General features: G+C 36.5%; 2 protein-coding genes and 3 long non-coding RNA genes across 5 annotated transcripts; 3 read left to right on the forward strand and 2 right to left on the reverse strand.

Annotated features, from left to right (window-relative positions):
- Window positions 1-18,190: 18,190 nt before the first annotated feature.
- LOC149710270 (uncharacterized) lies at window positions 18,191-27,056 on the reverse strand. The gene is made up of 5 exons (XM_089860579.1): window positions 26,998-27,056; window positions 26,587-26,893; window positions 22,418-22,626; window positions 21,374-21,657; window positions 18,191-20,765 (listed from the first exon to the last, which is right to left on the reverse strand). Exons 3-5 carry the CDS (start codon window positions 22,523-22,525, stop codon window positions 20,507-20,509), a joined length of 651 nt encoding a protein of 216 aa, XP_089716705.1. The 5' UTR covers window positions 22,526-22,626; window positions 26,587-26,893; window positions 26,998-27,056; the 3' UTR covers window positions 18,191-20,506.
- On the forward strand, window positions 21,008-21,778 carry LOC149710271 (uncharacterized). The gene is made up of 2 exons (XR_016377712.1): window positions 21,008-21,349; window positions 21,519-21,778. It is a non-coding gene; the product is annotated as an uncharacterized LOC149710271 (long non-coding RNA).
- Window positions 27,057-52,021: 24,965 nt separating the features above from the next.
- On the forward strand, window positions 52,022-54,718 carry LOC149710272 (uncharacterized). The gene is made up of 2 exons (XR_016377714.1): window positions 52,022-52,353; window positions 52,413-54,718. It is a non-coding gene; the product is annotated as an uncharacterized LOC149710272 (long non-coding RNA).
- LOC149710273 (uncharacterized) lies at window positions 53,509-55,415 on the reverse strand. Its single transcript, XR_016377713.1, has 2 exons — window positions 55,257-55,415; window positions 53,509-55,202 (listed from the first exon to the last, which is right to left on the reverse strand). It is a non-coding gene; the product is annotated as an uncharacterized LOC149710273 (long non-coding RNA).
- An 11,852-nt stretch (window positions 55,416-67,267) lies between these two features.
- Window positions 67,268-68,545, forward strand: LOC149710274 (uncharacterized). Its single transcript, XM_089860780.1, has 2 exons — window positions 67,268-68,093; window positions 68,166-68,545. The coding sequence occupies exons 1-2, from the start codon at window positions 67,268-67,270 to the stop codon at window positions 68,543-68,545; spliced, it is 1,206 nt and encodes a 401-aa protein (XP_089716906.1).
- The last annotated feature ends 3,544 nt before the right edge of the window (window positions 68,546-72,089 follow it).

Here is a 72,089-nt window from a genome sequence, read left to right on the forward strand (position 1 = left end):
TTCACGAGCTTGAATACGCGCGGTAACGTAATTTTTTCGAACGTTTCCGCTTTCGCTCGAAATTTTCACGCAACTCGCGCCTATGAAAACGAGCCCTTACTGTCTAGTCCTCATTTGATCTCGCTAAGCTTCATCCAACAACCGACACCGCAGAACTACATTTTTTCCGAGCGTATCTTCAAGTCCAAAATAGCTAGGAAACAATTTAATCCCATTCACACCGTTCTCCTTCCGGCATCAGAAGATTTTGTAACACTCATTATTGGTACCTGCAGTCTGCAGAACATCTTGTATAAAGAACTGTGAATGTAGATGATCCGGATTAGCTTGCTGGGCAATGTGTGGTCATTGTCAAGGTATTAGCGGTAATAAAAAATCTTCAGGATGAAGAGAAATATGAACGAAATGTTAAAAATGTGTCGTAAATCTAATCCTTAACGACACTAGAATGTTTATACCCCATATAAAATGGTTTTTCCTAACCAAAATTCGAGTAATATGGCTTTCCTTTTCTTTTTCCAGATTTTAGGATAGTAATATTTCAGCGACCATTTTTGAAGATGGGTCGATAATTTAGACTCGAAAATAGTTATTTTTATGGCGTTTTATACGTTCATGAAAATTATCTACTCAATAAAAAAATATCGAAAAAATTTATATATCGGCAATATATTTGCCATTTCAAGCAGTCATTTTCGAAGATGGCGCCCAAACTATCAGTAACACGTCTTCAATATTCAAGTATGATGTTTAGATGGTCTTCAACATAATTATTACCAATTTTCATAATTTTTGAACCATATACTGTATCTAAATGACATTGATGGCGGCCATTTTCCAACATGGCGGCCAAACTATCTGACTAATGGCTTCAATATTTTACTATGAGATTCACACAGCTCTGATTATAATACCTATCAATTTTCATAGTTTTCCAACAACATGGTGAAATATACTGTACCTAGCATTAACGGCGGCCATTTTCCAATATGGCGACCAAACTATTCAACACAGAGCTTTAAAATTTTGCCATGATGTTCACGTTGTACCAATCATACTGCGTACCAATTTTCATAATTTTTGAAGAAGAACGTGGAATACATTGTAGCTGTAATTCCAGGCGGCCATTTTCCAAGATGGCGGCGAAAGCTCGCGCTCTACAGCAGGGGACTTTTAGTATAATTTTTGTTGGGTCAAAAACAACACATGTACCAATTTTCATCTTTATGATCAAATGTTCTAGGTCAAGCCCTTTTTTGGCCTATCTGTCCTGGCCTAAGAGATGAATTTCAATATCAAACAGTACAATTTTGAAGAAAAGAACAGATGGTGGCAAGTAAAATGTTTCATGTTCTTTCGAAGGGAGTCCCAATAGTGCGGACTAAAAGCTAACCAAAACTAAAAATAAACTTAAGACGAGTGAAAATCCTTCTAATCGGTTCCGTTTTTATCAATAAAAGGCTGTATATCTTTAAAATACGAATAATTTCACGTTGACACAAAATTACGTAGTTTTAAAAGGTCTACACATTATCCAATGAACCCGTTATTATGCAATTTTTTTATTAAGTTCTTATAATAACTAGTTTGCCCAGATTTGGCCCCCCCCCCCAAATTTCAAATCCTAGCGACGCTACTGTATTCTTCACAAATTTACAATTTCAAAACTGTTTTTGATTCTGCGTGGTAAGGAACGAAACAATTCACGAACAATTTGAGCCATTATTTCGTGGCATCATTGCTGTTTTCTGGATCCCTTATAGGCCTATACTTTTTAATAAAGAGCCTTTGATAACATAGCCTTAAAAATTAAAAGATAAGTGGTCAAAATTGTTATTTTGAAGTAACGGATATTAAAATTTCCAGTTCAAAAGCCATTATTATAAAAATATCAATTATTTGAAAGAAATACTTATCCTCTTTTTTCACCAAAATTTCAATTAACGAAAATATTTTTCAACATAATCAGAAGTACCATTAGAATTCTATGAAATTTAGTTCACGGAAGAAAAAGGGCTCTTCGTGGATAGTGGTGAACCATGGGTATTGATAGATTTAAAGAAATTGATTTGTGAAATATTTGTATGAGAAACAAAATAGTCATTGACATTATAACAGTCGAAAGAATCTGTAGAACTTGCAGCCCCTTTCTTACAATATGCATAAATCGTAGGCCTGTGCGAGTACTCGACTCGAGGCTCGAAAATCAAAATTTAAGGACTTGAAAATTTTTTCGAGTCCTTAAAAATCTTCACTATTGGACTCGAACCGAGACTGGACGCCTTATCAAGTCCAAAAATATTTACTTTGTGACCCGGAATTTTAAGTAGAGCGCCGCATCTAGTGGGGTTTAATCGATTTAAAGTTTAGAATAGACAGGTGATTGGACAAAAATTTGACTTCAGCTAAAGGAGTTAAGCAAGCCAGAACCAAAAGTTAAAATTGTTGTTTCTGCGCGTCACTTTCGTCGTGAGATTTATACTTTGTGTGTAAAATTTATCCTTATTAGAAATTAATTTATTATAATTCTTGTATTATTAATTATGTAAAATTAAACTAAGTAAATTGAATTAAAGTTAGTATTAATAAAATAAATTTAATAGGACTCGAGTGGGACTTGATATAATTTATCAGGACTCGACACTGGACTTGAAACCTAGTTCTTAGGCTGACTTAAGGACTCGAGGACTCGATACCAATTAAAAGACTCGACTCGAACCCTAAAAAACTGGACTCGCACAGGCCTAATAAATCGCCACAACATCTAACAGCCATTATAACGACAAAGATTCGATAATCGATTATTAATTATCGCCATAAGTTGCCATATTTTGAATAAAGTTGCATTTTTCGTTTATTTCCTTCTCCGAGACCGTTTAGCCTAACAAGTTACTTGCCCATTTATCTCAATAACATTCCCTGCTTCGCTTTTATTTTTCCCTGCTACAATCATATAGGAATCGAAAATTCTTACCCCATATTTCATAGCGTTATATGAAACGTAAGCGTAGTCGTTTGTTCTAACTCCATGGTGCTGACGTAGAACTGATTTCACCTCACTATACTTCTGAATTTTTAAACTGAAATTAAATAATTAGCATTAGTTACATAACAACAAAAACAATGAATAACACCAGAAGTATTATAAGAAACCTCCCTAGGGAGGTTTCTTATAATACTTCTGATAACACGGAGCTGCGCTTCCGAGAAAAACCTGATTTTAAATCAATCAAGTTGTTATTCCTCAAAACCTGAACTTTGTACAAGCAAGAAAGAACAAATGAATATCTAGGTAAGTAATATGGTTTTATATTTGCCTGGAACCATTCCATACTGTTTAAACACGATACTCCAAGGTATTAGCTATACAGGGTGTGAATAAATGTTTGGAATTCATATAAGGCTGAAAATTTGCAGGAACGTTACTCGTAAGTAGTAGGCGCGTACTATGAAAAATGTTTCCAATCCGCCGCCATCTTAAAAATGGCGCGCAGAAATGTAAAAACTCTTCTCTATGCAACAAAGTCCGCGCGTTTCAACCGATTTCACATATATTTAGTACGCGGGTTTCCTTTAACCTATAGACGGGCTTAATGATCTTTTGGGTTCGATTTGTTGCCATCTTTTTAAATGGCGGCCAAAAACTAAGAAAAAACCTTCTTTATGGAATAATGTCCGCGTGAAAAGAAATAAAAATGTCCCGACGGGCTGACAGGCAACGCCGAGTGCCTTCGCTCCTAGGGTGCTACAAAAATATTAGTCATCAGTAAAATCTACCCATTCTTTGAATCATTTTGATGGAAGTTCTTATTACACGCGAGCAAGATCTCATTCACGTTGAATGAGATCTTGAAGCGAGCGAAGCCGTGGGTAACAGCTAGTTCTGTATATACCAACTAAAGATTGATTTTGAAGTGGTTTCATTATACGCAATTTTATTCCTATTTTTTTAAACATGTTTTCATAATTCGCTACATATTTCTTTTCTCTATTGTACTTTTTTAGTACTGTCGTCGTGAACCCTTGTTCCTCCCTTCTCTAAAAGGGATTCATTTGTAGTAATGGAGAAAAAAAATAAATATTCATTCATTTAACCTGTAGGGGAAAACAACTTTTCCTTTTTTTAAATCAACGCTTTTGAGCTATCTTTTTTAGGTATAGGGCTTATATATACAGATAATTTTTCAGCTTTGTATACTAAATATTTTTAAATTTTAACATTATAAGACGCGATTTTTTAGACTAATACCCATTTCTTGTTTAGTATATACAGGGTGTTTGTGAAAAGTCCATCAATAATGAAAGGGCGTATTTATTGGGCCATTTTGAGTCGAAAATGTTCTATGACATTTTGCCGTCCGAGCCACGGTTTTCGAGTTATGATTTGAATATTTTAGGGATGACCCCTTCATTAAATTAGCGCTGTCTTTCAATTTCTTAATTAAATTTAAGGGGTCATCCGTAAATTACTCCAATCATAACTTGAAAACAGTGGCCCGAACGGAAAAATGTCATAGAACATTTTCGACTCAAAATGGCCCAATGAATACGCCCTTTCATTATTGATGGACCTTTCACAAACACCCTGTATATATAGTTTCACAATGAAATAGAGCTTGTTTCTAGAAATACATCTTTGATATTCTGTATTTTGAAAATCCTGCATATTGCGGATATTTCAAGTACCTGAAGTCAAATCCAACTTACGTCACGTTTTGAATATTTTTGAAAAAGTAGCAACATTGAACGTAATAGTCATCATAGTAGGGGTAAAAGGTTCCGTTAATCGCTTCGGTGAAACCTGGATTTCCCTATAAATAAAAATATAACATTTTAAACTCAGTTCAATAATTAATTTGCAAATTTAGGCCTGAAGCGTTCAAATAGATGGCAAGGGTAATGATATTATTTAACACAAAGGTTCTCGGAGGAATCCTTTCCAAATATCTTTTTATTTTGAAAATAATACAGTATAGTCCTGGTCCATATTGAAGTAACGCCGCCGATACGGCGGTCGCTCATTTTCGGCAGCGAAACCTAGCGCCATTTTCGGAGGTGCAATGCTGCCAGACACATTTCCCTAGAATTTTTTGGACTGATTGTCGTCAGCTGCTATTCATTCCGTATTTGGACACAGAACATCCCTAAAGGTTAATTTTTGTTTACGGAAACTTTAATTGGCTTAATTTCAATACTATTTTATTAAATTGGAAACCTCAATTTCTAAACGTGGAACAAAATGTAGTAAAAAATTAAAGAATAAGGCTAGGACGCTGCCGTTTTATAATTGTGCCCTGTAGTTCTCTCAATTATGAAGCAGACGATAATCAGTTACCAAAACCACGGCCCACCCGCTCACGGACGTGATCGAGTTAGGTATTCGAAAAAAAAAAATCCCTCTCTCCGTAAATGGCGGCCGATCACGTGATTTTATTTTTCCCGCGGAAAACGCCGCGAGATTCTTGAGAACTATGCGGCGCTCAAATGGACCAATACTATAGGCCTACACTCAGAACATTCACAACGGCTTTTTAGGGGTCGTGAAACCATTGATTGCTAGAACTGTTTCTAGTACCGCATCGTCTTCCTTGCCAGCGTCTAGAGTTGAATCGATTCGAATATCCCATCAAAATCCTTGTTCCACCGTACAGTTTGATACAAGTTATAGGAAACCAAACGGACCGCACGAATCACACGCATCAGATAATTTTCTTCTACTGTGCACACTAAATTCGGAGAATTCCGATTTCCGAAATTCCAACGGGCGTATGAACAATTGAGCAAGCACAGCGGAATGCTCGGGAATTTTCAAAAGGCGCGCAATTTCAAACTATTCTTAACATAGTGGCTAGTTGTGTTTTTTTTTTTTTTTGGTCTAGTAAAATGAGCATTTTTTCGGATTTTCCCGGATTAAGATACTTTCAACTTTTAAAGTAGATTTATTTTAGAGTTTTCTAGGAAAAATGTGGTATACCTAGCAAATTTGCCCAATCTTAAAAGGGCGCCATTTTATGTTTCATCTACATTCGCGGAGCGATTTTTGTCTTAGCTCCATACGGACTATACGGAAAGTATGCCCCTATCGGAAATCCTCGTCGACATTGCCGACCTTCGATACGTACGATGCGGACCGATGAGCGAGTTCTCATTTGAAACAGTGGTAATAGTAATAAAATCCGATGCGTGCGATACATGCGGTCCGTTTGATAATTTGAAATAAGGACCTATTACCAATCGCTTAACGCCCTGCCTTCTTATTAACAAAATTCTCGTGGAACGCTCCATGCCAAATGAAATTTATCGCGAGATTTGATAAAATTTGGGCGCGACGTGACAATGTAGAGCGTGCAATTGGAATTTTGTTAACAGGAAGGCAGGACGTTACACGATTGGTCAGAAGTCCTTATTTCAAACTATCCTTAAAATCTGAACCTAATTTGAATTTTAAAATCATTCGGAGGTATTTCCTGAATGTTTCACTATACAGACTGGTCTTATAATTAGTGGAAGAATCTACTACGTGGGATAGTCAAAAACAAAGTCCAGAAGATGCTGCTATTAGAAGCCTATAAGTACTGGTAGGTGTCTATGTTGTATTGACAAAAGAGCAGAAGAAGGTGGTGTTAGAAGCCTATAAGTTAAGATTCTTCAAAATTGAGGGCATATCAATAAGTGATATAGAAGGAAGATGACCATTGTGGTGTTGTTAGAAACCAATAAGTTCAGAGTGGTGTCTCTGTGGTATGGATTGAAGACTAGTACATAATGGTGGTTTTAAAAGTCCTTAAGTACAGATTGGTGTCTATGTATAATATCTAAAATTGCCTTGGCAAAATATGTGTTTTCTACTTCACTTTCTATATGATGTCCGTGTTGACGAACGCTCATTAAATTGGGAGAGCTGAGCTTATTTCGACAGTAAGTACTAACTCAAAACCGACTGAAAAATCTTGAGTTAGTATAGTATTAAATATTTTAAAGTTCGTTCCTTGACTTGCCTAAATTTTATTAAAGTAAGTCGGCAATCCTTTAATTAAGGGTAAAAAAGTTTATAGTTTATTTTTAGAAGCAATTTGGTTCCTTCCGAGTCGTGTTTCGGATTGCAAGTGGTGGTTATTCGAGGGTTTTGGTCCCTCGAACAACGTTCTATTAACCCCAATTGGGCCAACATTTATATTGAGTTTATTCAACAAAGGAATGGAAACGAGCTGGGTTTATCCAAATACTGGTCATCAGGTCGCTTCACTCCCCTGCCCCCTAAGTAATCCATTGATGAACACGTGGATGATAGAGAGATAGGAACGAGTCAAGGGAAATTCTATACGCAACCCTTGACCTCGTACCACCCCTAGCATCTCCACGTGCTCCACTCCCCTGCCCCCTAAGTAATCCATTGATGAACACGTGGATGATAGAGAGATAGAAACGAGTCAAGGGAAATTCTATACGGAACCCTTGACCTCGTACCACCCCTAGCATCTCCACGTGCTCCACTCCCCTGCCCCCTAAGTAATCCATTGATGAACACGTGGATGATAGAGAGATAGAAACGAGTCAAGGGAAATTCTATACGGAACCCTTGACCTCGTACCACCCCTAGCATCTCCACGTGCTCCACTCCCCTGCCCCCTAAGTAATCCATTGATGAACACGTGGATGATAGAGAGATAGAAACGAGTCAAGGGAAATTCTATACGGAACCCTTGACCTCGTACCACCCCTAGCATCTCCACGTGCTCCACTCCCCTGCCCCCTAAGTAATCCATTGATGAACACGTGGATGATAGAGAGATAGGAACGAGTCAAGGGAAATTCTATACGGAACCCTTGACCTCGTACCACCCTTAGCATCTCCACGTGCTCCACTCCCCTGCCCCCTAAGTAATCCATTGATGAACACGTGGATGATAGAGAGATAGAAACGAGTCAAGGGAAATTCTATACGGAACCCTTGACCTCGTACCACCCCTAGCATCTCCACGTGCTCCACTCCCCTGCCCCCTAAGTAATCCATTGATGAACACGTGGATGATAGAGAGATAGGAACGAGTCAAGGGAAATTCTATACGGAACCCTTGACCTCGTACCACCCCTAGCATCTCCACGGCATCTTTCTTTAGAAATATATATACTGAAAGAAGTAGGGTTTTACAATCAGAAGTATATAAAGTAAAATAAGTATGTTTCCGGAACTATTTTTAACAGTCCGAGGAAAACAGGTGGTATTTCTAATCCGTCTCTGATTGGGCACCCCAAGTCAAGATTATGACATAGAGATTTACAAGAAAAATTATTCGCAACAGTAAAGCGAAATAAACGTTACATTCTCTTCCATTAATTTTTGTTAAAAAGTTGAATTTTATATCTTACTGGTGAGAGTAGAATCCTGAATTCCATGTTCCCTGTAAAGAATTAAGTAAATTAATAAAATCACGCTAGAAGTTTTAATAATTTGATACATTTATTTTTAACCCAACATTGTCAAAATGGATCAAACAGGCTTTTAGAACGACAAGTCTAGATATTATTTTAATTATCCTAACTTAGAACTGCCTAGAAATGAAGCTGTGGTCTCTCACACGAGTTTGTAAGGTAGGACTTTTCAAACATAACGCTTTCAGGTAAAAACCGTACGGGGTAGTGGGGTCGTCAATGCCCTTTTTGGGGTTTGGTCAAGACAGTCGAGAGAAGAAAGGAGTGGGCATTGCAGTCTCGGAGATGGACAGAGAGGGAGCTCGTTTATACTTCTCTGTTAAATAAATAGATATCTATTTGTATTTAAACAAGAAGTTATATCAGTATCTCAGAGAGAAGATATAAATTCGCCAGACAGCGTTGCCAGATTTTGAAACCGGAATTATAGTACCGGGACTCAAAAATTATGGTTTTTTCGTTAAAATTCTGGTACGCACTATTTTGGGCGGGAAATTTGAAATTTTGGGCGTGGAATGTGAATTTTTGGGCTGGAAATGTTAAATTTTAGGCGGGAAATTTGAATTAACGTCTTTTCAAGCAAAGTTTACGGCTAATACGATTTTATATCTTTTAAATACATAAATTTTAATATATATAAAATATATTTAAATTTCTATATAATTAGTAGTAAGTTTTATATATATAATAAATATTTTAAATCATATTAATTAAATATAAACGTAATATAAAACACGAAATTAATAATGTAAACTTGGACGTACTAGTTCCCCTTTTCCCGCCATTGCGGCCATTCCAACACGTTGCAGTAACTAACGCTGTGCCTACCCACGCGGCAGCGCCAGTATTCCCGCCACACCCACTCACTCGATCATGCAAAGACGAAAACTACCCCAAGGCGCGCGCCCGTATATACGTTTGAGTGAGGCAGTGAGCTGTGCCTAAGTGCTCGTTCAACTTTCTTCATCGCAAAAACCGAAAAGATGAAAATAAGATAGCCATGATGATTTTTCAGTAGTCCCAAAAAATATTTTGAAATTATTGTCAAATATGGTACACTTTGGTGAAATTATGGTACAAAAGCGTACCATATAGTACGCTAACGAAATTATGGTACAGCGATAAATTTAACTCGAAATTATTGTAAAGTACCATAATTATGGTACGTCTGGCAACGCTGTCGCCAGATTTCCAGCTTTATCTCCAGTCCTAACGTAGGTCCGCAGTCAATCCCCGTCTCTAAATTACAACCAGCATCTCATTGGTTCTTGAAAACTCACGTCAGCGCGACGACGCGAGTGAGGAAAATTTCCGACTGACGAGAGCGAAATAGCCCGGCGCCTCCTTTTACGTCCCCCCTTGTATTTTGAAAGGGGGACTGGGACTATGGTGCGCGAATACAAAGGCATCTTATATCTTCTCTCTGAGATACTGATATAACTTCTTGATTTAAATAAAAGAAAGTTTGTTTTCTACCTTATAAAGGTTCCGAGATCTACTTCAAAATAACACTAAATATTAATTTTGACGCATATAGGCCTACAAGAACAACGCGTTGCTAGTTCATCGACAGAAAATATAATTAATACAAATGCTAATAAAACTATTGGTATCCCTGTTTTCCCTCTCTCATTTTAACGCGTCAGTTGAACCAATTTAGAAAAATATCTAAATTTTAAACAATAACAGCTCAAAATATTGTATTCGTTCTATTTTCTTCAATATAAAGAGATTAAAACTCTTTTTCTTGTGACTTGATTTAAAATATTGAGATTTGGAATAAAAAGAATTGTTTTTATGAAAATAAAATATGGCCTATATTATTCAGAGTAGCGTTTTATTGGTGAATACATTATTTCCACGTATATTCAACAATTTTCTGAGGAAACGCAGCTCTTTTACTACGGAGTTGATAAAGAAATATTGAGATTTATATCAGAAACGTTTTTGAAAATAAAGTATTGCCTAAATTAGTCGGGGATAGTGCATTTAGTGAAATTAGTTGTCGAGGTTTGAATTACAAGGTTTGATTTTAAGGTAATTATGGGGAATGAGCAGTGCCCATAGTGTCTAGATTCTAGAAGGATTTCGGCAACACGATAAAAAATATATATTAATAAATAAAAACCTGATTTTATCAGAATAAAATATAGCCTATAGATTTATAGAATCCGTTCATTAGTTCTAGATATCGCCTAGTACATACATATAATCAAGCGAAATTTTACCTCTTTATATTAGTATAGATATAGACAGACTTGGTCTCAGTGTATGTAGCTCGACAGTCGACATTCAAATGTCCCGAATCAAATGTCGTCTTAATACTTATATATAAATTGGACATTCGCTTTAGTAATTACTCAAACTCGAAATTATAAATAAACAAATGAACTCATTTTTTCGAACAAACATTATTCAATCGTTAAAACGTTCAACGTGGAAGAAAAAAAAGTAAAGGAAAACTTCAAAGTCCATGCTTTAAACGAATATCTTGTATTAGAAAATATTAGACTCACTGCTTTCAAATTTAAAAAAAGTTACTTTAATTAAGATTAATGTGGAATATAATATTCAGAATTCAAAAGAAAAATCGTCAAATCCCACGAAATCTCGGAAAATACTCAAACCACAAAAAATCACGGGAAAATATCAAAAAAAAAATCACGGGAAAATATCAAAAAAAATATCACGGGAAAAACCTCAAATTCTGACGAATTCCTTTCGATTTTATAGATTTCGTAAGAAAATGAAATTCGACTGAATCAAATAATATCCGGTCAAAAATGTCCGGCCCATCGGGTAAAGTGGAACTTAATTTGTGCGGATGTAAAGACGTTAGAATGGGCTTCAAACTTGCCAGTCCACCAAAGTCCTAACCGTGTCATTTATGGGTCTATTGAACGAATCCGCGTTATACATGGGTCGGATAAAACAAAACGCGTCATCTTCCGACCCTGTCGTCTAATAAAGAGAGGGGTAGGTAACTCCAGCGTTTAGAACCGGCATTTTATATCAAAAATATTAAAATAGTAATTCATTTTTTAAAAAGGAATTTCGACCGTACCAAAACGAGAGCTAACTTTTATCTAAAATTCTAAGAGAGCGGTAGCTCTCTTAGATATGACTTCATACTGCTCTTAATGTATAAGGAGGGTTTTTGTTTGGATGTAGATTTTTTTGTATTGCATTAACTGTTTTGAAAAAATTCCACAGAACTACAATTCTGGCCCACAACATGTGGTTAAAATTTCAAAGAGATCCATTAATTAGTTAATTTTATAAAAAATAAAGTTGCTAAGGGTGGTTTTCATTTCCATAAAATTTTTCACACCTTTTTATGAAAAACAGGAATTTTTCCCATAGAAATAACATGGGAAATTTTAAGAAAAAAACATTTCGGTTAATCCGATTTTAGAAAAACTATACGTTTGTTAGACTTGAAAACGGTTTTAAATGGAAGGTACAACACTTAACGTGGCGCTAAGCAATTTTCATTGACTATAATTAAGTCTAAGTATGTTTAAATTTAAATTTTCAAAACCATTCCAATCTGCGATATTTAAGCAGTGTAAAGAGTCAGTTTATGATGTTAGCACTTTTAAAGCTATTTGGTTCATATTTCGTGGTGGTTGAAAAACAAGAGGACCTAGCTTTGTGTGAGCTAACAAGTTAAGTTGGAAAAGGTCCCCCACACTAATAAATTATGTAACCAACTGCCTTTGGTACTTGTGGGTACTTGTAGGTACTTGTGGGTGCTTGTAGGTACTTTTGGATGCTTGTAGGTACTTTTGGATGCTTGTAGGTACTTTTGGATGATTGTAGGTACTTTTGGATGCTTGTAGGTACTTGTGGGTGCTTGTAGGTACTTGTGGGTGCTTGTAGGTACTTGTGGGTGCTTGTAGGTACTTGTGGGTGCTTGTAGGTACTTGTGGGTGCTTGTGGGTGCTTCTAGGTACTTGTGGGTGCTTCTAGGTACTTGTGGGTGCTTGTGGGTGCTTATGGGTACTTGTGGGTGCTTGTGGGTGCTTATGGGTACTTGTGGGTGCTTGTGGGTACTTGTGGGTGCTTGTGGGTACTTGTGGATGCTTGTGGGTACTTGTGGATGCTTGTGGGTGCTTGTGGGTACTTGTGGGTGCTTGTAGGTACTTGTGGGTGCTTGTGGGTACTTGTGGGTGCTTGTGGGTACTTGTGGGTGCTTGTAGGTACTTGTGGCTGCTTGTAAGTACTTGTGGGTGCTTGTAGGTACTTGTGGGTACTTATGGGTACTTGTGGGTACTTATGGGTACTTGCCCCGGGTGCTTCTAGGTACTTGTGGGTGCTTGTAGGTACTTGTGGCTGCTTGTAAGTACTTGTGGGTGCTTGTAGGTACTTGTGGGTACTTGTGGGTGCTTGTAGGTACTTGTGGGTACTTGTGGTTGTTTGTGGGTACTTGTGGGTGCTTGTAGGTACTTGTGGGTGCTTGTGGGTGCTTGTAAGTACTTGCCCCGGGTGCTTGTAGGTACTTGTGGGTACTTGTGGGTGTTTGTGGGTACTTGCCCCGGGTGCTTGTAGGTACTTGCTCCGGGTGCTTGTAGGTACTTGCTCCGGGTGCTTGTAGGTACTTTTGCTACATAAAAGTTTGAAATTGACAATCTCGGATCGTCTTTGTGAAGTTTTAAGGATATTCGAATTTCATATTGGCCTTATGACAATTTTGAGCTAAATGTTAAACGGACATAAATCAGCATTTTTAAAAATTTTGTAAAATTGTCAATTTGGTCCTATTTCTGGGGTAAAAAAATGTATTATGTTAATTACAATAAGAATACAAACTTTTATTGATTTACGGTTTTTTTAAGTATCATTATAAATAAATGTCTGATTGAGCTAAATTTATGGTCCCCTTTATATATGTTTCTGCTTAGTGCAGATTTTGAAAATGTAAAACAGTTTCTTAACATTCTTAATTAAAATGAAGACTGAAGGAACAGATATTAATCAAAAATGTCTTGATTAGAATCAAGACCTAAAAAGTATCGATAAGACTGAGGTTATCACTTGTCTGAAGGACCAGATATTAATTTTTCTTTTTAATTGAAACTTAAATGCATGCTTAAGAAAAAACAACGTTCCATTACCGTTTTCCGTTGAAATAAATTATTTTACTGGTAATCAATTTCAAAAATTTACTTATCTCGGCTTTTCGACCACAATTCCATTCCCCGAAAACATTTTATCATTACATTAATTACTTTTGGGAGAGTACGTGTATAGTTTTGCATTTTAAAAGGTTCCTAAAGAAGTTACATCCCCATTCGTGACCGGCACGTTATATACATTTGTAAATTCTATGTAGCACAAAAGGAAAAAAATCCGATTTTTTTTATATTTTGGTTTGAATTAAATAAACTCATGATAGTAGTTATAACGAACAGAAAGTCAAGGAAATGGCACCGGTAATGAGCAGCAAAAAGAGAGGAAAGTTTGCTTCAAGTTAGCAGAGGGACATGGTAGTGAAAATGGTAATCTAGAATTTTGTTCGTTCAAACCTTAATATATCATGAAAAATTCAAGTGAGGTCGAGGCGGCACTACCAGGAAAGATTGATTTTGGCAGATAACAGCGAAAAAATTATGTTCTACACACACTGGGACTATGGGAGAATTTCAAGGACGAGGTCGCTCATGATGAAATTTCAACTCCAGTTTACATCAATTCTCCCTGGTCGTACTAGTAGCAGCCTAGCAGGTTAAGCTATAGTTTGCTCAGGTCCTGTTAGTCTCGAAAGGGTTATATAGTGCTTGAAACTTTTAAAAGGTTCTTGTCATGGCTAAGCAGACCGCTATTACAGTTTTTTATTGTTTTATAGGTTATTTTGACACGTTATCTCCCAAAAGTAATTAATGTAATGATAAAATGTTTTCGGGGAATGGAATTGTGGTCGAAAAGCCGAGATAAGTAAATTTTTGAAATTGATTACCAGTAAAATAATTTATTTCAACGGAAAACGGTAATGGAACGTTGTTTTTTCTTAAGCATGCATTTAAGTTTCAATTAAAAAGAAAAATTAATATCTGGTCCTTCAGACAAGTGATAACCTCAGTCTTATCGATACTTTTTAGGTCTTGATTCTAATCAAGACATTTTTGATTAATATTATCTTAGATTCTCTGAATTTTTCCTTTAAATATTATTAAAAGTACCTTTCGTCCGGAAACAACTTAAAGTCTTGTTTACATTGACCGATTTTGCGGTTCGTTAACGTTGAATTTACAGGGTGTTGCTATACACCAGTGCATACACATTTTAACAAGTGTTCGCTTTACCATTTAAAGTGAGGCTTTCTGTAAAAAACTCAAAGTTATTTTTGCAATTTCTGTGCATCCCTAAACGAACCTTTAAAGGTACTACAAAATACCTCTTAAAGAAGGTATTTTTGAGGAGTACAAGGTATTTTGTGGTACCGAAATTTAAACCCCAACAAAGGTCATAATAAACCTTCAAAATTTTAAAAGGTACTCCTCATTACAGAAGGGGGTGCCTGTTAACACTCATAAAGGCTCGAAAATATACTTTTAAAGCTATGAAAAGCATTTTGGGCTACCGAATTAGGTATAATTTAAAACCGTAAAATGTCGGAATTATATTTTCCAACTTTGAGAGACAACAGTGTTTCTTTCTTCTTTTTTTTCTTAGCAGGAACTGGTGAGAGAGGCATGTACAACCCGGTATATTGTTCAACAACCTGCTTAAATCAGAACATAATTTAAAAGTGTATAGTTAACGATGTTTCTCAGAATGGTTTGTTTCGATAATTTAAAAGCTATTTGTAGTGTTTACTTTCTGGCTTGCCTTGTAAAATGGCTTTATTTTCCCGAGTGTTTATCTTAATTATTTGTGTTTTCCTAAAATTCAAATTTCATTTTTTTTGCTAATTTGAATTCTGATTTTCGTATTTTGAATTAAACAAGATTCAAATTATATTTACATAATAATAAAAGTACTCAAGAGAAATTTTCGCTGCAAACCCTAAACAAGTTGGGAAACCAAAATAAGCCTCTCCGAGTCATGACGTTTTTCTTAAATATTTGAATAAGTATAATTTATATTAATTATTTTTATCGTCAGTAATTCAGGTCGGTTTGAGAGACGTGTTTCCTAAAATCATTTTAAACATAGTTATTGTTGACGTTTGAATCCAGGCGTATGCCTCTTTAATAACTTTTCGAAATTTAGGGTATATAAAACGATTGATTCACATTTAAGTATAAGAAAACTCGCCAATCTCCGCGTACATCTTAACCCTAACGACGATAATGGAACTGCGTACGCGTTCCGGATATAACATATAAGTTTGCTTCGATTTGCCAACTGCGAACGCAGTGACAGACAGACACATCCACACACACAGACACATCCAGTGTAATACCTCTCCGTGACCCAGTCATATTACACTTTTTACCGCCCTCTAGTGACAAGAATTAGTATTACTATGTTCATTATAAGATGACCCCAGCTAATTTAGAATTTCGGGGTTTTTTTTCATTGTTTATAAAATAGCATTCCTATTATGAATAAAATCAATCTAGTAATAAACTACAGTAACTTACTCATTAGGTTCATTTTAAACTTAACCTACAGAACTTTATCTTAATTAAATTACAGAATAATAATAATTTTGTAGCTAATTTCAATTTGTAGATTGAATATCGAGGATTACGATAAAAATGGTCCAAATATTGTAGGAATACGTGGATAAAAGATGCGAACCTATATACACACCAACTCGGACTAATCAACTTAAGTTGATGCCAATTTTAGGTGTTGCTAAATACAATACCATCGGGGAATAAGCTTTAGCAAGAGTTACAATAATCTCACGATAACAAACCTTTAATCGTTAGATAAATCACGTTTTTCGCTGCAAAATTGATATTAATATCTGTGGTTTCGATTCGGAATTCGATTTTATAAATAGAGTTGGATAAAACCAAGTAAAAATTGCAAATGTTTCAAGGTTAATTGGAATCCTTTTTTCGCGCCATTAATAAATTTATCAATTTAGCGGTAAGAGGGCCGTAGCTACCACTACTTATTGGGCGGGAAAGCGAGAAAACGATACAGCTGTTATGCGAGGTATCGAAATAAATGGACTTCTCAACAAATTATTGAACATTTTGACTCGGGTATTGTATTAATTAACTATATTATCCTATTATCTCTTATCACATCTGCGTAAACTTTAATCTAGGTGCATGAATTTAGGCCCTACGTAATGGTAGCTCCTTTCCTAGGGCCATTTTTATTCCTCCCATTTGATTATCATTGTTGTTCACATTTGGGTCCAGTGTTCAGTCACTACCTCCTTCAGTATTTAGGGTCAGGGTGTTTACATTTACCAGCGATTGTTCACATTTGGGGTCCTCTAAGGGGTCTGGGAAATAGGATATTGTGCAAAATTTAAGAGAATTAAAAAGCTGAAAACATAGCGAATTGTGTCTAAAGAATCATATTCTGAAAGTTTATGATGTCTAACGTTAGCTCCACGGAAGTTATTCAAAGATTTGCAAAAAGTGTTCACAATTACCAGTACCAACCCTATAGTAACTTCCTCAATCGGTTAGTTTTAAACTTAACTAAACTACATCATTATTTGTAAAGTTATCATAAACTATAGTATAATATTAATTAAATTAAAGTATAATATTAATTAATCTACAGTAAATTCCTCAATTAACTTACTTGAAACATCATTATTTATAATTATCATTAATCTCACTCGTGAATATATATTTATTTTAATCTAAATTAAATTACAGAATAATATACATTGAACTATTGTAACTTCTTCAATCGGTTAATTTTAAACTTGATTAAACTACATCATTATCTATAAAGTTATCATTAATCTCTCTTGTGAACGTGGACTGCTTGCTTAACTAAGCAGACGAGTTTTCAAGAGACGATATCATTGGTTAACTCATGGTGAAGTACTTTGCCTGCTAATTCGTTTCTCTCTACATTCAAGACTGTTAAGGTTTTAGGAAAAGAACTCTAAGGTTCAGTCGTGACTTTGTGGCCGACTGAACGTCGTGTTAACGTGGCAGTGGGCGATTATTTAATTTCTCTCTCTTGCAAGCTTTAGCGCCTAAACGCGTCTGGACTCAAGATGGTTTTGTCTCTCTTATTTTATAAAAGCAATGAGAACGTAGTAGTTCGAGTCCCCTCGGGGATTTGGAAATTTACGAAATAAAATAATATAAAGTTTAGCTACCCTAGGTCCATCGATTCGCGATTTAGAGCATTATTTATGAATTATGAATAAATTTGAATAAATAACGCGAAAATGGGCGGGGTTAAGGCGCCGTAACATAGGCTATAATGGGGGGAAAAAGGGGGTAATATAGAGGGAAAGGCGCTAAAAAAGGGGGTAAATGGGGTAATAGAGGGGAAAAAGTGGGGGCGAAAGGGGTAAAAGTGGGGGTAGTAAATTTTCCGTATAAATTCATAATTTTTTAGCCCATCAATAGATGGCGCTAAAAAGTAAAAATTCGAAAGGCTCTCGAACAGCCATATACTCGTCATTATTTGACTCATATGTCACTTAAATTTCAAATTTGTTATAGTCTTCGCTAATATTCACCCATTGATTAGGAAAAATGATTTCTGCTAAGCCAATTTCACACCACAAGATTTATTCAGTTTCGTAAACACCAAAATTTTATACTTTATACATCAAAATTGTTAAAGTTGTTTAAAAATTTGTATTACAAATTAGTTTACTAATGAATTTTGACAAATATAATTTAATAATTTTAAATTTTAATTTACAATCAATGTTAGTATATGCCCAAAACACTAAGAACACCAACTTTATTTGTTCTTTACGTTTGCAAATGTTTATCAAAAGTTATTACCTCGGATGCTTTAGCCAATATTTTGAACAATATAATTACTAAGTGTTTCAAATAATAATAATTATCCTGGATTTTCAGTTACAATTGAAATTTTGAAAAATATTTTAGAGTTACATTGATGAATAGTGAGAACATTAATTTTATAACTTTTAAAGATACAAGTGAAAAGACTTTTTCTTTCCATTAAAAAATAGTTATCATGGTTACTTGTATCGTTAATCCAAACGTTTCGTTCGAGTAAACAAGATTCAAATGTAGACGTGTTGTTATTCTTTACGCGAGGAGTTGCACACTAGTTTAAAGTGAAAAAGCATAGATTTCAATAGAGGTTTTCTTCTAAAACCAGTGTGTAAGAATTTCTTTCGATTTCACAGAATTATCGAGTTTAGAATGACTGATAACAACCAAACGACTAAGTGAAATAAGTTAATAACAGTCAAATTTATCTTCTATCTGATACACCCATGTGGTGACAGTCATCCTTAAAAATGCCAGATAATATGACGATACCATTTAAATTATCAACCGGTTTAAATATAAAATTTCTAGTCTTTTTAAGGATGAGAATATAGAATTTCTTCGGAACACCAAATTCGGTTCCTGAATACCTTTGGCAGAGATTATAAAATTACGTGACATACAGTGGCGGACTGAAACACCACCGATCAAATTTCTGAAGTTTTGGCAGGACCTGCAGGCACCTATCTTCCTAGAGTAGTAGGTTCAATATGATAGGATAAAATTACAGTTAATGTTTTAAGCAATAAAAAGAGAAATATGTTTATTCTCCTTCACGATTTCTCAGAATATGTGGGTAACATAGTAGAGCCAATTGTTGTACCATGGAAGAACTAGGCGAAATGGAACAGCGACGAAGATAGCGGAGCCTCTACGAGAAATGAAGCGAATGACGTAGGAGAGCTCTCCGAAATAGTGGGAACACATAATTCGGTCTGCGCAATATTCGCGCGCCTCTGATTTGTTATTGGTTACAGCTGTTAACGTGGACGTTTAAAGCCGACGCAGCAACGAACCGCGAAACTTGGCGAGAGTAGCGTAAGCCTTGTTCACTAAAATTTGAAATTGAACTGACGCGCGCAGCCTTTCCCTTTAGGAAGGGAGGGGGAATCTAAAGGGGTATTCAAGTTTTTGGACGACAGGTTTTTCAACACTAGGGGCTGCTCCATCTCGCCTAGTTCTTCCATGTTCTTTGATACTTTCCACTCAGTTGGGCCCAATAAACACGGTCCTTCATTATTGATGGACTATTCAAAAACACCTAGTAGGTAACGATAGGTAACGCGAAAGAGCTTTCTCGCAAAAAAAGTATTTAAAATTACCAAGATAATTGGATAATTTTTGCAAAACAATTAATTGAAGCATATAAGAACAAAAAATTCGCGAATATTAGTCGAAAAATTACGGAGGCAAAGTTTCCGTATTTTTCCGTTACCGAATTTTCTTTTTAATATAGTTTTTATTCCCAAATTATTTTGTATTTTGTGAACTTCATTACGCTAGTTGCTTCTTTTAGAGTCAGGCCAATTTAAAATCACATTCAACGCGAGGGGCGGTCATAGAACGTCCGAAGAACGGCGTTCGCTTGAAAGGGACTGCGAAACTGTTATACTTTTACTTTAGTCTTCAGTGGGAGTTGAATTTTAATCGATAGCGAATACGATTCAATTAATTAAATTAAATTATTATTTTACAGTGTAAAGTCTAAAAAATTGAAAATTCAATGATGCAAGGTCAATTCCGTGTATTTTTAATTCTCCGATTTGCAGAAACTTTTCCGCAATTTATTTTTCCGGAAAATTAACAACCCTAGTAGCAGATAAAAATCTAGTACGAATAGAAATTTGAAAAAGTGTAAAAGTGCTTCGACAGAGTTGTAGGACTAATACGGAAAAAAATTGTCTAATGAAATCTAAAATTACTGTATAATATAAATAGTATGATGTATCAGAATTTGGAAAATATAAATGTGCAATATAAGCTTTAATACTTACGCTTAAAAAAGTTGTAGTAGAAGTTTATAATTAAAAAAATCTTTAAATTGATGACTAAATCATACGGACGTCCAGGAAGAGATTTAATTTAAATTAATTGTAAAATGAAGTTAACACAGGATCCGAAAAGAAATATAGTAGTGAAATTGGCAAGATTTATCGACGTTAGAAAAGGGGTGCGATTCTCTTCTTCGACTTCGACGGGCCAAAATAGTAAATGATGATTTCGCAAAAGAACACGACTGATGACGCAACAAGTCCCCAAGTAATGATCAGAAAAGCTTGGAATAAAAATCCAACCGACAATGGTCTAGTCTCCAGAATCTGAGACTTTTCATAAAACGAAACTTTCCTTTTCAAGAGATCTTGATAATCAAATCTTTTCCTTGGTTCTAATTGTCTCGTCTCAGAAAATCTTAAAACTCTGAAATTGTACAGAAATAGTTTTAGACAGACTGTTGCTCTCTTAGATAAGACTGACCTGATGACGACTTTGATGTCTTTAGTCTCTTAATTTCATAACGTGGGGTCTACCTAGAGCTCGGAATTATCTAAACAATATACACGTATCCATATTCTAGAATCATCGATATAAGTTGTATGCTAAATCGTTTTATATTCACACTGTTTTAATGTTTTTGTATAATATTCGTTCAATCACCTATTTAAAGCTGAGCTCTAGTTCTACAAGCCATGTTAATGAAACTACTTTTTTTTGGATAAAACTAATACTAAGACAGAATGACAGGAACAAGTTTCCAATAAAATGAGTCAATCCTGCACATAAAGAATTTCTTAGCCTTTCTTCACAGGGAATTGTGAAAAGAATTGATATTTTCAATGGAGTATCACTTATAAGATAATATTAGAATTTCAGCTGTATTTAGAAACATCTTTTGAATTTTCGAGAGTGAAAGATTAACATATAGTTATTTTTGTCCGATAAACAAAAGACTTCATCACATTGGCTCTATACCATGGATGCTTTTAATTTTTATAATTTGAAAGGTAAATGTTTTGTTTATAACTCACAAGAAATCCAGTCGTTCGAGAACCTTGAGAGGAAGCCGATTGTTGAATAGAAAATGCGCATATGCTTCTGCAACAACCTCTTTCCCAATGTATACTTTTCGGTTCAATCTTTTTATAAAATTTTCATATAATTCCAAAACCATAGGTATCTGTGTGTCGTCGAGAAACAGCACTCCGGGTCCATTGAGGCATTTGCGAATTATTTTGTCGTCGAGGCCGGTATAGTAAATTCCGTTCTGGTCCATTCGTTTTGAAAGTCGGGAATATGCCATAGTTCTGTTTGCCTTGAGAAGTATCAAAATGTATGTTTTTACGTTTAAATTAAGGTGTTAATAATTTAAGGTGATTCTAAAAATGTATTGGCCTGCAGTTATTCTAACGTTAATAAAATAATTTAAGAAAGTCTTGTAATTTCCTCCATGAAACAGTTCAGTCTTGAGATATAGAGGGGTTCTAAAGAAGGGTGAAGAAATCGGTTTGGATAGTGTAACAACATGAGAAAAAAGATTGCAATATGGCATTAAAAATACACGCAAACTTCTTCAAAAAAAAAGTAAGAAACTTTGAAAAATTAATAACTCATTGAAAACTGACTAAGCAACTTCTGTTGAAAAACAAGTTCCTAAAAGCATAAGCTGATGATCTACCACAAAATAGCAAGGTGTTTATGGGATCTATAGAGGACTAGTCTGATATTAAAGTAAGCTCTATCGCCGAGAGAACCCCACGATAAAACCGGGGACCTAAACTAAAATTTCCGCATAAGTGAATCAGGCCACTCCCATATATACTTCTCTCTTGGCAACGAGAGGTTCCACCTTGTTAAATAAGAATTTCTCTTGTGTTTTGGTGCCTGCCTCTTGGAAGCGCTGACGTAAAAAGAACGTGAGAAAACGTGTCGCCAAACACCCACAGAAAAGTAGCTAGTTGTAGATCATCTTTTTATGATAAAAGGGAAGACTTTTTGTGAAGACTCGAATATTAAGAAAGATCCTCGTCCAAAACAAAAACTATTTACATGCGTAAAACATTATTCTTCCTTACTAGCATTGCAATGTGAAGTCCAAAGTGTTTTGCTACCATTGGTACTCGTTTAGTTTGCCTTAAAACATCCTCGATACTATCAACGTTTTTCGAATTGTCGATTAGCATTTCGCTTTTGAGTGCGGAGGAATACAATTTTAAGAAAGCAAAGGAAAAGAATAACCAGGCACATTTTAAAATGACGGACCGCTGGTTGAAGTTATTTGTATCTGCAAAGATTTACACTTTGTTAAAGGGCTATTCCCTCACCAAATTATTTTCCTTATTTTCCGTTTGAAAGTAGCTTATTTTATATATTTAGATAAGCACAAAAAAATTTGCAATGAATTTTTAGGAAAAGAACTATTCTTTTAAAACTGTCAAATTTTGCACGATAATTTAAAACCTTTCAATATGCCTCTCACTAAAATTTCAAGAGATTCGAACAGGTGAAACCGAAGAAATCACATTTAAGCCGTTTGAAGATTAAGCCCTGGTTTTAATTTTTTTAAAAAAATTAATAAAAGAGAAACGTTTGAAACTTGCACAAAATAAAAAACCTTGTTTTGCACATCTCATTAGAATTTCAAGAGATTCGAACTAGCTCACAAAAAAATCTACATCCAATCAAAAAATCTTACTTTTACCTCAGACCACTAATATAGGGACAGTCATCTTAATAGGAGGCTAGGTTAGAATAGAGCAACGCCTGATTGCAGCTCCGCGGTGGCGACTTTGGAATATTTCGAACTCTAACAGATGCACGTACCTCTAAACAGTAGCATGAACGAAATAGTGAGCAATCCATGACTTAACAGCCGTACCTTTGCACGTACAAACCGAGACATCCACTTGTTGTAACAAGAAGGGGATGGAAATATAGGCGGAGGGGATGGAAGTATTAGAGAGAAAAATAAATTGGGGACAAATTAAGCTGTAATTTCCGGTTTTGCTAACGCCATCAGCGGGTGAACAAATAAAGTATAATATTTGAAATTTTGAAATCTAATGGCGTAAAAAGTTATCTCCTCTTCAATTTTCTTCAAATTATTGGAATTTGGTCGTTATTTAGGTAAAATGGTTAAAAATAAGCACTGTGTTTTTCCAAACTGTATCAGTGATAATCGATATTTACAGTTTACCTCATTTCTCCCTGTTTACATAAACCGCATTCTCTATTTGGTGTATGCCACTTTAAATAGCCACCCTCTCACGTGACCTTTAATTCTGTCCCTAAAATGACGTAGTTCCGCTGGCGTGAATTTGTCTCAACAGGGGGAAATAGTAGTCGCTTGTTACACATAGTGGACGGGTTTTTTCATTAAATGCATGTCCTGGATTGTTCACTATTTCGTTCATGGTCACATGACACAGGGTACGATAATTTCACGCTTTCGACGCGAGGTGGCGGTTGCTACGCGTTGCCATATGTAAACTGGCGATTACCATTGAGTTTACTGTCCCTATATTAGTGGTCTGAGCTTCTATATTAGAGGCAGTATGAAGTCTTATCTAAGAGAGCGAATAAAGGCAATAAATGAGTTGGCCGCAAGCTACAATTTGAGTAGGGAAGCAATATTGTCAGCCCCAACCCCGCGGACGGGTATCGAAGAGAAAGACAGACAGCCAGAGAAAAACCAACAGCCTTAGCGCGACTCGCATAAAGCGGGACGGGTATCGAAGAGAAGACAGACAGAGAGAGAAAAACCAACAGCCCAGAGCGCGACTCGCCCAGAGCGGGGCCAGGGTATAAAAGGACCGGCTCGCCTCTAGAAAGGGGACTTTTCGAAGGGACTCTTAGTGGGAAACATTTAGGCTGAAAAAGCCAAGCCTACTAAGACCTAGCCGACTGGGAAGCATTAAGCTGAAAAAGCTTGCCCTAGAAAGCTAGAACCTCCCCGGAAAAGAGTAGCCTTACTCGGCCCGTATCTCCGACCTACCCGCGCTCACGGTCTCCGTACTTTCTACGCGTTATTTAGTTCACTATACATTATTATTTCTGTATTTATTAAACTCACTTGAATAAACCATTATCATTCTATTAAACTATCGCCTTGTCAATTCCTACTCGTGACAAAATCAGAGTCCTGCCCGAGGCCTGGCCCGATCGGGTCGGGCCGAGCCGGGCTTTCCACTTTTGAAAATTGTATTTTGGAAATTAACGGGCCGGGCCGGGCTTTTGTTCATATTTCAAAATTCGGGCCGGGCCGAACTTGATTCTCATTTAATCCAAAATTCAAATGAGAGATAATTTAAATGAGTATAAGCTTCTAAGAACAAATGTGACGAACAATTATCGTAAGAAATGAATAATACACGACGCTAAAGCAAATATGAATTCAATTCATTGATTTTATGTAAAAAAATATAAGAATTACAACTGCACTACGTGTAACGGGCCGGGCCGGGCCTGTTCAATTCATGCAATGTGTCGGGCCGGGCTTGGTTAATGCATGTAACGGGCCGGGCCGGACCGGGCCGAAAAACCAACTATGTACTCGGACTCGGGCCGGGTTTCGGGCTTATTCAAAATGCTAAACCCGGGCCGGGCTTGGGTCAGGCCTGAAAAACTCGGCCCGTGCAGGTCTCTGAGCAATATTTCGGAATAAGTTTCAAGAGGCAAACCTGCGAATCAAGGCCGACCCGATTGATTCTATAACGGTATTTAAGCGTCGCCCACAAGATGCGTACAACCAACAGTAGGCAACCCTTAGAAATTAAACCAATGAAACCCTTTGCTTGCATGTGGAATAGCTTTACTAACACAATTCCCATCGTCCAGCGTGACAGTCTTAAGAGAAGGCCGACTGTTTGGCAGGTAGGACATTTCAGCGTCGCATCGGCTAGCCACAAGACTAAATTTGTACCAGTCGTTTGAAAATCGTTCAGACTGGCAGCCGACACGTCGTTCTGACTCTGCTGTGCTACTGGGGAAGGTTGTAGGGACACTTTTTAAGAAAAGATCCGCTTCCGGCTCTTTGAAGTATTGGGAAAGAAAAAAAATTGCCATCGCCAAAGAATTCACCCGCTTATATCGCGGCAACACTCATATTTAGGTTTATTTTGATGGGCAGCTGTATCGAAGCCGATTAATTGAAAAGCGTACAAAATAGTTTCTTGATAGACCGGTTTGCTGACGCCGGGGTAGCTAGAATGATTCATTTTCAGGCGGCAAAGGCACTATTTATAAAGGCTGGGTTGCAGTTATTTATTTATAGTTGTCATTCGAAAACTTTCCTGACCCTTCAATGTAGAGCTCTAATAGGTTTTCAGCTTCGAGTGTGCAAGACAAACTGACTTTTATGATTGTGACTTGTGAGTCTGTATTTTGTGGTTTGCGTGTGGAGGTTGGATAGACGAAAATACTTCTTAGCAAGGTTTGGTAAGAACTTAAAGGGTACGCGAATTTACAATTTCATATCATATTTTCCAACGAAAGTGGTATTATGTTACACTTTCAAGTCTCTACTTTCAAAATATCAAGTTTTTAATATAATTGAACCAATGTTTCTATTTTAAAATCCATTGAAAAATCACGAAAACTCAGTTTCGATACATCAACAATTTTGTCTTGTCGAGTTTGTTTGCCTGTTTTATGACATCGCTATGACGTTGAGGAAAAAAAGCGCGGGAATCCTATACGCGCGAGGTATACGCGTCTCGAGCTTCTCGCCAGTCTGAACTCTGGGTCTGATAGCGGAGAGAGTGGCACCATCTGACGTAAATAAATATCTCTGTGATGTCGGACTACAGGGAAACGTTAACCTTTCATAAAAAAAAGGATTTCAAATAATTTCATATGAAGGATTTTCAAATGCATAATGCCAGAAATCGGAAAATTAAAAGCTTGATATTTTTGAATTCACAGAAATTAATTCTATCATTTCTTATATAAATCAGAGGTTTTATCGAATATTACCAAAGCGAGTTAGAACTCACGAACATACCCAACTAAATTAAAAGAAGACCAATTTTATAGGCATTGTTTCTATATCAAAAAAATAATTAAACCGGTTTCCCCAATATGAGTCACATAATCAGAGCCTTAATATACATTAAACATTTAAGGCTAGAAATTTTAACAGGGTTTTATAAGCGTTCTCACTTTAAAAGGGCCACGGAACATCTAAAAAAGCTATTTAAAAACGAATACCACATGCCATTCAATTAGAGGGAAAGAAGTACTTAACAGTTTTCGAAGAAATAAGAGGTGAAATCCCACAGATGTTCGTAGAGTAATCTCAACTGAAAACGGAATCTCGTTCTGACGTTTTCTTGAAGAAAGGAGACAAATGCCACAGTCACGATAGATGCGAGCACAATGAGCCAAACAGACGTGGTGAATCCTTGTATCAATAAACGTTCCGCATCAATATTAGCGTCGGCGTGCACGGTCGTTACTATATAATCTTGTGTAACATGAGCGACAGGTCCAACATGAATGGTTGGAAAAACCTCTGGATATAGCGAGTATGCTCTAATAACAGCGTCCGTAAACTATTGTTAAAAAATACCATAGAAATTATTAGGTCTTAAAATTGTAAAATAATTCTAGGCATACTAATTGGATATAAACATCTACATTGTATTGAACAATTTACCTTCTTCCCTTCCTCAAAAATTCTATGTCGAAAAGTGTTTCAAAAAACTTCTGTAAAGCTAGATTCCCACTCGACCGAAAAAACCGGTGGAAATCACGCAGTCGACGGTAGATATCTTAACTTACGCTGGCGTCAGGTCATAGCCGACTTCATACAAGTCGGCTATGGTCAGGTGGTAGACCCTTCAAACTACGACTGAATTTTGAGTTTCGCGGTAGATATTTTTGGGGCATGTGACAGTTGAGAGTGGTTTCCACAACATCTATTTCGCGCTCTGAATTGGTATCTTTGTACAACAAGGGATATTTTCTTACCTCCTCAATAAAGTTTTCCTTACTAACATCTCATCTCTTTCACTTCCATGTGTTTAATTTTTCTTTCTTGGTGGCCTCACTGGCCTGTTTTTGATAAGCCTTGGTCAACCAATACTTGCCATACTCTCATAGCGGTCATCAACTGATCTCGCGTATGCGTGTGCTCTTGAAATTTATGACGTGGCTAGTGGGATAATTTCATTGGCTGAGAGAGCGGCGTAACGCCGAAGCGGCCGAACACGACCGAAAAAATGGAACACAACTTAAGCCCGGCCCAACGGAAATTCCGTCGAGCTCGGCGTAAAGATTTTTCGGTCGAACCTCTTTCTGCCGGGTTTCCGTCGTGTTTTCCGTCGAGTGGGAATCTAGCTAAAAAACGTTTATTTTCTAAACATTGCCGATTATTCAATTCCCAAGGGCCCCAAACATTATCGAAAACCATTCAAATCGTCGGTCCCAAATCACTACTGCACCTGTAATCTATACCTTTTCTGCGAACAAATCCTGCTCAAATTTTATCCTTGATAAACTGCCCTTCATTGAAATATGACGGTGCCAAACTTTTATTATCAATTCAGTCGCAAAGGTATTCATTCTAGAATTGTCGTCAAAATCTTCATCCCCGAATAGCCACCAACTGAAGTTATGATAACAACATAGACCTTCATTCCCAAGACTAAATCTAGATTCTCGCATGACCGAAAATCTCGATGGAAAGCGAACCGCCAGCGGTTGGAAATTTTACTTAAAGCTGGCCGTCAGCGGTAGAGAGTTCTCACTTGTAGCATAATGTTAAATAAATAAAGCGGAACTATTATTGGGTCACGTGACCCTTATTGATGATTAGACCAATCTAAACAGAGGGCTCGGTACTAAAGGTAAGCAAAAAAAAAAATTGGAATAATTGAGTGATTCCGAGTTTCCCAATGCATTAATAAATACATTATGTATTTATAATTACATAAATTTATCGTACTTTATGTACAAACGCATGAGTTAATAATACCATAGCTCCCTATAAGTTACTCAGGCTCCATAGGTGTAATGTATCCAGCGATTTCTTCTCATTTCGCTCGCGCGGGAAAAAATCCGAATGTTGCGCTCTCTCTTGTCGAAAAAAAAAATCCCGCTCGTACGGCTCCCCGACCAGGGTGAGAAATAAGGAAAATTTTTCAACTGGTCATTTGACCAGTAGAGCCCAAGGGTTTTAATTAAAAAACTGGTCAATGACCACTCAATATTTCTACATACTACTGTCAGAGCTGCACTGAAATGGTTTTAGGTTTTATATACTGTTTATTTGTTTCATATGAATTGATTTCTATATCTCACTCAAAAGTTAGTTTATATATGTTAAAAAAATAATTAAACTTGGAACCTTTAATGGAAACATGTTCCATTTTAATACGAGTAGAATTTTCTAGGTTTGAAGTGCTTAAATTTGTTGTATTACAAACACTAAAGCCTCTTACAATGAAAGACTAACGACTCATAAAAACAATGCACATCGCAGCTAGTCTACTAGTGCTAACCGGTCCGGTCCGGATAACGGCGTTCCGTCACTTTCCCTTTCCGGGTGCGTTCAGTAATGCTCAATGGAGACCAAACGCGTTGAGCTCCGTTGATCAACGTGATGTCATGTGACGTATTAGGCTACTGAACGGTTTTTTTCAAACTTTGCGTTGTATCGTCTGCTTACAGTTCATGGAAATGGATATGCGAGCCTTTGCGAGGACCTGCTAGCCGAAATAAGAGCAAACTCTGACCCGTAACTTAGCCAAGGCTTAAGCTTTAAAACCCCAATAACTTTTTAAGCTTCATAGATATAATCGAAAAAATTTCATAAAATAATTAACAGGCACTATTCATTCGCATTCAGTCGCTGCTACACCGATTTTATAAATAGTTCCTAAATTATCCATCAAATTAACTTCTCGAGATAAGTTTCCTCCATTGCTGCTACGTCACAAATGCGTTGCTCCACGAAGTAATCGGCTCTTACAGCCGAAGACTTCGATTAGGGCTGTGCGAATAGTACTTTTTAAGGTATTCGTCGAATACCAAATAGCAGCGTTTTTGGGAGCCATCTCTCGGCTCGGAATAGGAAAATGACCAAATAATTTGACCAAATAGTGTGAAGTTCAAAAATTCGACCAAATTAAAATTTCTATAAAACTATTCTACCAAATTTCAAATTTATAAATAATGGGACACGGAAAGGTACTTTTGAACAGCTGAAAACTTATTTTTGAACGAATCAAAGGTTTTATTTTAATCATAATTAGGTTAGTTGTCAATATATCCCTATTCGCTTTGCAATGTATGACCTCTTCCATCATACTATATTTTTTAATAGGTATACTACAGTGACATATTATTAGGAAGTGCAATAGTTAGCTCCGCAGCGAGAAGTTGATAATAACCAGTACCCTTTAAGTTAAAATCTTTAATGATTTATTCTTGTCAGAGAGAATTCTTGTCTATGAACTTTTAAAGACTGAGTGGCTGATTCCAGCTATAGCCTCCTAGATCACGCGACTCGGTGAACGCGGGTAATACTTTTAATAATAGTAGGCACGTCAGAATTTTAAGGCTGTGTCTGCCGAGTCGCGTCATCTATGGGGCCACGGTCCAGCGGACACTATGACAGCGCCCATAGGGATAGGAGCATCACATTTATGTTTCTATCTCTATGACAGCGCCCTCAAATTCACAAAATCAACAGAAAAATTCAAAAACTGGTTGCGAATACCAAATAATTTGGTCAATAGACTGTTAAAAACATTCATTTTCTCGTGGTTTTATCCGCTATAGAATAGTCGGTTTTTCGAAGCTCATTATTTGGTATTCTAGAATTTTGAAAATCATTATTCGATTCGTCGGTGCGAATAGTAAACGTCAATTTTGACCAAATTATTTGGTCCGACCAAATAGTAACGAATAGTCTGCACGGCCCTAACTTCGATGCCTCTTCGCTTACAATCGTGACGTCAAACCGGAAGTTCCGAAAATCGTTCAGTGGCGAATGCGCATTCAACGGAGCCTCCGTTGAGCGCTACTGAACGCAGCTGCTTACAAGCAATATGTCACCATGGAGTAATATAACAGGAGACTAATTGTTGTGTTAGGCTTCTCCAAGTAAACTTTTATTGTATATACATCAAAACAACTCCTTGGTACAGTGCCCCGGGAATTTATTTTTTACTAAAGAAGGGCAATTTAAAAAGTGGTCACGGTGACCACTAGACCCCCAGGCATTTAATAAATAAACTGGTCAAGGCAATTTTTAAACTGGTCATTTGCCCAGTGCCACCGCCTTATTTCTCACCCTGTCCCCGACCTCGAGTCGTCGGCTGCTTTTTCACCAAGGGAGTGTTTTAGTCGGGAATGTTTGTTTTAACAATTTAACATCAAGTCATGGCGTTTGTGTCAGTACTGAGACAAAAAATGCAGGAACTCAGTGCAATTTACCGATATTGATAAAGAATACTAAAGATATGAGTTGTTATTGTGACTTGAAACCAGAAAATTATGCAACTGAGCTAAATCTAACCCACTGATCTCTTAACTGTTTTCTTAACCGAGGCTACTGAGCGAAATATTCGGCTGCTTAAATAGCTCCGATATCACTGCTTCCACTACACGCGCTTCTGGGGAAAAACCGGAAAGAAGACTAAGAAGAGTGAATAAGATTTTCGTTCACGTGGCGGCCGCAGAGCGTCACATATAATTGGGAAGCCGGTGGCGCGGGAGAAAACGCTGGAGTGTAAAAATGAATTGCCTGAGTAACTTATAGGGAGCTAACATATTATTAACTCATGACAAACGCTATCACGAGAGTGCTAGTTTGGGTTAGGCATATTTTTTAGAAGCGGCAACAGCAAGTGTACCAAGAAAATTTTGTCACACCATTTCTGAACCTATTCATAATTTGTTATTTGTCATATTTCAGGGTGAAACTAAAATCTCGGCTTTGAACCTCTCGTTTTTACTTTTGCACGCCATCTATTGATATATATGCATAAAGCGCCAAAAACATCTAACAAGCATTATTTCGACAAAGAATCGATACTCGATTATTAATTATCGCCATTTAAATCGAAGTTGCCAGATTTTGAATAAAGGCTAATTACTCGAGACCTACTCATCCGAATTGAATTTGGTGAAAACTTTTCAATATGAATCGACCCCAAGGAGTCCGAAAATAGCATACATAACCGCGAGAATGCAAAATTTTTAAAGTTGTTAATTTTGACACTTCCGGTAGAAGTTTGCAATGGACAGCTGTGAAACGGATAAAATATGAAAGAGGAATGAGAAACTAAAACGCACTTTATTTCAGAGCGCTATATAGCTTGCATAGTCTTCGAAGTATAGTAAAATATGTGCGAAAAAGGCAACGGGCAAAGACTATTAACAGACTGTACATATAGTAAATAAATGAGTATATATAATTATAAGTTTGCAATGGACAACTATGAAACGGATAAAATATGAAAGAGAAATGCAAAACTATTATAACGCACTTTATTTCAGAGCGCTAGCATGCATAGTTTTCGAAATATAGTAAAATATGTGAGAAAACTACAACACGCAAAGACATTTTATAAGCCTAAAGCCTTTACCTTTTTTCATTTGTTGTTTAGGGGGGTGGGGTGGAGTGTTCGACGTCTTACTAAACTTAACAACCGTTTAACAAGTTACTCGCCCATTTATCGTAATAAAATTCCCTGTTTCGCTTTTATTTTTCCCTGCTACAATCATATAGGACTCGGAAATGCTTACCCCATATTTCATAGCGTTATATGTAACGTATCCGGCGTTGTCTGTTAGAACTTCATAGTCCCGACGTAGAACTGATTTTACCTCCTTGTACTTCAAAAATTTTAAACTGAAAATATTAAGAACCCGAATCAAATAATTGGCATTAGTAACATAACAACAAAAATTATAACACACAGGTGTGCTTCCGAGAAAAATCTTATTTTAAACCAACCAAGTTGTTATTCGTCAAAACGTTGAACAAACAAAAACTAAGAAACGGTTATCAAGGTAAGTAATATAGTTTCACATTTGACTGGAATTTTCCCATATTGTTTAACACGAAACTCATGTGTATTACCATGGATGAAACCAGGATAACCGACTCTAGCTTTGGCCTATAGTAACCGATTTTCGAAACGCGACCGTTGCTCCCCTTTTTTTCGTACGGAGAAACGGGGGGATATTAAAATTGGGGAAACTAGTCCCTTGCCCCCGTGCATCTAATTATGTTCCGTAGGAAAACTAGAGGCCGCTAGAAGCACTAGCTTTTGCAACGCTTCTGTCATGCCTCTACCGGACGTTTACGGAAACTACCGGAGTCAACTATCTTGGTCTGCTCCATGGTATTACCAACAAGATAGTCAATACCCATATTTAAGCCAAATCGTTCCCATATCCCAGCTCTTGGTAGGCATAATAATTTATCGAATGTATACGTCGAGAAATCGAGTGTATACGTCCAGAAATTGAAAGGTCCATCAATGATGAAGGAGCGTGTTTTTTGGGCCCAACTGAGTATGAAGTATCAAAGCAGGATATGGAGTTTACAACATTTCTTTAACGAGATATGGCCCCCTGAACACTGACCGGGCTGCGTGATTGAAGGCAATTGGGCTTATTTATACTAGGGATGAGCCGGTACCGATACTCGGGGCTTCCCGATAGTCTAGTCTCGGATCGGTTGATTTAATACGATACTAAACCGATACCTGTTTAAAATGCTTTATATGGCGCTACATGACATTTTTAGGTCTTTCAGTAATGTATTGATGGTGATAATATCTCATTTCTATGAATGTCAATCGTGATGAGCTCTCATTTATATAAAAAAGGTACCTGAATTTAGTTTATCTAATAACTAATAAGCGAAAATAGCTATAGAACTGTTGATAAAAATTTTATATCACCATATTTTGAAACTAAAAGTTAGTTTCTCAAATATTTTTCAAGATTTGAATTAATTTAACATTTTGCTTTCAATAATTCAATGAAAAATCACCAACAATTACTAGAAGTAGAAGTATAAGGACAAAAGGGCCTATCAGCATATACTAGTTAAAAAAGACCAGCCGTGATATTAGTTTGGAAGTACCTCTAAACAATGTACTTAGTAGTATAATTCATGAAATTACTCTTTAAATTATTTGTTAGTATTTTTAATACATATGTAAATGTCACTGTATTACTAAAAATATCGGTATTGGTTGAAGTATCGGGTTTTGGATCATAGTAAGTAAATATCGGTATCGATCGGAATCCGGCTAAGCCTGGTATCGGCCATCTCTAATTTATACAGATAATTATTTTCCACCTTTTCATTAATTTTCAATCGGAAACTTCAAATTCCTTGTAAAGTTTTAATTAACATTATAAGGCACGGTATTTTAGACGGCTAATTTTTTCGTGTTTCATTTACAAATGTGTGTTGTATTTAAATGAAGCATAGCTTGTACATCTTTGAACTTCTGTATACTAAAACTCCTGTATATTGCAGGTATTTCAAGTACCTGATCTTGGAGATTTAACTAAAAAATTTTAGAACTGTCAAGTAAGTCAAATACAACTTACGTCACGTTTTGAATATTTTGGAAAATGTAGCTACATCGAACGAAAAGTTCATCTTCATAGGGGGAAAAGGTTCGTTTAATAGTTTCGTAAAAATCTTCATTTCCCTATTAAAAAAGTAAAACATTTTATACTCGGTTTAATAATTGATATCGAAAGTCAGGCCTGAAACGTTCGAATACACGGCAAGATCAATATAAGTCTCTCGTAACTTATTATGTAGGTTTTTTTAACAGCTAGCATTTTCGTGTCGATTAAAGAGATTTTTGCTCCGAAATAACTTTTTAATTTAAAATTTATTATTATTACACGTTTCCTGGAAACCACCCCTTTGCGTGGATAGTAAATTGTCGAAACCCTAATCGATTTCAGCGTAAATATTAAACCTAAAGATGATACTGGAGTAAAAGACATTGTCTCAGATTGTGTCCACGTGTTAAAGCCAAAGATAAAGACCAGAAGATTCTGCTATTTGAAGCCAATAAGCTCAGTTGTGTGAAAATTTGGTTTAAGCCACGCCTATTGGAGGCTTGACGTTTCTCGTAACCCTTGCCCATTGTCCAGTGTATTTTAACACTATTTTCTTCTGGTAGTATAGAAGTAAGACTAGTACATTGGGTGTTTTTAGAAACCAATAAGTACAGAGTCGAGTCTATATGGTACAGACTGAAGACTAGTCCGTAATGGTGATGTTAGAAGTGGTGTCCATGTGGTAGAGTATACGTATAATCAAATGTGGATGAGAGGGATAGTATGACAATGTCCATAGAGTCTGTGTTAAAAAACGCGGACATCAAAATTTCGCCAATAACTATTTAGTTTACTAGTGACTGATGGACTTGAAAACTCGCGACTGAAAGTAGTTCAGACATTTATGCTCCTTGGTTTAACCATAGCCCACTCGATCACGCGCATCACGACGCAAGCGGCTCGCGCTATAGCTAAATTACCGAGATTTGTTTTAAACGTATCTAGTTTTAAGTGTTTTTCTATTGCTTCGATAACCTTACTTAAATCATGAGTTAATAATATGTTAGCTCCCTATAAGTTATTCAGGCTCCATAGGCGTAATGTATCCAGCGATTTCTTCTCATTTCGCCCGCGCGGGAAAAAATCCGAATGTAGCGCTCTCTCTTGTCGAAAAAAAATCCTGCTCGTACGGCTCCTCGACCTTGAGTCGTCGGCTGCTTTTTCACTAACGGAGTGTTTTAGTCGTGAATGTTTATGTTTTAACAATTTAGCATTAAATCATGGCGTTTCTGTCAGTACTGAGACCAAAAAATGCAGGAACTCAACGCAATGTGCCGATATTGATAAATAATTCTAAAGATAGGAGTTGTTTTTGTGACTTGAAACCAGAAAATTATACAACTGAGCTAAATCCAATCCACTGGTCTCTTAACTGCTTTCTTGACCAAGGCTACTGAGCAAAATATTCGGCCGCTTAAATAGCCCCGATATCATTGGCTAGCTTCCACTACACGCGCTTCCGGGGAAAAACCGGATAGAAGAGTAAATAAGATTTTCGTTCACGTGGCGGCCGCAGAGCGTCGCATATAATTTGGAAGCCGACGGCGCGGGAGAAAACGCTGGAGTATAAAAATGAATTGCCTGAGTAACTTATAGGGAGCTAACATATTATTAACTCATGCTTAAATCCATATTATACCTTCAAATACCTTTTAAAACATTACCAGCTACTCTGTCCTGACTACAAACACAAATCTAGGAAGTTCTAGCATACACAATAGCTGTCGACGGTAACCGCGTAACCGCGAAGTAACACAAGACCTATTTTAAGGGAGTGAACAGGCCCAGTATAGCTACGCCAATAAAACGGTCAACTACAGCGAAATACTGATGACTCGCGACTTTTGGCCATTTTCATACTTTTCCTCTCATCCACTTTTGGTTTAATCTCTAAAATTGCCTTGACAAAATATGTGCTTTTTACTCCACTTTCTACATGATGTCTCAGAAAAATAGGTGTTTTTTCTAATCTTTCTCTCATTGGGCACCAAAGTGAAGATTATGACTTAGTAATTTACTGGAAAACATTATTCACGACAGTAAATCGAAATAAACTTAAAGTGTTAGAGTCACCAAAAATCGCTATTTTTAAAACTAAAAGGTTTTAATCCCATCTGAAAGATCAAATCTTTCTGATTCAGAATATCTACTTATATAATGCATTATAATTTTCCAAATATTATTAAACCCCGGCTTTCGGAACCTACTCGCAGAATTTTTTAAAACTATTTTGACAGTTGAATACTCCATATACCCCTGGTGACGTCACGTTACGAGCGCGCTTGAGCACGCGGCACGCGCGACTCCGAAAGTCCTATTTTTTTATTGGTAGGTGGTTCTTTCAAAGTGATCGAATTTGACGCGCGCGCGATGTTTAAAAACTAGGCTTAGCTCTCGTAATGAAATCCGTCTCGAAATCTGTCTCGCGCTGGTCAACCTCTTATGACGTCACCAGGGGTATATTTATAATTCCGTTTAAGTGAGGTATGTGAAATATCAATTTTCTTTTTCATATTACAAAATGAATAAATTTCTATAAGACTTTTTACATTGGATCTACTGTTATTATAACCCAATTGATGTTTTAAAACGAAAATTAGCCACTTTTCAAAAAACGTGGCACTAACACTTTAACTTTCTCTTGGGCTTTAATCTTCCATTAATTTTTCTTATAAAATTAAATTTTATATCTTACTTACTGGTGACATTAGAATCCTGAATTCCATGTTCCCTATAAAGAATTTATTAATTTTAATAAAGTCACGCTAGAAGTTTTAATAATATGATCTGTTTATTTTTAAACCGCAACATTGTCATCATGGATCGCACAGGCGTTCAGTACGACAAGTCTAGATATGACATTAGTGATCCTAACTGAGAACAGGCGTAGGCGAACCTAGTTTTAAAATGGAGCCGTGGTCACTAACAAGAGTTTATCGACAACAATAGTTAATACAAACATGAACTGAACTATTGGTATGCCGGTTTCCCATACCTTATTTTTACGCGTCAGTTCCACCATTTTTAAAAATATCGAACTTTTAAACAATGACAGCTTACAATATTGTATTCATCAAATTTTTTTCAATATTAACAGATTACAGGCCTTTTTCTTGCGACTTGATTTAAAATTTCGAGATTTCCAACTGAAAACTTGTTTTTATCAAAATATAATACGGCCTATATTACTCAGCGAAACGTTTTATTAGTAATAACATTTTTTTCCACGTATACTTCGAGTCACTGCTCTGTTCTAAATAAAATGTTGTATACCTGAGACCCGTCGTCTGCTTAAGTTTGAGGACGATATTAATCGTGTTGCAGCTTGAGTTTGGCGAGGTTTAAAAGATGGTTTTTTTTTCAATCTCAAACGTCACACAGAACACAGATCTTCCCATTCCAAAGACTTACCACTCGGCACTCAGATATTCAATACAACACGACTAATTTTAAAATTCTTATTCTTTTTTCGTTTTCGTTAAGGAAATAGGGCTTTCAAGACATAACAGCTCCGTTGCGTAGGAAAAATAAAATGAAAGGGGTATTCAAATTTACATAGTCATTAAGTGTGTTTTTAACTTAAATTTACTAATCGTCATGGCGCCAGGGGCGTGCCAACATGAGCCAAAATTTTCTACTGGAGCGGGGGCAAAATGGCTGCCTAATGTTAAAGTCCCATAGAGTTCAAAATTTGATCGGGGGCCTTCGCCCCCGCTGCCCCCGTAGTTGGCACGCCCTTCATGGAGTAAGAATCAATGACGTCCGCGGGCAAGGAGTTCTAGAGGGGAACTACCCGATAAACTACTACAGGGCAAGTCAAACTAAGAGCTTCATCGTAGATATCCATCATACGATGAGGCTAAATTTGAGTGCTATCGCACCTTTACTACATTACGTCGGGGTCACCTAACAAAAAGTTTGCGAGAAAGACCGCTCGTGGAGGAAGGGTATGCTGTGAAATACGTTTGGGAGGGATCGGACAGGATACTCTTAGAGAGCGATAGCTCTCTTAGATAAGCCTTAATGTATATCGATGGTTATTCGATTTGAAGTAACTTTTTTAGTATTAAGTTTGCTGCTTTGAATAAAAATACACAGGATTTAAATCCGTGCCCTTAATGTGTGGTTAAAATTTCGAAGAGATCCTGAGAGAATAGTTTTGCTTACAAAAAAACAAAGTTGCTGAATTCGCTTTTCATTTGCACAAAGTTATTCAGTAGTTTTGTGATATAGACTTGTACACAAACATATTTCAAAGACTTATGTAGAAACAGAAGTCATAGACTTGCGCAAAAAGAGATGCCATAAACTTGTGTACAAAGAGATTATATAGACCTGTGCACAAACATATTCCACAGACCCTGTGCACAAAGAGATGCCATAGACTTTTGCACAATGCTATGCCATATACTTGTGCACAATCAAATGTGACAGCCAAAGTTTCTCAAAGATTTTATGAAGACTAGGTCTGAAAACAATTTTAAATGAAAGGTCCAAAACTAGATTTGTGCACAAGTATATAGCATCTTTATGTGCACAGGTCTATGGAATCTGTTTGTCCACAAGTCTATGGAATCTCTTCGTACATAAGTATATAACATCGGTTTCTGCACAAGTCTACGGCATCTTTTTGTGCACAGTTCTATGGAATCTGTTTGTACACAAGTAATTGTAATCTGTTTGTGCACAGGTTTAGGTAATCTGTTTGTACAGAGCTCTACTGAATAAGTTTGTGCACAGGTCTATGGAATCCATTTGTGCACAATAATATGTCATCTGTCTCTGCACAAGATTATGACATCTGTTTCTGAACAAGATTATGGCATCTCTTTGTGTACATGTCTATGGCATCTGATTGTGCAAACAGGTCTACGGCCTCTGTTTGTGCACGGGTCTACGGCATCTGTGCACAGGTCTACGGTTCCTCTTAGTGCACAAGTCTATGGAGTCTGTTTGTGCAACGGTTTATGGAATCTATTTGAGCACAACCAAGTGACATATGATTGTGCACAACCAAGTGACATATGATTGTGCACAACCAAGTGACATATGAATATGATTGTGCACAAGTATGTAACATCTGATTGTGCACAAGTATATGGCATCTTTTTGTGCACAGGTCTATGAAATCTGTTTATCCACAAGTCTATGGAATCTGTTTGTCCACAAGTCTATGGAATCTGTTTGTGCAAATTTCTATGGAATCTGTTTGTGCAAATTTCTATGGAATCTGTTTGTCCACAAGTCTATGTAATCTGTTTGTGCACAGGTTTACGCAATCTGTTTGTGCACAAGTATATGACATCTGTTTCTGAACAAGATTATGTCATCTGTTTGTGAAAACAGGTCCACGGCCTCTGTTTGTGCACGGGTTAACGGCATCTGTGCACAAGTCTGCGGTTTCTATTAGTGCACAAGTCTATGGAGTCTGTTTATGCAAAGGTTTATGGAATCTATTTGAGCACAAGCATGTGACATTTGATTTGCACAGGGCTGTGACTTCTGTTTGTGCACAAGCCTGTGTTTCCTGTTCCAGATCTACGAAATATGTGCACAGGTCTATGGATTATTTTTGTGTTCAGGTCTATGGAATATTTTTGTGCACAGGTCTACGGGTTATTTTTGTGCAAATGGTTATTGAATCTTTTGAACTTAGGGGTATGGAATCATTTTAAGCATTGGGGTATGGAAACGTTTTGAGCATAGTGGCTCGGAAGTTACAATTATACGACATCTGTTTTTGCACAAGTCTATGGTATCTGTATGTGCAGAGGTCCACGGAATAATTTTTAGTTAGATCTTCGGAATATTTTTGTGGTGTAGCTATTGCTTCCATTGGGATTTGCATGTGAAACCACGGGAAGGCAATTTGAGTTGGACTGGGAGTTGATTGTCAAGTCAAGCAATCAGGATAGACGGATAGTTAGTTCCAACGCGTGAACTTATGGACGTGTAACGCCCTGAGACTTAGACCTAAATGGAGCGCCTTCTTTTATCTCTAATTTATAAAACACTAGTTTCTAAACAATTCTAATTAATATTAAGACTGACGTTACAGATATTAATAAAAACTGTCTTTGTAGACAAAGATGTGAAAATGTAAAAAGATAAGTGTAGAAAATTAATTGCCTGAAGTAACAGATGTTCAAATTTTAATTTTTGAAGACATGGTTATGAAATATCAATTATATGAAAAAATTCCTTATCCTAGGTTTTTTTTCACAAACATTTTTTTGGACGAAAAGGTTTTTAAACATTATTTACACGAGTACTTTGCTCTCAATTTAGTTCTAGAAGAAAATTTTCAGGGAAACTACCTTGATACTAGGGTTAGTCCCCCTATTATCGGACACATTTTAAAAGATCATGGTCAAATGTAAGGAAATTACAGAAAACAATTAAAGTTTATGAAATATATATTTTGAACGTTTCTGCAGCAAATGGTACAGAAATAATTCCAAAATAACGATGTAATATTGTCTCAATAATGGATTTAATTCGGAAAGTATCGTACCCTATTATCGGATATTTGGATGTTGATTCCGACACCCATGGTTCATTTATCGGACGCCTATACATCTGACTCGGACACTGTTATCTCAGAATCAGACAGTGGGTCTTCGTAGCCGGACACTGGGACCTCAGAATTGGACAGTGGGTCTTCGTAATCGGACACTGGGATCTCTGAATCGGACACTGGGATCTCTGATTCCGCAATTGGGACACCAAATTTTTTAACAATAAAGACCCTACCTAATAAATAACTTTCCGTTTCGTCTCATCAAGAAAACGATTTTTATAAATCAGAAATTAGGGCCAAGGTGTTATTACTGGTGTTTAAAATATTTTATTTTAAAATTTTCACTTTGGCTATGAGGTACATGTTTTGACTAAACTGGAGCTTTCATGGTTGCTTTGCCATGAAGGGTCGGTCTTGGCACTATATAAACTTTTGAAACTTCTCTGACACTTCTGGACCCATTCGGAACATCACTAACAGCTTTAAGCATTAAATATTTACCAATCCCTTCTCTTATTGTAAGCCTACGTTAAATATTTCTTGTTAAAATGTGTTTGAAAGCTGTCCGATAATAGGTTTTCTAAATTAGATACTGCATTTTCATGTAAACAAACGGTTAAAGTAGCAATTTATAGAAAAAGATTCGGACTTTACAGCCATACACATAACTTATAATTGGCTTCTATTTATAAACCTCAAAACACGATTTAAAAATGGGGGGAAGAATTTTTCCGGCCCCTCAATTAGTTTTAATTAATCCAAAAATTTGGATATTGGTTCGTTTGCGCTTTCCTCCTCTGACATCGCGCCCCGTCTCTGTTTTTACATGCAACCAGAAGGGGATAATAGAAGAAGGATGCCACTCTGTATCACCTTAATATATTAGTTATGTAACGTCATCCTTCCCAGGCTCACCCTTTTTGTTTGCTCTCCCGCTCATCAAACTACAGATGGGCATCGCACCGTAAGGTGAATTCTATAACTGTTTGGTACTAAATCATCAGCAATCAACTCCATAACCTCGTCTTGGGGTGAGACAAAAATCCACAAGTGCGTCTTGCCAAATAATTTAACGCAAATAGACTAATGATGAGGGAACTATTTATCGCGTATGTGATTCGGTTTAGTAACCTTGCTCCAAATGGTCCGATGTTGGGAAGAATGACGTTACACTTACCACGCTTTGTGGTACACTTCTCTCGAAGAGAAGTATTATATACTTCTGATGCAATATACTGATTTCGACACCCTCTTTAAAACTAGGTAACTTACAGTGTTCCTTTTTCCCCCGGAAGTTTTATAGACAATCCTTAAAAAATGTGTCGTCCGATAATAGCGGAATAAGTGAATAACCACTATTTTTGAGAAACATTTGCTTTGAGAAAGTTGAAGTACTCGGCTATCTGAAAATTTCAGCTGGATGAATTTAAATTTTTATATTTTAAAATTTAAAATATTGCGAAGCGGAAAATTACATACGCCGTTTGACTTTGATGTTCTATAGCTAGATCTTGATCTTTTGAGAGCTATAGAATATGTCTATTTTTGAAACTTCAAAAACTTTAAATAAACGAACACGTTTTCATAAGTTTTTATAGTGATTTCATTCTGCCTGTTATCAACGATTTTCAGTCCATTTTATTCTCCTTACAGGGCCGAATACTCTAACTAACCCTAAATTTTAAAGAGAAAATAAAATGCATACGCGTACTATTTTTAAAATGACGCCCATGTTTCATGATAAAATATTTTACTTATAAGGAATATTGGTAATCATGTCTTCAAAAATGAAAATTTGAATGTCTGTTACTTCAGACAGTTAATTTTCACACTTATCTTTTACATTTTCATGTCTTTGTCTACAAAGACTGTTTTTATTAATTATAAAGAAGGAGTAGGTCCACTGGGTGCCAGCGGCAGGACAAAGTAGGCCAACCTAATTCTTCCTGGCGAAAGGTGCGAGAAACCCCCTCAATAATAAGATTACGAGAGTAATTTGAGTTTAAATGCTACGAAAAAGCTGTTAATAATTATTGTTCCTAAACCGCTAATCGTACGATCGAACCCGCGTCGCGGCGTCTTTCTTTCGAGTTCTAAAAATGAAAATATCGATTTTTGAACCTAATTCAGACGACGTAAATGAGACTCACCCGAAAAAAAAACTTTGGGGGATTGCCTCTTATAAATCGCGGGCGCTGATTGGCCGCTTTACCAAAAATGCATGTTTTGGATACAAAACTTAAATTATTGTTTAATACCATAATTAGCTCTTGAAAAAATCAGAATAAAATCAAGGTGGCCTATTTCAACATATAGAATCAAAATAAAAATGCTGAATTTCTGATAATAATGCCCCTTTAAGAAAAATAAGGATTTATATTGCAAACGTATTTAAAAATAAAGTATAGCCTTCCTGAATTAATCGGGGATAGTGTAGCTAGTGAAATTAGTTGTCGAGGTTAGGGTAGTTGGGAAATTAGCTTACGAGGTTATAACACTTAATGAAATTGAATGTCGAAATTAGGCGGTTCAATCTAAAGGTGATTATGGGGAATGAGGAGTGCCCCTAGTTTTAGATGCATTGCCGCAAACATGATCATTTATTAGTTAATAATACTCGGATTTTTATAATCGGTTCTGTAGTTCCACATATTGCTTACTACAAAGAAATAAGCGAAATTTACCTCTTTATATTAGTATAGATATAGACAAACTTGGTCTCAGTGTGTGTAGCTCGACAGTCGACAACCAAATGTTCCGAAGAAACGTTTCGTCTTAATACTTATATATAAATTGGACATTCGCTTTAGCCATTACTCAAACAATTTCAACTGGAAATTATAAATAAACAAATGAACTCATTTTTCCGAACAAACATTAATCAAACGTTAAAACGTTCAACCTGGAAGAAAAAAAGTGAAGGAATACTTCGAGTTTTCTATAAAACATTATCATACTTTAAACAAAAATCTACTATTAAAAATTATCATAATCACGGATTGCCAATTTAAATCAAATAATTTAAATTAAGATTAATATTCAATTAATTTTCCTTTATATAGAAGCGGTATATTTTCTTAAAATGAAACAAAACTTAGTAATTTGCACCAAGGATATTAGATGTTTTTAGAGGGATGCGAAAGGAGAGCGAAATTCTTAGTTATCGGCGTGTCATCATGCGCAGTTGGGTCTACCGGATTTCTGGTTTTTAGTGCAATTCAAGGCCAAATATAATAAAAAAAATGCGAGTTCAACTTGTCCTTGAAAAGGAAAAACTTCATTTCAAGGACGCGAAAAACCCGTTTACGTTTCCTAGGCCTTTCCGGTACAATTCGAACGGTGCCGTCTGCATGGGGTAACATTCTGTCGTCTGAGAGCGTCCTACAGCGATTCTATTTGAAAAGGCTTGGATTTGCTTACCTTTTATATCCAGGGTTATTAATATGAGGTTTGAGCAGCAAAAATCTCCTGTATATTAGGGATATAAAGGAAAATTTTGCTAGCTTCTAATAGCTTCTTCTGGATAAGTGTTTCTTTAGGCTCTTGGGATGAGGTTAAGTAATTTTGCTTGAACGTTTTATGGAATGGTATTTGGTAGTGAATCGCAATTTCATTTCTAGCCCATTGCAGCGCCCCCGGATGTCCTTTAATTCCTATAAAAGCCTACGTTTTAGAAAGTGTCATATTTTATCCGATAATTTCATAAATTATCCTATAAAGTCCTATATTTTGAGGTTTTTAGTGATTATTTTTAATCCCAGCTGTATGACATTTTAAACGCAGAACGAGCGAGATCTCATTTGGTCAGATCAAAAAATAGAAGAGCTCGCTTCGCTTGGTCAAGCTCAGAGACCTTCTCCCACCTGGCCCTTTTAAATAGCTGGATTTGGTAATTTTCACTTTTTACGTACTGTTTTTTATTATTAGTCACTTTTTTCAATTAAATCTTGTCTGCGAGCCCTTCTGTATTCGATAGCTCACTCGTATTAAATTGTAGCTACAACGTTAGATTATGCGTTAAGAATCGGAATTTTATACCTAAAATTGCAATTTACTTCATAAAAAAGAATTTTGACCGTTACTAAACAAGAGCTTTTATTTAAAATATTATCTTAGATTTGATTCTCTGAATTTTTCCTTGAAATATTATTAAAAGTAAAACTTATAGCCTTGTATGTATTGAGAGATTTTGGATTTCGCTAACTTTAAACTTACAGGGTGTTGCTATAAACCAGTGTATACACATTCTAACAAGTGTTCGCATTTCCATTAAAAGTGAAACTTTCTGTAAAGAACTCGAAGTTTGTTACAATCTACTTTGGGCTTGAAATATATTACCTTTTAGTAAGCTGCTTTTACAGTAGTAACGATATATCTTCATAGATAAAGCTTAGTAATTATTTTAACTAAAAATATTGCTTCCACACTTAAGTTAAAGTGTTTCAAGAAATAGTTCGACCATTGACCGCTCAAAATCCTCCATGTAGCCCTACAATGGTTATTTTTTTCTTTTTTGTTTGGTTTTGACGTAGCCATTTCAGCTGCCAGACTTAAGATCTCATCCGCAGAGTAGATGAGATTTATCATGGTTGAGTCTTATACAATAAGGTTCTGACGAATGGCGTATTTGATAAGTCACCTTTTGCGAACAGTCACACCTTTTGCCCAGACGGTTTGCTTGGAGGAGTGCACTACATAGCCCACCTGCCAGAACAACAGTGTTTCTTCTTTTTTTTTTGGTGACAGAGACACGCGCAACCTGGTACATTGTTCAACAACCCGTATAAATCAGAACTTTAATTTAAAAGGGAAAAGTAAACGATGTTTATCAGAATGGTTTGTTTCGATAATTTAAAAGCTATTTGAAATGTTTACTTTCAGACTTGCCTTGTCCTATCTTGCTTTAAAATAGCTTTAACTTCCCGAGTGTTTATCTTAATTATTTGTGTTTTCCTAAAATTCGAACTTCGTTTATTTTTGATAATTTGAATTCTGATTTCCGTATTTTAAATTAAACAAGATTCAAATTATATTTACGTAATAATAAAAGTACTCAAGGGAAATTTTCGCTGCAAACCCTAAAAAAGGTGGAGAATATATACACTGATGCAGAAGTCCATTAAATTAGCCAAGGAAGTAAACAATTATAATAGCTGGTATAGCGTACGTCTCTGCTGGGGTAAGAACTCCTTCTAACTCCATGGATGGGGGGTTAAATTTTTCCCCTTTCCTAACTTTGTTAGAAATCTCGAGCTCATCTCTAGGAATTCTTTCTTGACGTGAGCAAGGCTTGACTTCTTCAGCCCATGAACGCTGGATCTCTAAAGGGTAGACTGTTTGCTTTATAAAACAAGCTGGTCCAGCAACCAGAACATTTTTGCACACCCAATCAATTTATAGGACATTGGTCCAGTGAGGCAGTGACCCCTATAAGTGTCTCAAAGTTATCTTATTTCCGTCCCGGCTAAATAGAAAACCGACACAATAGGCAGGGTTCATACAACTTTGGAAAACAAATTTCCCTGAGATTTCCAGGTTTTTCCCCCATATACTTCCCTGAGTTTCCCAGATTTTTCCCGTATATGGAGTATCCTATGGAGCAAATGTTAAAGGAGGAAGGGTAAATAGGACAATTACATAATCAAAGGGCATCCCCGTATCTCTAATATAATCAGAGTTATGAGCCCCCAAAGTATAGTGTTATGTTAATCCTATGGACGGAAATGTTCACGAAAATTTTGCTTAATGCCCATGTTTGACAAAATCCCAAGTTTTTAGTATCGTTGAATGTTAGGCAAATAAGACTATAACATACTCGAAGGACATCCCCGTATCTCTATAGTCTGTCAAACGAAAGAAGAGCCCTGAGAAATTTGTCCAAATTGGTGTCGCCACCATCGACCCCATAGTACTTTATCAACTTGTTTTGTTTTGTCAATAGTCGTCTGTAATATAGTCTGCTATAAACAGAAAGGCTTAATCGCAATAGAACCAATACATTTTGCAATATATATTTAATATGTTTATGTTTCATGGTTTTTTACGATCATCGAGTATTAAAGAATATCAGAAGTAATATAAGAAACCTCCCTACGGGAGGGAAGTATACAAGACGCCATAGGCATAACCTTAAAACACGCGATACATCCTCGTACCGCCAAATACCATATTCAGACACTATTGCTCATGGACAAGGTACGGTAGTCTTTCGATATGGTCGTTGGAAAAGGAAAGAGGAAAAAGCGCTTCAAACTAGTGTAGTCTGCTTAGCCGTCTGTCTTAAAGAAACAGGAGATTCCTGATTTTGTTAATAAATATTCACATACTTTTATTTCGAAACGAAAATCTAGTTTATTGTGAAGCCAAGAAGAAGATGAAAATTATGAATACAAGAATAAAATTTCGAGAAAGATAATAACACCATTTTGAAATCTATGTATAGTGTTAGTCATATACCTTGGCAAAGTAAGGGTTTATTTCAAATTTTACGCAAAGACCTATGAAAATCCTACAATCTAGTCACTGCCTGTCTATTAATGATTGATTATCATCAAAATCTAACAAGTTGGGAAAACCAAAATATTACCTCTCCGAGTCAAGAGGTCTACTACTACAAAGTTATTTACCTAGATATGGAATTATTTCTCTTTTTTGAAGTAAAAATTTACGAAATATTGAAGCAGTAGTCCAAGCATAGTGAATATACAGTAAAGCAGACGACATTTTACTTCCAATAAGGATAAATCTTGGACACATGGAAATCAGTTAATGGCAAAAAGAACAGGAAATGAAGTCTACGCTTCAGCTGTTTACCCTATAATCTGATAGCTACATTCACAACTGGTTAGCAGTGTAAACACTATCGTCTCGTCTCACCTCAACAATATTCTTAGTTTGCCAACATGAGTGTTAACGTTAAATAATACCAAAGCTAAATTGTAGCTAGACGCACTGATAGTCAATGCGCATCATAAAGAGAATAAAAACTCTGTAGCTTAGCCCTACTAATCTAATTGCCACCATCATCTTTTCTTCTATTATAAAATCTTAAGTTATTAACCTGATTAATTAAGAGTGTATTTAACTTTCGGCTCACTCTGAACCGTTGATGTCTCTTCATTTCAGACACGAAAATCAAAACCCAAAGCTTACTTCACCTCAGGTCTCAATTATTTACTCTATATTTCACTAAGCTTATTGCAAGTAATACTAGATATGCTTGCCGGAGTCTAGATCTTAGCTTTCTTCATGAAATTATTAAACCAAGGATTATTCTATATACATATGTAGTATAGCTTAAGTAATATATAAACAGCCATTTCAAATAATAATATTAAAAAAACTCTTTGGAATATCAAAATGAAACAGAGCTTTAAAGCTACAAAAGCACTAAATGCATCATAATTACGAAAAATATTTCATCATATTCACTTTATATTAAGGATAAAGGGAATATTATGGTTCTGTAGGATTTCTTTACACATCAAAGCAAAACGAACTTCTAACGCAGCGCACTGCGGCACTAGTGTAATAACGGACGGACACACACAGACAATAACATAGACTGCTTTTTAACTCTATCCGTATTAATTTTGAATTGAGAAACAAGATTATCTTAAATATTAAAATAAATATAATAAATATTTAATATTTTCTTCGTTAGTTATTCGCCTTATTGAACGTTACATCGCTTTAAAAAAGAACAATTAAACATTCTTGAGAGACTTGACTAATATTGGCGTTTGAAATGAAGCATACGCCGGTTGCTTCGCCTTACTAAAATAGGTAGTATATAAAGGATTCGAACCGCAGCTGTAGATAAGAACATCGCAATTGCGTGAACCTTGGAGGAAGACCCCTCCATTGGAAGGCTAGACGTTTCTCGTAACCCTAGCCGATCGCCGCGTATGTCCTAACCTTAAGGATGATGGTGGTGTTAGAAGCCAGGTGTACAGACTGGTGTCCATGTGGGATGGACAAAAACAAAGACCAGAAGATGGTGGTGTTAGAAGCCAGGTGTACAGACTGGTGTCCATGTGGGATGGACAAAAACAAAGACCAGAAGATGGTGGTGTTAGAAGCCAGGTGTACAGACTGGTGTCCATGTGGGATGGACAAAAACAAAGACCAGAAGATGGTGGTGTTAGAAGTCAGGTGTACAGACTGGTGTCCATGTGGAATGGACAAAGACGAGAAGGTGGTGGTGTTTAGAAGCCAGTAAGTAGAAACTGGTGTCCATGTGGAATGGGCGAAAGACTAGAAGATGGTGGTGTTTAGAAGCTAGTAAGTTCAGACTGGTGTCCATGTGGGGTGGACAAATGAACAGAGTTGTTAGACAGGCAATGGAGTAATAGCCTGTAAGTGGAATACAATTTCCGGGACTGTAAATGTGGTCTGGAAATTGAATACACGTTTGCTCCGATTTGCAAACTGCGAACGCGGTCACGTGGGTGTAACAACGGACAGACAGACAGACAGACAGACACGTCGAAATTAGAACCTCTCCGTGCCATACGTCACTCGGAGAGGTAAAAATACTGCATGAATTATTTCATTGGAAAAGTTTAAAATTACAATGAGTTTTTTTTTTTTTTTTTTTTTTTTTTGAGGTTTCAATGCGATAGGGTCTATGGACCGCGGCAAGGATGTGATTATTCAGGTTTCAGTAGGAGTGTAAGCAGGGGAAGGAAATGAGGTTTACTTGGGAGGTGACGGGCGGGGTGTGGGGGTCAAGTCACCTCCGGCGGACACGGGGCAGTCGGCACCTATAGGGTAGGATCGCCGACATGTGTCGTATTCCCTCAAACTTTGCCGCCCAGTAGCTTGGCTTACAGGAGTGCGCCACACTCCCGGCAATTACAATGAGTTTGTGAAATTGACAAACTTAAGCAGCCGACGCAATCACTTAAGCAGCCGACGCAATCGCTTAAGCAGCCGACGCAATCGCTTAAGCAGCCGACGTAATCGCGAGATCAGAGAATGTATTCCTACGCTCTACGCGGCCCAGCCCTATTTTTTAAACTTTGTTTACGGCCGTATAAGTGCGCGGGGACATTGGCGGTACGAGGATGTATCGGGAAAAATTCGCCTTTGTACACTTTCCTCCCGTAGGGAGGTTTCTTATATTACTTTTGAGAATATAAAACTAGCATTGCAACATATTTTAATGACATAAGTTAAAGCACTTGTCCATAAGTAGTTCAGCATCAAAGCGTCTTCAGTCCACGTCTTCATCGGAGTCTTCGCTGTCTTCTTGCATATTAATTTTAAGAGGTTCAATTGTGGTTTCGATGATGGGATCTTTTTCCCAATACTCATGCATTATATTCTCTACGTGCTCTATTGCCTTACGCCAATTCTCTAGTGTCACACGTTCAATGGCCCTCAATGTTGCATCTTTGACCGTCGAGAGTTTGAAACCAGAATTCTGCTTCGCAACGTCGTTCTTCACTTGTGCCCATATTAATTCAATCGGGATAAACTGGCGATGGTACGGTGGAATCCTCACTACCGTGTGACCTCTACTTTTAGCAACCTCGTCAATTTCGTACTTCAGGGTTCTGGACTTGTGACGCTTTATTATTTCATAAAGTTCACGTCGAGAATATAATACATGAGTATTGGCAGAAGTGAGATGAGACCAGAAGTATTGAGCTAACCAAATTCTTCACTCGGCGAAAGTGAATATTCTTGATAACACAAGAACGGTTGGCCCTCTTGTAGCTGTTTCTGAATTTTCCCTCCAAAACGTGAGACGCTCGCGGTGGTAGACGGCCGAACTAGATTCAAGGAGCCGCGTCCGTGTTCGGCCGCTTTAGGTTGAGGGGAAGGGGGTAGGAAATTTTTTGGAACTCGACCAATTTTTTCTCTCTACTTTTAGAGCGTGGGAAGCGGCATAAAATCCTCAAATTTGTTCACTAGTGCCAGGATCTACTATCAATGCTAGAGCCCTTCACTTCTAGTCTCATCTCACTTCTGGTATTGGGGAAAAGATCCCATCATCGAAACCACACTTGAACCTCTTAAAATTAATATGCAAGAAGACAGCGAAGACTCTGATGAAGACGTGGACTGAAGACGCTTTGATGCTGAACTACTTAGACTTATGGACAAGTACTTTAACTTATGTCATTAAAATATATTGCAATGCTAGTTCAACAAAGATAAAACTGGTGTCTTGTCGTTAATTTTGTTTTATATTCTTTAATACTCGATGATCGTAAAAAACCATGAAACATATTAAATATATATTGCAAAATGTATTGGTTCTATTGCGACTATCTGTTTATAGCAGACTATATTACAGACGACTAATGACAAAACAAAACAAGTTGATAAAGTACTATGGGGTCGATGGTGGCGACACCAATTTGGACAAATTTCTCAGGGCTCTTCTTTCGTTTGACAGACTATAGTAGAACCAGAGTTATGAGCCTCCAAAGATTAGTGTAATGTTAATCCTATGGAGGGTATGTTCATGTCTGTTTGACGCAAAGTTCCCTGATTTCCCTGAATTTTACTGTGGTTTTCGTCAACTATTTATTTCCCTGATTTTTCCAGGTTTGTATGAACCCTGATAGCTCACAGCAAGACAAGGTTGAAAAGGGGGCGGAAATAAGTCAAATACTTTGAGCCTCCTGGAAATTCGCGAGAGCGGAAATAAGCAGAACACTTGAAATGTAACCAGGGACACTATTCTCTAAAAATTTCAATGATTAAATACCCAAATCAAAATGTAAACATTAGGGTTGGTTCCATAAGGAGAGAGAGCTTAAAACCTTATTCTCTAACCCAAATCCAAATCGACATTTGAATCTCCCGCCAAACATTTCACCATCTCAAATTATTCTCTTATTTCTTTAACCCAAATGACATTTGAATCTCCCGCGAAACACTTACCCAAATGTACGTCACTTCCTCTTTCATTGCATAATTTTATTTGAGCATAAATTACACTAAGACAGTAAATTAATTACCTACGATAAATTAATTTATTACTTTAAAATTAGAATTTTATTCACTATAAAACTAAGCTGTTCCTGAAGTTTTTGAACCGTTTAATTGAAATTATTTAAACTATTAGTGATGATCAATTGGGCAATATCGTAAATTAACCGATGTCAATACCAATTGATTTAAAATTAATGAAAGGAAAATATCAATATCAAACAATTATCCACTGGAAAAGATATCAAGCTATTCTTTAATTAAAATTTCTCAGGTTAAGTTTCAAAAGAAGATGAATTCCATTATTTTCTGACACCAAAATTGACAGCTTCTTTGCATAATTCCCGAAGTATTTCTATTCCAAAATTTAAGCCAACAGCCAACCCTATTCCCTACCAATATTCTAGAGAAGCAGCCCAATTGGCGGCTTTCCCGCCCAATATGGCATCCCTGCAGGCTGGCGACGCCGTTCGCCGAACGACGCTCTCGATCAGTCTTGGAAATAGCACAGGTCCACAGGTCCAAAACCAGTTTATTAATTGCTCGGACCAGTTTTTTTATTCAAAATCCGGGGGTTACTGGTCCTTGGGACCAGTTTATGGTTGAATACCGTAAGATCAACTCCCCCCTAGGTCAACTTACCACTAGGCCACCCTCCCGTATGGTCAACTTTACATAAGGCCAACCCATTATTTTGTGGTAGAAAAATCCTGTAATGGTGTTTTTTGGGCGGGGAAAATAGATTTTTAACGTAGGGAAGGTATTTTAACGTGGAAAAGGTATTTTAACCTGGAAAAGGTATTTTAACCTGGAAAATAGGTATTTTAACCTGGAAAATAGGTATTTTAACATGGAAAATAGGTATTTTAACATGGAAAAGGTATTTTAACGTGGGAAAGGTCTGCAAGATTACTTGTCCCTGGACACGAGTCAAAAGTATTTATTATACTGCACGGTGTTTCTAAGCACTATATTCATTTTTATTTATTTATCAGTACAGTACAGGTAAGCCACTAGAGCTTGGTTAGTACAGCCGAGAGAGATTAACGATGAAGTTATACATTAGTAAGAAAAAAGAAAAAAAAATATAAGTAACAAAGTTGTTTAATCTGTTTTATATCTCATATTTATCCGATGTTCGTACATAAGCCACTCCGTTGGCTTCACGAACAGTGTTCAAATAAATAAATAAATAAGGGTACTAAGCGTAAACTGTTAGAGTAGTAGTAGTATACGACCATATTACCTTCCTATAAGCTTTAATACAGTTAAACGCAGGGTACTGACATTATTGCATTAAAAGTGTAATGGCCGTCACTACTCACTAGTGCTTCGAGTGGAGTGAGCTCCCCCACGGACAACTAACTTCCGTTTCTTCCTTACCGAATCATGAAGCCCGCCAACTACGGCACTCTCTTGTGCTGCCACCTTCGGCACTCTCTTGTGCTGCCACCTTAAGTCAAAAAACAACAAATAGTAAATTAAAAATATGTAGATTCACAAGATGCAATAAGTGGAAGTTTCCTTTTTATTACAATATCTATAAACTTGCCAATAGTGAGGACAATGTTCAATAAATTAGTTAATTATACTTAGCCCAAAAAACATGAGCGGTTAAATGTGCGCCTGTTTTTGTTATTATCAAGGTTTATCAACTGAATAAACTTCCCCCTTTTCCAAAATATTACTGAATGGGGTATGTTTTTACCTCAAAATATTGGTATTTTTCCAATTTATTGCTAATTACCTTGTTTATTGTCATCTTTTTCCACAACATTGTTATTTTACGTCATTTTTACCCTAAAAAGCGGCGCACTTTTAGCCACTCGTAAAAAACCCGCGGGTTTTACCCATCATTAAGATCTTCAATTTTGATGAATTTGAATGCTAGAATAATTTCATTTTAAAGATATTTGTTGTTTCATCTTCAAAAGGACCATTTAATATTATTTTTTTATGAAATATTTGGTCCTTTTTTTAATAAGCAGTTACTTTTGAATGAGAATTTCTACCATTCACCCAAGTACCAAATAAAACCCAGTGGGCTGGGCTTTTTTTATTTAAAAAAGCAGGGTTTTTTGAACCCAGATGTCAATGGACTAAGGATGTTTCTTTAATAATGATCAAGGATGTGTACAAAAATGAATATACATTTCTCCAAAATAATTTCCAATAAAGGAAATTTCATTAATGAATGAGCTAGAGAATATTCCCACTGGTCCAAGAACAAGCAGAAAGAGAGCAAATTTAGCCAAGTTAAACTCCTGAGAAATTTAATTGCGTGAGGATTTAGAAATGCTAATAGAAAACCAACTTACAGATTGAGACATTGGATATGTATTTTTTAACACTGCGAGATATAAAAATTAAATCTACGCATATTTTTCAAAAAAACGAAATATACATGAAATAATTTTCATTTCTTAAATGGATATTGACGAAAAAAGATTCAAGACTTCATCATAGTCATGAGAGCTTTTTTAAGCTTTGAACTATATATATTATGAAAAGATATTCGCTCCTTTGATTCCCAGCAGGATGGTGTAAATTACATTCTTTTAACCATATCAATTCCAATAGGGGATAGACATTAAACGGAATGAAATGGTCTGGCAGTTTCTTTATTGACTTAAAGGGATAGACTATCAACTTTTCTCCGCATCTCGACATTAAATGGACTAAAATAAATGTTTAATAAAACCTTTTTGGCTAATTTTATGCAATTTTGGTGGCTAGAACGAAATTAATGGGGTGAATAGAATTAGACCAAACCATTTTTAATTCAGCGACAGTGCTATCATCTTCCGATAAATTAGGTCATTTTGGCGCACGGAGATGTTTCTATTTGTTGACAATTAAGAAACGGTTATAATAAATATTAATTTACATTTTTTGTCCCTCGTTTCGGTCTGTCGGGCGTGGAAATGAAAACATTCACTGCTACTGAAACAATGGGCGTTTGATTTCTTTTCTACCGCGTCGTAATGCTAGAACGAAATTAACCATCGCCCAATTTCTTCCTGATTTAGTTTGGGGGAGGGGGGTGAACCAGATAAATTTTTGTATTAAAACAGTCGCAACCAGAAGTACAAACTTTTTCTGCGAACAGGCTATGAAGCTTTGGATAAACCATGAACCTATTTCGCTCTTGGTTTTTTAAAACAATACAAGGACAAATGTCCAGAGTCAGGGCTGTGATTAAAGCATTAGTCCAGGCAAATGACTATTAAAATAAATGCCCTAAGAGGCTGAGACAAGAGTCTTAACCCGGCTATTCTGGTCCAACTAACTGACCAGCCAGTTTCCCCTTTCTTATATCATTTTATGAAGGGGAAAACAAACAAAGATTTCTTTAACAAAGTATTTCACCTGGTAGGTAACCCCCCCCCCCCCATTCTTGCACAGAGCTGTAAGGCTTACTTAAGATTTAATTTTCATGTGATAAGTACAGTTATTAATTGACCTAGTTTTCTGAATCCACGAGAGATAGCTTTGTTACGTCCAGTGATGATGATGGCAATTAAATCTGAATCTGAAAGTGTAAACTTATCTCTAGGAAGGTAATTATTAATTGACCTAGCTTTTTGAATCCATGAGAGATAGCTTTGTAACATGGCTTTGTAACGTCCAGCGATGATTTTAATTAAATCTGAATCTGAAAGTGTAGACTTATCTCTAGGAAAGTAATAATTAATTGACCTAGCTTTCTGAATCCATGAGAGATAGCTTTTTGAATCCATGAGAGATAGCTTTGTTACGTCCAGTGATAATGATGGCAATTAAATCTGAATCTGAAAGTTTAGACTTATCTCTAGGTAAGTAATCCACCTTATTCCTACCTTCGCCAATCACGAATGATAGTGTTTGCCCAACGTCCATTGAAAATTTGAATTTTAACTTGAAAGTATCCACTATCTTCAGTTAATTAGTAACCTGTCTTCGTGAACGCTGAATTAAATGATCCCAATGTCCAAACGTTATTTCTAGAAATGGTTACCCTGACCGTTGCTCTGACTTGCTCAAGCCAGAGCCAACCGACAACGACAAGGCGTGGAGAATCGTCCGTTGTGGTCTCGCGGATTTGAAATTTTGACCATACCGAATACTACCACTCTATTGGCTGTAAATTATACCTACAGTGCTGCTCGCGGTGGACGCTTCCTAAAGCGTCGCGAGAATTGAGGAGGAAAAAGATGGGGGTTAGGCGTTTTATTTTTTCCATGTTTGTTCCTTTCCCCCCCAACCAAATTCCAGCCGCCGTGATATATGTCAACCCTAGTAGTTAGTGAACATATGGGGGTTTATAATTCTTCCCTGCCTTTACTAAAACTGTCATAATAAATGTCAACTGAACTTTAGAGGCAAAGAAATGTCTTCTAGAAAGACGGTTTTTTTTTCTTTTCAAAGTTCTAGCAGTGGCAGTGTAGTAGACTCAGTGTGTAGACTCTATTGGAAAATAATATTAGGTGCCAATACTCGAAATTAGTATAATTCAAAACACATAAATAGTCGTTAAAAATAGTTTAATTAATTTTAAACGCGATTTTTTTGGTGGGATATTGTTAATTATATTGTAAAGTTTAGGATAAAGTTATAATTGTGATTTTTAGGCCGTTGGAACGGCTGATATGGTTTTTCACATTTAATAGCTTTAATTAGGCCCATATTAATTAACCCGATATTGATTTTGGGGTAGTTTTAGCCAAGGAATCGAATGGTGATATGAAAATTAGTAAATAATTAAGTAGCTGTAAAAAATATCACTGTACGGCTTTGAAATCCTTTTTTTCGAATTCCTGACTCCAAAATTAGTCAGGAAAAATCATTTTCATCTTAAATTACCTTAATTACGAGTTGTAATTAACGAAAAACTTGAAAAAATATCCAGCGAAACTTAACTTTGCAAACGTATGAAGTATTAACGGGTGTAACACTAGGTTGAAAGCCGAAATCAGAGACAACTTTTAGAACATTTAGTTTTTCGGTTATTTTCCGTTTCTGATTGTAATTAGCTTAATTATTTAGAGAAACACGCGAAATCTGAATGTTTCGAACCTCCTGATTCCAATGGTGTTAATTTCAGGTCTCTACGACTAACCGTTAATTAATTATGCAATTAAACGCCCAAAAAGGCAGACGATATTTTTAATTTTTCGTCTTTGAAACATGTTTTTGGCATAAAATAGCAATTAATTCAAATTAAATTATGTGGTTCTGATGTAAAAAACTGTAAGGAATCGAATGAAAGTGATCGCAAGACCGTAGGCTTAGCAGTTGATTAGTTGTTGCACTAATTACGGTGAACCTCATTTAATAATTCAACCTAACTGGGAAGCGAGAGAAAAGGTTACAGTCTCTGGCCTCCCAGTGCATTTTTGGTATCAAGTGATGTTGATAATCTTTAATTAGAGCAAAAACCTTTATTATCTTAAGTTTTGACGGGAATTTTCTAATGCATATTGTTACGTGACCCAATACGAATGTCATATTGAAAAATTAGTATGATGTCTTTAGAAATAAGGCGAAATAGCTATTATTTTATTTCCTGATTTGAATTTGACTGATTTCGACAAAACTGATTTGAGTTCTACTTAAATTCACCCTGTTTGATCGATTTCTGATATTTTCTGATGCCCCAATTTTTTTCCCACCATTTAGGAGGACTTGAAAAATCTGATTCGCCTGATTCTGGTCCAACTACTGACTTTATCTAAACGCGGTTAATTGCATTGAATTCAGCGTTAAAAACTCTATAAATTGGCGTCAAGATGTTTTCTTATTTATTCAAATAATTTGCATAATTAAATTTCCAGCTTTTGGCGTTTGGTGGTCTATAGTTCAGAAACTGCCAATCCTACGCTCTCGAAAGTAAAGATATCGGATTTACCATCCCTGAATTAATCTATTATAATGATCAATTTAATTTAATTAAAGGCGAAAAATTGCGATTAAAGTCTATAACAAAAATCAAAACACTGTAGACTTTAGTTTGTGGACTTCTACTGTAACGCCAAATTTAATAAAAAGTAATCTTCCCTTTAAAATTATTATATTCCCTTTAAATATTCTATAATTCTCCTTGAGTTGGGGTCAGCGCTGGTCGCGAACCTCGGTTCAATGGGGAATTACCTCGCAAATAGAAGGCCAATGGCCATGGTCTCTAGGCGCACCTGAACGGCTTACAATTCTCTCTGGGGGTTCGTGAGAGTCCCTTTTACTTGTACATATATTTTTAACCCCTTAACTAAAGAATGGAGTTTGTCAATCGTGTTTTTCAAATGTATTATTGTGTAGATATTTTTAGTGTATTGTTAGTATCTTAGTATATTATTGTAACGTGGACGAGAGAAAAGTATTTTCTACTCGGACCACGAACAAAAACCCTGACCTCTTGGGTCACGAAATAAGAGGGCACGTTCGCGTTCTCAAACACCTGCAACAAGTGCGTCATCAAACAAAAAACGGAACTCGACTACGAACGTTGACCGCAGAAAGCTCGTCAATGATTGGCTCGATGGATGAAACCCTTGACCACCAAAAACCTATATAAGCCCAGAGTGAACAATGGACTACATTCTTATCTCTTTCACTCTCCACCATCGAGGACGCTTATGCCAGAGACGAGTCCGACTCTCATGCCGTAGACGAAGCTACCTGCCGACCGAACCAATGTCCGTTGCTGTTCCTGACCGCCTTTATTGGTGAACCGCGCCAAACCGTTTAAGTGCGCGCAAAACTTTAAAACTTCAACGCTCGCGGTAAATGTTAAGTACGGTCTCGCTGGAGACAAAGACTATCGTCATGAACATTTCGTTGGCTGGGCCCTAGCCCTAATTTCTACGCGCCACGCGTCAATCGTTCGGCCTTGCGCCGCGACCGACCTCTGGATCACCGCACCGTGGAGATGAAGACGTTCCCGCGACTAAACGAGTAACGTACCAAAAACATTTATTAAAAGTCCTTATGGACCTTTGTTTAGAACTCTAAACCCTTTTGTGGTTGAAAAGTTAAAAAGCTATTTAAAGAGCTTTCATTATGTTAACACCCTTATGTGGTGAACTATATTTCAATAATTATTACTTAAAACCCTTATGTGGTTCAGTATTTTTATAAACACCTTCCGTGTTGAAATACGATATCGTATTTAGTTAAAACAGGCCTTATTAGTATATTATTAAAAGTGTGCATGCTATTATTTTCTTTATTACCAGTCTCATTTAGGGTGCATGCTATTATTTATTATTTTTAATTAGTGTTATTAAATATTTGATTGGCAAACTCCAAATACGTTTCCCATGAGTTATTACTCCTATATTTTAAAAACAATCCCCTAGACAACTTTGACCATAATTATATTATTTATCTCACTAACCCCAATAGTGAACGTTAAGTGAGCCACCCGGGTATATGACCTTTATAACGATAGTTAGACTAGCCATGAGCCGAAGTTAAGAGTTAAAGTAAGAACAAATCGTTATACTACGAAGCCAGCTCTAGTTTGGCGCTGATTGGACAGTTTAGTGTCACCATGGGGTGATGTTGGAGGTAAGCAACGGGCGGCGTTGCCAGACATACCATAATTATAGTACAATTCGATAATTTTGAAAGTTTTTTCGAAGCGTAGGATAATTTTGAATTTAGCGGGAAATCAATCTAACCCGGGGTATAAAAGCCGAAATAGTATGTAATGATTCATAGTCATCCCATAGGCACGATGTGAGACTGTTGGCATTTCTATAACTTTACTTTGATTCAGGCCTGTTGCTCGAGATATAAAACAGGGTTCGTACACGACCTGCTAAAGTTTATAACCATGGATAAAGAATGCGCACGAGGAAATTTGTTTTCACGCTATAGGATAGGCAACTCCCTATCTCGGACGACCGCTTATTCTGTATATACTCTGTTCAGTGGCGTAACTACAGGGGAGCAGAGCCCGCAACTGCGGGCAGGCCCGTGGCGTTTGGGGGCCCTTTCGAAATTTTTCTTGTACAGTACAGTCCGAATTTTTTACTTGGGAGGCCCTAAACGAGCTTCAGTAACTAAAAATTCCAAAATTGGGCCAAAATGGGTAAGAGCCGTAGAAAAAAACTACACGTTCAAGCGTCGGCAAAAACGAAATAAACCCAATTTCAACTTTTCAAGTAGTAAATAGTGAAGACAAGCCCAAGCCCATTCCTCGCTGCAGATACCTTGTTCCTGCCACGTGACCAGTGAGTTAACACAGATTAATACTTACTTAGGCTGTCAGCTAACATGGGCGAATACGGTCTGCCTAATGCTTATGCTGCCCATAATTTACCATTAGACTGGCAAAACTGCCATTCTATGTAAATAGTGATGTCAATGGTTAGGGGAAGAATACATTGCCAGGGCCCCCAGAGGTCCTAATATTCCTATAATTTCACAAATCGTCTTATGTTTTTGGCATCTCGAAGTAATTTTTTATAATCCCAGCTGCATGACGTTTTAAGCGCAGAATTACTAATTAGTGAGGTCTCATTTGGTCAGATCAAAAAATCTCGGAGCTCTCTACTCTCGCTCAGGAATTTTTTATATACATTTATCACATAATTGAATTTATGGTTTTTATATGAAAAAGATAATAATTAATTGGCATTCTGAGCTGCGCTCCAAATTAACAAAATTGAATTCCGCCTTAGACCTTTCATTTAAATATTTAAACTCACAGATTGAGCTCAACAGACCATTAAAAATTTAAAATATGTTTGATTATAAAAAAGAATAACGAAAATCTGTCATATCTGAAAAATATATCTTCTTACCTGACCCTTTTAAATAGCTTGATTTGGTCATTTTCAGTCACTTTTATGTCCCTTTTTGCTTACATTTTGTTAATTATCTAAAAAAACTCGCGGATATTTTAAATACTGAAAATCCTGAAGTTTTTCTACACTTGTCAGCACACACAAAGCTAGGTTACATAGAGACCTAGCTTTGCGCGTGCTGACAACCGATTCTGTAACAGAGTATGTACAGAATAGGCTGTCGTCCTGTAGAGTGAAAGCAAATTTCCTCACGGGCATTCTTTAACCATGATATAGATCTAGATTTGCGCGTGCTGACAACCGAAGGTGAAATCATTGCCTACGTTAATCAAGGCCTGTGCGCAGCACCGATTTTTAATTTTGGTTTAGCAATTTGAGCTGCCAAATTCTCTCGCCTGAGGCACTATTAGCTGGACGGACTTAAATAATTTGAAATGTTAATTTTCTCGCGATCGGAATTTTAAATACTCATTTTCGCGCGCGTTTCGGTCCAGCTATCAATGAAATCTCGCGGTAAAATAGGGGGAAAATAAGAAGTCGCGTTTCTTAATAGTCGCCCCCTTCGAAACTACCACGCAAAGGCCTTGATTAACGTAGGCAACGGTGAAACAGAGTATTCGATTTAGCTGCCGTCGGAGTTGCCTATCCTCTATAGCGCTCCGAGATCGCTACATATATTTATGATACATCATCGCTTTTGCTCGGAGGATCTAGTTGCTCCCTATTTATTTATTGAATATATTGTTCACTAAGTCAACAATGTGACGTATATGTGAACATCGGAATTCGATACATTAGTCAATTTGCAGAAAGACAATATAGGAGTACAGTAATGCGAGAACAAAAATTGATAATAATGTATTATAAAAATAATAATAATGATAATAACAGTAAAAGCAATATCAGTTAACCTGCTCAATAATGCAATTTTTTTTTAAATAATAATTTAGGATGAAGGTTGACAGAGGTTTACGGCTGACAAATTCATTCATTTGGTCTTTATTTACTTATTTTTGACCTTCTATAATGTACGTATAGGTATTAACAGAAGTAAAAAGCTATTTACTTCTGGTATTAATTTATTTGGTTTGTGGTGGCCGAGCACGTATTGAGAGTTTTAACTAAAATGACGAGAAGCTAGTGGAGCGCGTGGTACTCGCCCCCTTTAAAAATAGCGGCATTTTCGGAAGAATCGAGCATTCTCTGATTACTCCCATCTATCGAACGCCTTGCCATAATTATATTGTTCCGTACCCTTTATGTAATTAAAACTTAATGTTTCGACGTATTTCGTCTTTTGCACTTCCTACGATTATACTAATGAAATTTTAGTTTACATTCGATTAAAATTTAAAATGGATGTTTTTTCCAATTATTTAATTTTTCGATACCAGCTCCAAGTTCAAGCTGTTCAAGATTAAAAAATTTGCATTGTCGATTGATTTCCAAATATTCTAATCTATCTACATCATTTCGGTTGATATATTTTATTTTGAAGTTTTCCGTGACAAATGTTTTAGTTATGATCTAATTCGATTACTTAGGTCTTTATTTACGTTATATGATAATTCATTATTTACAAAATCGCAGTGAATGTTTTTATTTCCACGCCCGACAGGTCGATACGAGGGACAAATAAAAAACGCAAATTGATACTTAATGTAACTGTTTAATGTAATGTTAATTATCAACAAATAGAAACATCTCCGTGCGCCAAAATGACCTGATCTATCGGAAGATGATTGGACTGTCGCCGAATTAAAAAAAGGTTTTGTTTAATTCTATTCACCCCATTAATTTCGTGTTCTAGCACTACGACGCAGTAGAAAAGAAATCAAACGCCCATTGTTTCAGTATCAGAATGAAATGTTACAACAGTCCAAGACAGAGGAGAAATTCTTTTTAATTTGATAATTTGTGCGCAGAATGAGTATTTTGTTCTTTTCAGCGTTTGTTTAGATTAAGAACTAAGTTTGCATGTTCAATTCAGATTTCGGTTTTTATTTCTTCATGTAAGTGTAATGAAAGATGCATTAAAAAGGAAAGGTATTTATTAGACCTTACATATGAGTACTAAACAACCATAAGTTTAATATCCTCTTGTAAAGTTATGGTATAACTAATGATATTCCTGGGATAAAATTTTGACTACTTATTATTAATTGGTACAGAAAAGTGTAACTGACTTATGGTATGGAAACAGCCTTGTAATACAAAAAGAAAGTTTCTTAATAGTCTAATAATAAAAAACTTCCGTTTATTTCATCTTGTATGCTTACTATGATACTAAGAAATATTTTAGTTTACTAATTCAATTCAATATTATAAAGTTGTTAAGTTTTGAATTACAGGTGGCAGCACAAGAGAGCGCCGTAGTTGGCGGGCTCCCCCCCCCCCGGGTTCGGTAAGAACCGGAAAGGAGGCGTCCGTGGAGGGGTTCACTCGGATTTTCGGAAAGAGTAGTGTACGGCCATTACGCTTCCAAATGTAATAATGCCCGGCCCTGCCTTTGACTATATTAAATACTATAGGGACAAGTATTCTTGCACGCCGTTTCCACGTAAAAATACTTTATCCAGGTTAAAATACCTTTTCCAGCTTAAAATACCTTTTCCAGCTTAAAATACCTTTTCCAGCTTAAAATACTTTTTCCAGCTTAAAATACCCTTTTTCCAGGTTAAAATACCATTTTTCCACGTTAAAATACCTTTTCCACGCCCAAATCCTCCTCTCCACGACGATACCCTGTTTTCTCTAAGGAAAATTTCCTACTACCAGTCGTTTATGGGAGGGAACCCATTGGTTGGCCTTATGACAGGTTGATCTTACGGACAAAGATGGTTGGTCTGCCTTACGACAGGTTGACCTTATGGTAATTCACCGCTACAACCACAGCCACTCGATCACGCTTTGGCTTCACACAATTTTTTTCCTATGTAAAAGCGCGTGTTGGTAATTATGGGCTTTTTCACTCGAAAAATCCAAGGAGCCAGCTTTTAACATGACCGGCTATGGGAGGAACACAGTTATTTTGCCCTAATTTTGAAACTACTGGTGCAAACCTCTTGAAATTTTAATGTGCAAAACAGCGTTTGCTATGTTTTGGAAATTTTAAAAAGTTTCCCTTCTATAGTTTTTTTGTATAAATATTAGAACGAAAATTAGCCCTACTTAAAGGGCTTGGTCTTGGAACGGTTTAATAAGTTTTTCTGTTTCAATTGTTCGAATCTCTTGAAATTTTAGTGAGAGGCACATTGAACGGTTTTAAGTTATGATGCAAAGTTTTCGAAGTTTTCAAAGAAACAATTCACTTCCAAAAAATTCATTAAAATTGTGCTTGTGCATAATCCTACAACCTATTTAGTCGCTTAGAGAAATTTTAGGAAAAGGACTATTCGTTTTAAAAGTTGGTAATTTTCCACAATAATTTAAAACCTTTAAATATGCCTTTCACTAAAATTTCAAGAGACTCGAACCAGTGAAGCTGAAGGAAACAAATTTAAACTGTTTGAGACTAAGCCAATAAATTATGGTTCATTTTCGTTTTAATGTTGTTACAAAAAGCTTTGTAAGAGAAAATTTTGCACAAAAGTACGAAACAATATTTTGCAAATCTCATAAAAATTTCAAGAGATTTCAACCAGTATTTTCAAAATTAGGACCAAAAAACGGTGTTCCCCCAATGACGCAGTTAACTCTGATTTTTGACATAATTTTGCATCTATAGCCCGATCGAATGGGTGTGCGTCAACGAAATACTCCCTTAATTTTTCAATAGGATTAGTAAAAAATAAATTAGGGATAGGGTCACTGGTCCCAAGGACCAGTTTAATATTGTAGACGCTGGGGGTCACTGGTCCCGAGGACTAGTTTCAAAAAAGTCCTTATTTCCAAGACTGCTCTCGATGGAACGACGCTCTCGAGGGAACGACGCGCTCGAGGGATCAGGCACTAGCGTATTCTCCCGGTATTACCTCTTTGGAGGTTTTAATGCCGTAAATTCGGGCGATATGCCTACAATCCGTTCTAATATTGAAATAAAAACTGTAGAAAGTAATCCCGAGTGTATTTCCGCGTTATACGGCGTAATAGGCTTCACATCTTACACCCTCAGAAAGACTTTATTGCCGAGTGGCTTCTCCCTCGTCAATTGTCCCGTATAGAGACTAACATTTTTGCATCCGCCAGATGGCGTGTGCAAAAATAAAAAGGGGAACGGCCACGGTCGTTAAATATTTTTTTCAATAGGTTTATAAAGAGTTATAAAAAACTTCTTGACTGTTCCAAAATTCACACCCCTCATCCCTTCTCCTGATTCTATGCTAGAGAGGGCTCGGTTTTACAGTGGAAGGGGGCGTTTTCCGGTCCTTTTAGAGATACAGTGTTCATTTTCAGCCAATAGTTTTTTTCTCTCAATAGGGCAAATTTTGCCGTACGAGTCGCACTTAAACCGGAGATCTGAGAAAAATTATCGCGAGGTGGAGTATGTGTCGCCCTTCTTCAGTATTGCTACACAAGAGAGGGGAGTCCCAAACCCCGCTTGTGGTTACTTCCTAGGCTAATTTAATGGACTTCTGACCATGGATTTATAATAGAAGCTTACGCTTCATGGATATTTCACTGTAGCCTTCAGTAAGACATTTTGATTTTAAACACATTTATGTCATAAAAATTCGCGCGGGTGGAGACTGGGGGCTGATGACGTAGAAATTGAGGCAAACTTTTTTCTCTCTAAAATTATTTCGCGCGCGCTATTCAAAATTAGAACTCGATCGCGTGAAAAACTTCCAGCCCCCCTCTGAATTTGCCTCAAATTCTACGTCGCAAACGCGCGTGCCAGGCTCCTACTATAGTCTGTCAAACGAAAGAAGAGCCCTGAGAAATTTGTCCAAATTGGTGTCGCCACCATCGACCCCATAGTACTTTATCAACTTGTTTTGTTTTGTCAATAGTCGTCTGTAATATAGTCTGCTATAAACAGATAGGCTTAATCGCAATAGAACCAATAAATTTTGCTATATATATTTAATATGTTTATGTTTCATGATTTTTTACGATCATCGAGTATTAAAGAATAAAAAACAAAATTAACGACAAGACACCAGTTTTATCTTTGTTGAACTGGCCATATATTTTAAGGACATAAGTTTAAGTACTTGTCCATAAGTAGTTCAGCATCAAAGCGTCTTCAGTCCACGTCTTCATCAGAGTCTTCAGTCTTCACTGTCTTCTTGCATATTAATTTTAAGAGGTTCAATTGTGGTTTCGATGATGGGATCTTTTTCCCAATACTCAAGCATTATATTCTCGACGTGAACTTTATGAAATAATAAAGCGTCACAAGTCCAGAACCCTGAAGTACGAAATTGACGAGGTTGCTAAAAGTAGAGGTCACACGGTAGTGAGGATTCCACCGTACCATTGCCAGTTTAACCCGATTGAACTAATATGGGCACAAGTGAAGAACGGCGTTGCGAAGCAGAATTCTGGTTTCGAACTCTCGACGGTCAAAGATGCAACATTGAGGGCCATTGAACGTGTGACACTAGAGAATTGGCGTAAGGCAATAGAGCACGTCGAGAATATAATGCATGAGTATTGGGAAAAAGATCCCATCATCGAAACCACAATTGAACCTCTTAAAATTAATATGCAAGAAGACAGCGAAGACTCTGATGAAAACGTGGACTGAAGACGCTTTGATGCTGAACTACTTATGGACCAGTACTTTAACTTATGTCATTAAAATATATTGCAATGCTAGTTCAACAAAGGTAAAACTGGTGTCTTGTCGTTAATTTTGTTTTTTATTCTTTAATACTCGATGATCGTAAAAAATCATGAAACATAAACATATTAAATATATATAGCAAAATGTATTGGTTCTATTGCGATTAAGCCTATCTGTTTATAGCAGACTATATTACAGACGACTATTGACAAAACAAAACAAGTTGATAAAGTACTATGGGGTCGATGGTGGCGACACCAATTTGGACAAATTTCTCAGGGCTCTTCTTTCGTTTGACAGACTATAGCTCGCGCCATTTCAGACGAGGAATAAATGTGGTGCGCGTTTTAAGGTGAGTGAAATATCCAGGAAGCGTAAGCTTCTATTATAAATCCATGTTCTGACTGATGCTACATTTACAGACCACCTGTATCCTTTTTGCTTTTGTGGTCTAAGACATCAAAGCATTGGTCTGACTCTTGCTGGCTGGCAGGGTGTCTTTTCCATTTACACCTTTATTTCCTCTTTTTACTCGTGCGGGGGGAATTCCCCCTCGCACGAGTATTACTCCGACTTTCAAGGTCTCTCTAGCATAGCTTTGGCAATGCATGGCGACAGGAATAGCGTGTGTTCGGGGCTTTTCATCCCCATCATTCCGATTTCGATCTTTTAAAGTAAACACTTATTTGGTGACACCACCAGAACGAACTCTAGTTGAAGCCACTAGTTGGCGCTGCTTGTTCCCTTTTTCTTCGCGTGTGGAATTTGCGAATTCTATGAGAGCGGTAGCTCTCTTAGAAAAGATTTCATACTGACTTTAATGTATAAGGGTTTTTTTTATTGGATGTAACTTTTTTTCGTATTATATTTACAGTTTTGAAAAAATTACTCTGAACTAAAATTTAGACATATCTTCATTGGATGTAAATGTCGTCTGCTTTACTGTATATTCGCTATTCTTGGAATACTGCTTTAATAATACGTAAATTTTTACTTCAAAAAGAGAAATAATTCTATTTCTAGGTTAATAAGTTTGTAGCAAAAGTAGATAGATCCATAAAAACAAAAAGTTTATATCGGCAATGCTAGCTAGCCTTTGGCTGTACAATCGCTGTAATATCAGATGTGATAGATCCTCCTCTCACCCCCCTACACGTACTAACCAATAAGCATTGAGCTTTCTCACGTCATAGGTTTATCGATTTCTTCTAAAGTAGTACATGTCGCTGGTGGCGATCCAAACGGCAGTCCTTAGCACTATCAATTTTATCGTCTGCTCGTCTTTCAAAAAACACGTGGGTATTTGTTTACGCCTAGGCTTAGTGTCAAAATGGAACCAAACGTTGACGTAGATTTAATTTTAAAAGATTTTCAATCTAACGAATTTTTTCAAACTGACGAGTCTGGAAAAAGGTTAAAACAAATTGAACTTATGAGGGATTCGGGCAGTTTAAAAAAAGTTATTGAGGGCATGCTAACCCAATACGAGTTTTTATACTCCAAACATGAAAAATCAAGAGGAGGATATTCTTCCTTTCTATATGCATGGTGCAATTGGGTGAACCAACTAGTATTTTCAAAAGATGGAGTGGATCCTATTATAAAATATAATACGGAATACGAATGTGAACTAATGAATGTTATTCAGTGGATTGGTTGGCGCGTTATTGAACTTCAAGGTAGAAATAAACGAATCTATGATTTAGAAAATCATGTTTCAAACAAAGTTGATGCACTCTTTTCACAAAAGAGGCCTTACGAAGAAGAGATTAGCGTCAATCAGGCTAAAAAAAGTAAATTGCGACACCTAAAAACAGATAGACTATACAGTATGAACAGGCTTGTAGGCGGGGTTATGGGTGAAATTTGGAAAGTAAATAAAGAAGGCATGCAAGTACTTAAAAAAATTAAAAAGGGCAAGAAACCACTTAGTCAAAAACAAAGAGACAATGCGCATCTGCTATATAAAATTGCATTATCAATTAGAAATTCAGAACAATCTGTTGGTGATATTCCTGATGTCATAAAAATGATAAACAAAGGTGGTTTGTTTATTGCGAACCTCACATTAATACCATTTGTTTCACGACTCATTAAAAATGTTGTTGACCAATACAGGTATTGGACAAGTAGTCCTTACCCTGGTAAAGTAATTAGTAAGTAGAACTAAATGTACACGTTGTTACGTAAATAATTAGCCCATAACCAAATGATTATGTTATTTTTAGAGGAAACCACAAAAGCTGTCAAAGAGGATAATACGCTAAAGACCGAGTTTCACGCCATTGTGTCAAAAATTCCAGAAGTTGTAGAGAACAAATTTACAGAAAGCCAGTTAGAAACATTTAGAGTAGTATTTCAGAGGAAATTGACACACGCAAAAATAGCAGATTTAATAAGAGGGGATATACGCCGCAGAAATGAGAAGAAAGGAATGAGAGGGGTTGGGGGCCAAAATTTGCGTTGTATGTTATACGGTATGAAAAAACAATCTGCTAAAAAGACAGTCACTGTGACAAAGAAAGCACCAATAATCAAAACAAGCAAAGGGCAGAAAAAGAAAGGAAAGGGCAAAAATGCAACTACAAATGACCCCAATAAAATGTAACATATTTGTTATAATAACATCAAACAATCATTTAATACTCTAGAAAGCAATTACAAACGGTAAATGCTAGGCCTAATTTAAACCGCATAATTTGATATTTTTGATATTTTTTTTATTAGTTTTAGTGCTAATTGTACCTCTCTTATATCCTACGAGGATAAGGTTACGTGTGACTGGCCTGCCGTTGTCACAAATAGCGTAAAAATATGTTTTTTCCTTATTTTTCACATATGTCTAATCCAACTTTGCGGTAAGACGCCTCTGCATTTTGTGAAGTTTTTGTGCATCCCTTAATCAATAAGGCCCTTCGTGCGCTGCTATAGTTTATACGATTGTCTACCATTGGGTCGAATCCCATTGGATCGAATGTCTTGTTCGACCGAATCCCATTAGACCGAATACCGCAATTTGGGCGGTTTTCCAATCATGAATTTTCCTTTCATTCCTTTTTTTTTCAATTGATTTTCTAATTAAACTTCTTGATATTGCAGCAAATAATATTTATGTTCACCAATAACATTCTTCAATAAATTTTAGTAGTTAATTTTCATTATTGGAAATTGTCTAACCTAACCTAACCTAACCAAACCTAACCAAACCTAACCAAACCAAACCAAACCTAACCTAACATAACATAACATAACAGTAATGTTTTGGAAAAGGCAAATTATTTGAGAAGTCAATGAAGTTAAACATCAATATTTTGGAAAAGGCGTAACATTGTTAAATGAATTATAAAATATTACTAACCTAACCTAACCTAACCTAACCTAACCAAACCAAACCAAACCTAACATAACAGTAATGTTTCGGAAAAGGCAAATTATTTAAGAAGTCAATGAAGCTAAACATTAATATTTTGGAAAAGGCAAATTATTTAAGAAGTCAATGAAGCTAAACATTAATATTTTGGAAAAGGCAAATTATTTAAGAAGTCAATGAAGCTAAACATTAATATTTTGGAAAAGGCAAATTATTTAAGAAGTCAATGAAGCTAAACATTAATATTTTGGAAAAGGCAAATTATTTAAGAAGTCAATGAAGCTAAACATTAATATTTTGGAAAAGGCGTAACATTATTAAATGAACTATAAATATTACTAACCTAACCTAACCTAACCTAACCTATCCTAACCTAACCTAACCTATCCTATCCTAACCTAACCTAACCTAAACTAACCTATCCTAACCTAACCTATCCTAACCTAACCTAACCTATCCTATCCTAACCTAACCTAACCTAAACTAACCTATCCTAACCTAACCTATCCTAACCTAACCTAACCTATCCTAACCTAACCTAACCTAACCTAACCAAACCAAACCAAACCAAACCTAACATTACATAACATAACAGTAATTTTTGGAAAAGGCAAATTATTTGAGAAGTCAATGAAGCTAAACATCAATATTTTGGAAAAGGCGTAACATTGTTAAATGAATTATAAAATATTACTAACCTAACCTAACCAAACCAAACCAAACCTAACATAACAGTAATGTTTCGGAAAAGGCAAATTATTTAAGAAGTCAATGAAGCTAAACATCAATATTTTGGAAAAGGCGTAACATTGTTAAATGAATTATAAAATATTACTAACCAAACCTAACCTAACCTAACCTAGCCTAACCTAACCTAACCAGACAATAAAATTGATATTCTTAATAAACTTCTATATTAGAGCAAATAATTCGTATGTTCACCAATAACATCCTTCAATAAATTTCAGTAAATAATTTTTGAAACTGTCTAACCCTAACCTAACCTTACCTAACGTAACAAGATCTCCCTCCCAAGTACTGACGGCACTCGATGCTGCTTAACTTCTTCGATCATCCAAATCACTTAATCCATTGCGCTACTGGAGCTTGGCAAATCAAGGAAAACGCTATGATTTTATATGTGTTAACCCATCCCATTCAGTCGAAAGCTCTTCCATATAAATATTCCCATTCAGCAGAAAATCGCTCCTTGGGCTATAAATTGTTTTAAATTTGGCTACATTTGTAGAAATTTGAATTCGGTCCAACGGGATTCTATCCAATAGGAGTATACCGTTTAGATTCGTTAGTTTCCCAGCTGTCACATACTTCATTTGGCTGAAAAGAGTTTCCACTGCCGAACCGTTAATCCGTACAGGATAAATATATTTAGAAGGATGCCGAGCTGTGAAATCTTTTATATAGTCAATGAACCCATAAATTGATATTCTCAGTAGCTCAAACGTTTGCCACGCGAGAAACTTGGAATTTTTGGTCATCTTTTCATTATCTCCCATCCTTTCACTAGCCCATTCTTCGAAATATTTTAGTCCTTTTAGCATGGACTGTATAGGAGGTGAGTCTACATTAGAAACAGGCTGCTTAGAGAGCAAACCTTCTTCGAATATTTCATTACACGCCTTCAAATATGCGTAACAAGCCATTACATTTGACTTGTCAACTGGGACGTCTTCAAACATTGGGTTTGCATAATTGTACAATTCCCCCAAAACTTCCATTTGCTGCATGATCCTTGCGGGAGTTACATTTAGCTTCGTCCAGGAATCTCGTTCTATGTGGGATTGCTGAAGCCTCTTAACTTGCACCAATTCGTCACTGTCATCTTCTCTTTTTTTCATTTGGTTGATTTGCTCCCAACCAAATCTAACACCATTTTTGGTAAAATCTCTAGTTCCTTCAGACTGGGAATGATGCAGGGCGTTAACCATATTCTTGAGTTGGTGGCTCGGACATACCATCCAATAAATCCACCTGTCCTTGGTACACCAATTTCGTACCTTTGTGCTAAACTGAAAGTCGTACGATCCATCGTCATTTACAGAAGGTTCAAGCGCCTTAGTGAACCCTAAGCTTTGCCTTAACGAAGCCATATTGCTGCTTCCTCCATCGCAAACTAATAGCCCTATTGCCAAACCCACAGAATGGAATGCAAAAATTGTCTTCAGAAGTGTGCTTGTAATGGCTGCGTGGGTTACTGGCTTAGAAAACATGAAATATGGGCCTATGATGTCGTATGATGTAGTGGTGCATCGCCACAGGTACTGTAAAGCGTATTGTGCTTCCAAAACCTCAGAAACCTTGTTGACTTTATACAAATCTTCCAAAGATGTATATTCACTTGGATCCATAGCAGCTCCCATGAATTCTCCATTTTTCGAATTCCAAATTAACTTTCCAATGATTTTTACTTCGTCAAAAATAAGCGCACCTTCTTTGATAGGGTTTCCATATTCAGGGTGATTGTCTACAAATTCATCAAACCTCTTCGATTCCTTCTTAAGATGTACGAGGTCTATTCCCGCTTTACTTTCAATCTGTCGAACTTTGCCTTTTAAAGTATGGATGCTTGGTAACTGTAAAAAATCAAAGGATGAAAGAGCCTCGTACGCCGCAGGTGAGCGAGAATAGACACTAAGTGCCAGTCTGTAAGTAAGGGGACTCCATCTATTGCCTTGGGAGCCTTTTTAATTTTACACGTAATTTTAATTACGGTAAAATTTAAGAAACGGCACCAAAACCCCTGTCCCTGTCCCTGTCCCTG

The sequence above is a fragment of the Phalangium opilio genome, unplaced genomic scaffold (assembly GCF_054372755.1).
Source record: "Phalangium opilio isolate 3A_F unplaced genomic scaffold, DU_Popi_V2 ptg000011l_1, whole genome shotgun sequence".
Lineage (NCBI taxonomy): Eukaryota > Metazoa > Arthropoda > Arachnida > Opiliones > Phalangiidae > Phalangium > Phalangium opilio.

Coding starts and splice junctions, on each gene's coding strand:
- LOC149710270 (XM_089860579.1), bottom strand. CDS start 22,525: ATGCTAATCGACAATTCGAAAAACGTTGATAGTATCGAGGATGTTTTA. Junction 21,658..22,417: donor GACTTCACATTGCAATGCTA/GTAAGGAAGAAT, acceptor ATACTTCTCAAG/GCAAACAGAACTATGGCATA. Junction 20,766..21,373: donor CTCGAACGACTGGATTTCTT/GTGAGTTATAAA, acceptor GTACAATTTCAG/AGTTTTAAGATTTTCTGAGA.
- LOC149710274 (XM_089860780.1), top strand. CDS start 67,268: ATGGAACCAAACGTTGACGTAGATTTAATTTTAAAAGATTTTCAATCT. Junction 68,094..68,165: donor TTACCCTGGTAAAGTAATTA/GTAAGTAGAACT, acceptor TGTTATTTTTAG/AGGAAACCACAAAAGCTGTC.